Below are 52,069 nucleotides of genomic sequence, written 5' to 3' on the forward strand. Positions count from 1 at the left end.
TTCTAAGTTTGGTGTTAATTGCATATTTTACAATTTTCTTTAAATTTTCGAACTTGTGTTCTTTGTTCTTCATTGATCTTCAAGTTGTTCTTGTTTATTTTTCTTGTTTGATCTTGAGTTTTTCTTGTTTTGTGTCTTTTCTTGTTTTTCTTGTGCTTTTTCAAAACATTAACTTTCAAATATACTTTTATCCATAAAAATAACACATCTTTAAAATACGTTACATTTTTAGCTCAGTTGGTTATAGCGGGGGTATATGTTCTTAACAATTGGGCACTTTCTTTTTAAAATCCTTTTTCAAAAATAATTTTTCTTGATTTAATCTTGTTCCAAACTTTAAGTTTGGTGTTTTCTTGTTAATCTTTTCATAATTTTCGAAAATTTTATTAAAGTTTTCTAAAAATTTTAAGTTTGGTGTTCTTCCTTTTGTTCTTGGTGTTCTTGTGAATTTTCAAGGTGTTCTTGAGTTTTTCTTGTGTCTTGATCTTAAAATTTTTAAGTTTGGTGTTCCTTGGTGTTTTCCCTCCAAAATTTTCGAAAATAAGGAGCATTAGATCTAAAAATTTTAAGTCTTGTGTCTTTTATGTGTTTTTCTCTTTCATCATAAAATTCAAAATTCAAAAAAATATCTTTTCTAACTAATTTTGAACTATTTTTTCGAAAATTTTTTATAAAAATTTAGATTTCAATTTTAAAATTTTTCAATTCTTATCTTTTTAAGTTTTTTTTTTTAAAAAAAAATTTATCTTTTTCAAAAATAGCCTAACCACTTTCTCTCTCCTCACTTTTTCAAAAATCTTCACAAAATATTTTCAAATTCTTATTACTTTTTTTTATTTATTTCAATTTTCTTATTTTATCTTATTTTTATTTTGGTTTTTATTTTATTTCGAATTTTTTATTTATAAACTAAAAATTTAAATCCACATTACCCCTTTACTCCAACATGGACATAAGCGGAAATGAACAGTCCAGGAGGACTCTGGGGTCATATGCTAACCCCACTACTACTTCATATGGGAGTAGTATCTGTATACCCTCCATTGGAGTTAGTAGCTTTGAGTTGAATCCTCAGCTCATTATCATGGTGCAGCAAAACTGCCAGTATTTCGGTCTTCCACAGGAAGAACCTACAGAGTTTCTGGCACAATTTTTACAAATTACTGACACAGTACATGATAAGGAAGTAGATCAGGATGTCTACAGATTATTACTGTTTCCATTTGCTGTAAAAGATCAAGCTAAGAGATGGTTAAATAACCAGCCTAAGAACAGCATAAAAACATGGAAACAGCTGTCAGAAAAATTCCTGAATCACTATTTCCCTCCAAAACGGATGACACAGCTACGGCTAAGCATCCAAGGCTTCAAACAAGGAGATAATGAATCCCTTTATGATGCCTGGGAGAGATACAGAGAGATGCTAAGAAAATGCCCCTCTGAAATGTTTTCAGAGTGGGTGCAATTAGACATCTTCTACTATGGGCTTACAGAAAAAGCTCAGATTTCTCTAGACCACTCAGCTGGTGGATCTATACATATGAGAAAAACAATTGAAGAAGCTCAAGAGCTTATTGATACAGTTGCCAGAAATCAGCATCTGTACCTAAACAGTGAATCTTCCATGAAAGAAGAAGCTAAAATAGTAACGGCTGAACTCAATCCGGTAGATCAAGCTAATGAATTCAATCAGCAGCTGGACTTTCTAACCCAGCAACTAGCCGAATTCAAGGAAATACTCCAGGAAACAAGAATGGCTAACAGGAATATGGAAGTACATTTAAAGCAAACAGAAAAGCAACTATCAAAACAAATAACAGAAGAATGCCAAGCAGTTCAATTAAGAAGTGGGAAAACATTAAATACCTCACTTCAAAGCAGCAAAAAGCCAAGAAATGAACAAATGGCTGCTCAAAATCCCTCTGAGGACAATCAGAGCCCAGAAAGGAATAATGCTGGCACTGAACGCCCAGACCATGCTCATTCCTGGTGTTCAACGCCAGAAACAAGCATGAATCCGGCGTTGAATGCCCAAAGGAAGCACAGTTCTGGCGTTCAGACGCCAGTAACAAATAAGGAGTTGGCGTCTAACGCCACTCCAGCTTCCACCCCTGGCATTCAAATGCCAGTGGGGGATCAGTCACATACAAGTGCTGATAACAACCCTTCTAAAAAGGCTTCCCAACCCACTTCTGTAGGTAATAAACCTGCAGCAACTAAGGTTGAGGAATATAAAGCCAAAATGCCTTATCCTCAAAAACTCTGCCAAGCGGAACAGGATAAGCAATTTGCCCGCTTTGCAGACTATCTTAGGACTCTTGAAATAAAGATTCCGTTTGCAGAAGCACTTGAGCAAATACCCTCTTATGCTAAGTTCATGAAAGAGATCTTAAGTCATAAGAAGGATTGGAGAGAAACTGAAAAAGTTTACCTCACTGAAGAATGCAGTGCAGTCATTCTGAAAAGCTTACCTGAGAAGCTTAAAGACCCCGGGAGCTTTATGATACCATGCACATTAGAGGGTAATTGTACCAAGCAAGCTCTATGTGATCTTGGGGCAAGTATCAACTTAATACCTGCATCTATTATCACAAAGCTTGGTTTGAATGAAGAAGTCAAACCAACCCGGATATGTCTTCAACTTGCTGATGGCTCCATTAAATACCCATTAGGCGTGATTGAAGACATGATTGTCAAGGTTGGGCCATTTGCCTTTCCTACTGACTTTGTGGTGCTGGAAATGGAGGAGCACAAGAGTGCAACTCTCATTCTAGGAAGACCTTTCCTAGCAACTGGCCGAACCCTCATTGACGTCCAAAAAGGGGAAGTAACCCTGAGAGTCAATGAGGAGGAGTTCAAGTTGAATGTTGCCAAAGCCATGCAATATCCAGACACCCCAGATGACTGCATGAGTATTGATATCATTGACTCTTTGGTAAAAGAGGTCAATATGGCTGAGAGTCTCGAATCAGAGCTAGAAGACATCTTTAAAGATGTTCAGCCTGATTTGGAGGAATCAGAGAGAATAATAGAACCTCTGAAAATCCCTTAGGAAGAGGAGAAACCTCCCAAACCTGAGCTCAAACCATTACCACCATCCCTGAAATATGCATTTCTAGGAGAAGGCGATACCTTTCCTGTAATCATAAGCTCTACCTTAGAGCCACAGGAAGAGGAAGCACTAATTCAAGTGCTAAGGACACATAAGACAGCTCTTGGGTGGTCCATCAGTGATCTTAAGGGCATTAGCCCAGCCAGATGCATGCACAAGATCCTATTGGAGGGTGACGCCAAGCCAGTGGTCCAACCACAAAGGCGGCTGAATCCAGCCATGAAGGAAGTTGTGCAGAAGGAGGTCACTAAATTACTAGAGGCTGGGATTATTTATCCTATTTCTGACAGCCCCTGGGTAAGCCCTGTCCAAGTCGTCCCTAAGAAGGGAGGCATGACAGTGGTTCATAATGAAAAAAATGAACTGGTTCCTACAAGAACAGTTACAGGGTGGCGTATGTGTATTGATTATAGAAGGCTCAATACAGCCACCAGAAAGGATCATTTTCCTTTACCATTCATAGACCAGATGCTAGAAAGACTAGCAGGTCATGAATACTACTGCTTCCTGGATGGATATTCAGGTTATAATCAAATTGCAGTAGATCTCCAGGATCAAGAGAAAATGGCATTCACATGCCCATCTGGAGTATTTGCATACAGAAGGATGCCATTTGGCTTGTGCAATGCACCTGCAACCTTTCAAAGGTGCATGCTCTCTATCTTCTCTGATATGGTAGAGAAGTTTCTGGAAGTCTTCATGGATGACTTTTCAGTATTTGGAGACTCATTCAGCTCCTGCCTTAACCATTTAGCACTTGTTCTGAAAAGATGCCAAGAGACCAACCTAGTTTTAAACTGGGAAAAATGTCACTTTATGGTGACTGAAGGGATTGTCCTTGGGCATAAAATTTCAAACAAGGGAATAGAGGTGGATCAAGCTAAAGTTGAAGTAATTGAAAAATTACCACCACCTGCCAATGTTAAGGCAATCAGAAGCTTTCTGGGGCATGCAGGATTCTATAGGAGGTTTATAAAGGATTTTTCAAAAATTGCAAAACCTCTGAGCAATCTGCTAGCTGCTAACACGCCATTTGTGTTTGACACAAAGTGTCTGCAGGCGTTTGAGACCCTGAAAGCTAAGCTGGTCACAGCACCAGTTATTTCTGCACCAGACTGGACATTACCCTTTGAACTAATGTGTGATGCCAGTGACCATACCATTGGTGCAGTATTGGGACAGAGGCATAACAAGCTTCTGCATGTCATTTATTATGCTAGCAGTGTTTTAAATGATGCCCAGAAAAATTACACAACCACAGAAAAAGAATTACTTGCAGTGGTTTATGCCATTGACAAGTTTAGATCCTACTTAGTAGGATCAAAAGTGATTGTGTATACTGACCATGCTGCTCTTAAATATCTACTCACAAAGCAGGATTCAAAGCCCAGGCTCATAAGATGGGTGTTGCTTCTGCAAGAGTTTGATATAGAAATAAGAGACAGAAAAGGAACAGAGAATCAAGTAGCTGATCACCTGTCTCGGATAGAACCAGTAGTAGGAGCATCCCTCCCTCCTACTGAGATCTCTGAAACCTTTCCGGATGAGCAATTGTTTGCTGTTCAGGAAGCTCTGTGGTCTGCAGACATTGCAAACTATAAGACACAAGGTTCTCCTTTTGTAACCATGGAGAGGAAGCATGAAAAGCTTCTCTCACTGCAGAGTCAATCAAAGCCCCCACAGTCCAACTCTAAGTTTGGTGTTGGGAGGCCACAACCAAACTCTAAGTTTGGTGTTGAACCCCCACATTCAAACTCTAAGTTTGATGTTGGGAGGTCCCAACCTTGCTCTGATTATCTGTGAGACTCCATGAGAGCTCACTGTCCAGCTAAGGACAATAAAGAAGCGCTTGCTGGGAGGCAACCCAGCCAATCACAAAATTTAATTTTATTCATTTTGATTAATTAATTGATTTTTACAGGTATATGTCAAAGTATCTTCAAGGTAAAATAGCAATTGATTGGATTCACAGAGTTACAAGGGAATTTGGAAGCTCACTGGCGTGAAAAAGCCAGTAAGAAACATTTTGGGCGTTGAACGCCCAAAAGAAGCACCCACTGGGCGTTCAACGCCAGTAAGGGTAGCCATCTGGGCGTTAAACGCTAGAAAGGAGCATCTTCTGGGCGTTGAACGCCAGAAAGAAGCACCTTCTGGGCGTTTAACGCCAGAACCACAGCATCCTGGGCGTTTAGAAAAACGCCCAGTGACAAAGGACTTCCTGGCGTTCAACGCCAGAAAGAAGCAACAGCTGAGCGTTGAACGCCCAGGAGAAGCAACATTTGGGCGTTAAACGCCCAAAACATGCAGCGTTTGGGCGTTTAACGCCAGGATGGTGGGAATGAGCAAACCTCTAAGTTTGGTGTGATTTGCCATGATCACTGAGCTAAAACTCATTAAGATCATGGCACCTAAGGGAACAGGAAGAGCAAGGATGTGAACTTAAGGGAGCTGAAGCGTCAGAAATTAATTCTTGAAGGCACCCCACAGACTAGAGGAACATCCACTTCCCAAAATACAGGTTGTTAAGTTCTAATTCTAGCTTTAACTCTGTGATAGTATTATTATAGGATTTTACCTTAGAAGTTATATAGGAGTAGTAGTAATTAGCACATCTATTTTGGTTTTATTTCCAATTAAGTTATAACTTATTTTTCTCATCATCATCAAACATGAATAAAATAGTAGATTTGTAGAATAAAGAGGCAATTTTATTTTTTCGAGTTCTTAATAAGGAATAGTCTAATTATTTATATGTGGTGGCAATACTTTTTGTCTTCTGAATGAATGCTTGAACAGTGCATATTTTTTATATTGAATTTTATGAATGTTAAAATTGTTGGCTCCTGAAAGAATGATGAACAAGAGAAATGTTATTGATGATCTGAAAAATCATGAAATTGATTCTTGAAGCAAGAAAAAGCAGTGAAAAAAAAAATTCTTGCGAAAAAAAAATGCCAAAAAGAGAGAAAGAAAAAGCAAGCAGAAAAAGCCAATAGCCCTTAAAACCAAAAGGCAAGGGTAAAAAAGGATCCAAGGCTTTGAGCATTAATGGATAGGAGGGCCCAAGGAAATAAATCCAGGCATAAGCTGCTAAATCAAGCTGTCCCTAACCATGTGCTTGTGGCATGCAGGTCCAAGTGAAAAGCTTGAGACTGAGTGGTTAAAGTCGTGATCCAAAGCAAAAGAGTGTGCTTAAGAACTCTGGACACCTCTAATTGGGGACTCTAGCAAAGCTGAGTCACAATCTGAAAAGGTTCACCCAATTATGTGTCTGTGGCATTTATGTATCCGGTGGTAATACTGGAAAACAAAGTGCTTAGGGCCACGGCCAAGACTCATAAAGTAGCTGTGTTCAAGAATCAACATACTAAACTAGGAGAATCAATAATACTATCTGAATTCTGAGTTCCTATGGATGCCAACCATTCTGAATTTCAAAGGATAAAGTGAGATGCCAAAACTGTTCAGAAGCAAAAAGCTACTAGCCCCGCTCATCTAATTAGAATCTGAGCTTCACTTGAAACTCTGAGATATTATTGTTTCTTAATTTCTTTTCATCCTATTTTATTTATCTAGTTGCTTGAGGACAAGCAACAGTTTAAGTTTGGTGTTGTGATGAGCGGATATTTTATACGCTTTTTGGGGATAATTTCATGTAGATTATAGTATGTTTTAATTAGTTTTTAGTTAAATTTTATTAGTTTTTAGGCAAAAATCATATTTCTGGACTTTACTATGAGTTTTTGTATTTTTCTGTGATTTCAGGTATTTTCTGGCTGAAATTGAGGAAGCTGAGCAAAAATCTGACTTAGGCTGAAAAAGGACTGCTGATGCTGTTGGATCCTGACCTCCCTGCACTCGAAATGAATTTTCTGGAGCTACAGGAGTCCAATTGGCGCGCTCTCAACTGCGTTGGAAAGTAGACATCCAGGGCTTTCCAGCAATATATAATAGTCCATACTTTGCGCGAAGATAGACGACGTAACTTGGCGTTGAACGCCAAGTACATGCTGCTGTCTAGAGTTAAACGCCAGAAACACGTCATGATCCGGAGTTGAACGCCCAAAACACGTCATAACTTGGAGTTTAACTCCAAGAAAAGCCTCTACTCGTGGATAGCTTTAGTCTCAGCCCCAGCACACACCAAGTGGGCCCCAGAAGTGGATTTCTGCACCAATTATCTTAGTTTACTCATATTCTGTAAACCTAGGTTACTAGTTTACTATTTAAACAACTTTTAGAGAATTATTTTGTACTTCATGACATTTTTCAGATCTGAATTACATACTTTTTGACAGCATGAGTCTCTAAACTCCATTGTTGGGGGTGAGGAGCTCTGCAGCGTCTCGATGAATTAATACAATTACTTTGTTTTCCATTCAAACACGCTTGTTCTTATCTAAGATGTTCATTCGCGCTTAATTATGGAGAAGTTGATGATCCGTGACACTCATCACCTTCCTCAATCCATGAACGTGTGCCTGACAACCACCTCCGTTCTACATTAGATTGAATGAGTATCTCTTAGATTCCTTAATAAGAATCTTCGTGGTATAAGCCAGATTGATGGCAGCATTCATGAGAATCCGGAAAGTCTAAACCTTGTCCGTGGTATTCCGAGTAGGATTCTGGGATTGAATGACTGTGACGAGCTTCAAACTCCTGAAGGCTGGGCGTTAGTGACAGACGCAAAAGAATCAATGGATTCTATTCCAACCTGATTGAGAACCGACAGATGATTAGCCGTGCTGTGACAGAGCATAGGAACGTTTTCACTGAGAGGATGGGAAGTAGCCATTGACAACGGTGACACCCTACATAGAGCTTGCCATGGAAGGAGCCTTGCGTGTGTTGAAGGATTTTAAGGAAGAGTTGAAATTCGAAGGACAAAGCATCTCCAAAACTCCAACATATTTCTCATTACTGCACAACAAGTAACGCTGTTATTCTCTTTTATTTTTCTAATCAAATCTAGTAATTTCACTTATAATCCTATTGGCCTCCTGACTAAGATTAATAAAATAAATATAGCTTGCTTCAAACCAATAATCTCCGTGGGATCGACCCTTACTCACGTAAGGTATTACTTGGACGACCCAGTGCACTTGCTGGTTAGTTGTGCGGATTACAAATTCGTGCACCACCGTGCTACTGTGGTACCGTTCATTGGCTGCCACGACTTGGCTTGCTTCTTTATCGTTGATGTACTCCCTTGCCACATTATGGATTTCATGCATAGTCTAGACTAGTTTGGTTGTGAAGTGTTTCTGGAAATTCTTGTTCAATAGCCCGATTGTCAGGCACAGACTAGCCACTGAGTCTGTTAGTCCGTCATCGTCAGGCACTCATCGTTGAACTTATCTAGGTACTTCCTTGTGGGTTCATCTGGCTGTTGCGTGACTCCGAGCAAACTGATCGGGTGCTTTACCTTTGTGATCCTAGTGGTAAATTATGCCATGAATTTTCTGGAGATGTCGTCAAAACAGGATATGGAGCCATTCGGGAAGGCGTTAAACCACTTAATTGTTGGGCTAGCTAGGGTTACCGGGAAGGCCCTGCACCGAACTACGTCGGCCGCTCCTTCTAAGTTCATCTTAGCCTCAAATGCCATTAGGTGTTCTTATGGATCCTTGGTGCTACCGTACTTCATGTTAGTTGGTTTGTTGAAATCCTTCTATAACTTGGCCTTCATGATTCTCTCGGTGAAGGAGGTAGCTCCCATTATCACGTATTCACTCCTTCTTCGCTTGAAATCTCTCTGTTATCTCCTTTTGTCTTCGTCATGATGGCGTTCGGGTTTCCAAAATCTGTTGCGGTTACTGCGTCGGCCGTGTTATTGGTCTGGTGACCTATTGTGCCTTGCGTCTCTTCGCGACACGGTCCAGGAGACCGCTTTGCTTATGCATTCCGTTTGACCATTCTTTAGAGGCGACCCGACCTTCCAAAGTCTGTACTCATTGGTGTAGCTCCTGAATAATCCAGTTCACTTATTTTCCAGTCCATCGATTACCCTGGGTTTGCCAGATCGAGGCTCGTCTGTTTGTGGTTGTTGATTATGGGTTGGCTGCGTGTGAACGACGCTGGTTATCCTTCCGTGGGTGGGGGAGGGGGAACCATCGTTCTGTGGTTTGTGCACTGAGGGGATTTGACGGGTTTGGTTCGTAGTGATGGTTTGAGAATCGCTCTTTGTGTTCGTTCGTCATTCTGTCAAGGCTTGACAAGTCCCTACAGACAGCATCAATGTACAAGACTTTGTTGGTACGGATTGAGGGAAGGATCGGGGACACGTCGGTTTTGGTGATGATATGATCAAACTTTTGGAGCGATAGATGATAGTGCCTGCAAAGACATTCCGATATTCAAATTAGAATGAATTTAAAAAGCAAAGATTAAGGTTGTGTGTGAAAACGTATCCTAAAAGACTTTTGGCTCCTCGTATATATTTTTTTTAGTTATTTTGTCTTATTTTATTCACTATGATAAAAGAGACATTCGAATTCGAATGTCGTTTAAAAAAATTTTATGAGAAAAGGACAAATAGGTCCCTGACCTTTTGCCCCGCAGACATTTTCGTCCCTAAGCATTTGAAAATACATTTAAATCCCCGACCTTCACAAATTTTGGACGGATGAGTCCCTCCGTCCAATTGCCTCCGTCAGACCCAACAGAAAAGTCTGACGTGGCTCCGTTCTGATGACGTGGCATGACGGATTAACATGTGGACTGCTGACTGGAAGATGTACTTTTAAAAATTGGACAAATAAGTCCCTGTACCTAAAAAAAATTCAAAGACTAGAAACGAAGCGTTTAAATTTAGAACATTGAAGAACACAGTGTGCAGATTCGTCGATCTTCCTTCGTCAATACTTCTCAACCATGAAACATTTTAATCATCAAAGCCTGACATCACTCATAAGTCATAATGAAACAAATTAGGGACGAAAGTAAACAAGCAACCTGGCTGTTGAGTTGTAGTTGCATTTGACAGAGATGAAGAAACAACAGGATCCCCCTTTTGGATTGAAACAGCATTCTCTGGGTTAAGGTTAGTATCCGAAATAACCGAAATTTGTGCCTCAGCCTACATTTTTTTTCACCCTGGTATATGCTCATTCTATGGTATTCAATTGCACCAAAGATACAAGATTTAGTTCCCTGTGATCAACAACAAAAACCAATTTTTTTTCCTGAGAATAAAAATTATGCCTCAGCTGCAACTCACTTGAATAACTTGTGGATCATTTTTTTTTTTAATTTAGGTACACAGCCAAAATTCACAATGTAGCTTACAGGCACAAAAAAAAATCACTAGCATCAGTCTTATTTCCATTGGCCTACTTCACCTTCTTGTAACCTAATTTCCCAATCAATGGCACATACAGTTTTTCAAGGTCCACCCCTTTGCTGAAGAATCTGTCAATCCACAAGTACCCTCCACCTCTCAAAACCCTATCCACATCAAACAGCAAGAACTCCATCATCGTCACTGGAATCCACTGGTTCACGGCACACCCGCACCGCACAAGGTCGACCACTCCGTCGAACACCGGTAGCCGCTGCTACAGCGGCACGTGAAGTGGCACAAGCCCCCTTAGCGCCACCGCTTCGCTGTATAGCACACCCATGCGCATAGTCGTCGTCACAACTGTCACGTTGCGGAGCTTCGTCGTGGCGGCGAATGACCCAGTGCCGCCACTGACATCGAAGCCCAGCCGGATGACTGACTTTGTGGACTTGGCGATCTGGAAGAGCTGCGAGATCGGGAGATCGAGGTCGGTTTTGTAGGTTGTGAACTTAGACGAATCGAAGGAAGGGTTGAAGCCTAGGTTAGGGTTTTGGCGGTGGAAACAATTGAAGGATTTGCAAGGGTAATGGTCCCAAATTACAGAGAAATCAGGGAGTGAAGAAGGGAAAGGGCTTGAGGGAGAGGGGATGAGGGTTTGTGCGGCACGATTCGGGAGAAGTAGCTAGCGGTGGCGGGAGAGGGGGTGATTTTGGCGATTGGAGAGTTGAAGAGAGGTGATAGAGTGAGAGGATGTTGGTGGCCACCATTGCCATCAGAAGAACAAGGTTTAGTGTCATTGAAGAAGGTGAGGATTAGTTAAAACGACGTCGTTTTGAACAACAGGGACTTATGTGTCCATTTTTCAAAAGCTCCATCCCACTAATGTGCCACGTGGGAAGCTGTGATGCCAGGTAACAGAGGGGAGAGCCACGTCAGCCTTTTCCGATGGGTCTGACGGTGGCTTATGAACGGAGGGACTGATCCGTCCAACTTTTAAGAATGTCAGGGACTTAAAAGTATTTTCCAATGGTCAGGGACTAAAATGTCCGCAGGGTAAAAAGTCAGGGACTAATTTGTCCTTTTCTCAAATTTTATTTTCTAACTAATTTAAACCGTAGAAAGGATTTTAACCTAAAAGTCAGACCATTGTGTGGCTGTTTTGGGGTCGGGTGGCGGCTAAAAAATTTTAATATGGAAGTAAGATGAGTAATATACTTTAATATGGTAATTTTTTGTGTTTTTTAAAATTGTGGGAGTACACAAATCGGACCTTCCGATTTGTGTTAAAAAATTAAAAAAAATTCAGAGTACATAAATCAGACCATGCGAGTTGTTTGATTTTAAAATTTTACTTAAGAAATCGTATGGTCTGACGGAAATGGATCCTCTCCATTTTTTTTAAAACTTGAGAGAATAAAGTGTGATCTCTCACCTTTAATTCTACAAGTGGGACTAAAATTAAATAGGAGAGAGAGAGCAATGAAGGGTGAGATTTTCCACTGGATACCATCCAGTTTTTTTTCCACTGGAGAGGATCCATTCCCTGGTCCGACTTGTAGTTGGACAAATATAAATTTCAGAAGTTAAAAAATGGACTTTCCAAGTTATTTGTTGTTGTCAATTTTTGTCATTAAATGGAATATCCAACACAACTCGAACCCTTCGAATTGTTTCATTAACACCATATGATCGTATATCCAAGTTCAACACCACTTTCAATATTCAAATTAAAAAGTGTCGGGTGGCAGGTCCGGAACAGAGAGAAAATGATTCCTTGTGTTCAATATAATTTTATTTATTTACACTACATTGATTCTATCATTGGTAACTTTGTTTTGCACCCCCTAAATACGCAAACGCGTCTTGAGTTATAATTATTATAATGGCAAAAATGTAAAAGACCGAGTCTTGTTGCTCACGCGGTATGTTGGAGGTCCACCTTTGATCACTGTCCCCACAAAGATAATTAGATAATTGTATAGAAAGACGACTTTGCTTTTGACTTCTCAGTTCTCAGTGAGCAAATTACAAATTTGTAAAGACAATATAAAATGTGGGCTATTCAAAGTTGAAGCCTTCAGGGGATTAACACTTTCAAGTGATCCATCTCTTCTTCGTTCAAACCTTCTTCCACACATTCGCCCTCTTCGGCAAAGACTATTCTATTCCATGGCTATCAACGAAGCTTCACCGTAAGTTCTCACTATTAGCTTTGCCACTCAAAATGTCAACAAAATCAAAACCCCGAAACCTTCCACGAAATTACCATAACAACAATAATAATAAATCCGTCTATTAATCAAAACCTCATTATCTGAAGTTTTGTTTTGGGACTATGCAGGTTTGAGAGCAGCGAGATGCTGGCGACTTTCGTGGCGTCGACGCCGCTGCTGGCGGAGTCATGGAGGCTGTGCAACCACGTCAACAGAAGCGCCACCGCTCACCGGAGCTTCGTGGCGGAGCAAATAGGGCGCGTGGCCTACGTGGCTTTCTCGGGCGTGCAAATGGTTGGGGGATCGGACGACACGTGGAGGAACATGGTGCCGTTGGATAGAATTGGTGACGTGGCTTTCTTCTCGAGTATTCGTGAAGGGGAGGAACCTGTCATGGTCCACGCCGGCATCCTCAATCTCTTCAATTCCTTGCTTCATTCATTCCAAACCCAGGTTGGTTTGTTTAATTCCTTTCTTTAATCTTGTCTCATGTATTTGTGTTAGCATATTCTTATTGTTTGTGGCATGTTTATTAATTTCTTTCCTTTTTTAGCAGTCTGGACAAGTTAGGATCGTAATCTTCTAGTTTCCGAATCAGAATTTATTATTTTTTTATTATTTAATTATAAATTAAATTTTTTTGTTTAATAATTTAATAATATATTTTATTTTATATTTTAAATATTAATAATTAATTAATAATTAAAAAATAATAAATTTTAATAATTTTTTAGTATTTCTCTATTATTAGAGTTATCATATTTGAATACGGACAAAAATAATAAAGTGTTTAATTTTTAGAAAACAAATTTAATTCAAATAATAATAAATAAATAAGAATTTGATTGTTAAATAAAACCATATTAGAATCAACGAGGATAAAGAAGATTTCAAGACGAAATATGAGAATTTAAGCCATCATTTCTTATAGTACTATAGTAGAATGGGCATTGTGGTTTTTTTGCAGCCATGGATATGTATTCGTTATTTTCTTGGGCTATTCCGATTGATATTGTCTTATATTTTTTAGAATAATACTACACATCTATATTTTATAGTTTAATTTAATTGAATTTTAATTTATAAAAAGAATTAGATAGGTAACATTATTCATATTTTGATAAGATGTTTTCCTTATTGGTTTTGCTTACGTGACCAAGTTAATGAGGACTGAGGAGGGCGCTTAATCATTGCATTATTTGCGTATATTTAGAAGGGACAACACCAAAAACGTGATACGCAATAGCATAATCATCCACTAATAAAGAAAAACGATGAAATTGACATCCAATAGAATTATCTTGATCTTCAACCCGTTCTCACTTTCACACTTGGTGTTTTTTCTTTTTTTCTTTTTTTGAAATGCTAGAATACAAGTAAAATTTATTTTTTGGTTTATCACTTTGAGCTATCAATCGAATTCTTTTACTTTAGTTTAGTTGGCTTTCTAGTATTTTTGTTATTATTATTATTATTAATTTTAAGAAAAAGAATCACTTTGCCATGTTTTTTTTATTATCATCTATGACTATGATACAGTAATAACAGTTATTCCCTCATAATGGGCCACTTCCAAGAAACTTTTTGATTACTTTTTTTTTTTAACAAAAGCCTGGGAAGCTTTACAATCCTATGGTGCACGGTCACCAACTAAATTATAGCAATTCACTGCAGAATTAGTGAAAGACCGAAGAATATTGCATAGTGAGCTTTAGCATTTAGGTGACGGTGGTGGAGGCTGCTTTCTGTTTAGCTATAGATTAATGTCTCTAATATTCTAATAATATAACTTATAAAAAGCAAAGATCATTTTTATTTTTTGCAGTGAAAAGTGAGGAGTGTCAAGTATTGTCGAGTGTGAACGCTCGCGGAATAAACCTACTTTATGCTGTCTCTCGTACATGAGATGGGTCCCAATTCCCAAAGCAAAGCTATCTATCATTTTCATGGATGTGCTAAGTGCTAACAACCAAGCCCCCACCTAAAATTTTCGGAGCGAAGACTTTTAAGTTTTCACCACTGCCCCCCATCATCACGCAAAGATAATTGCTATATATAAACAAAGAAATATCATGGTGGGGTGGATTTTCAGAGTCAACAATTCAAATTAAAACTTACTATTATTCTCTTTCATTGCGTACATCATTATTCTACTTTGGTGGCTTTTGTTAAATAATAGAAAGAAAAGGAAAGTGGAATTGCTGTCATGTGGGTGATCCCCAAAAAAAAAAAAGGAGTTTCTATTACTAATTTTTCGCATACGAATAGTAACTATGACGTTAATCAGAATAAATAAATGTGGAATGAAAGTTTTTTTAATAATTTGAGTAGGTTAAACCAACCTTATTTTTAATCTGATTGGCATAAACTTAATTATCACGGCACAAGAAGATGGATGGGTTTCTTCCCTAAGTATTATTTAAGTTAATGATTCGGGTGCAAGACTACAAACAGTTACCAGTTATCAATTTTGGGAGTAAGTGAAATAGTTAAATAACAGAATGAAAAATAAATGTGTTATAGGTTCATGTTACTAGTATTTGTTCATGCTAAATATTCACTAACAATTAGTATTGATGTTAGAATCTTAAGAGGATAAATTGTTTCCCCTAGAATCTTATTCCCAACTAATAAACTGATGAAAGTTAATGCTACCATTCAGATGCTGGAAATATTGGGAAACAAGGAAACAAAATCAGTTGTGATCACTGGGCATTCAATTGGAGGAGCCACTGCCTCTCTATGCACTCTTTGGCTTCTGTCATACCTGCGAGCAATCTCTTCCTCTGTGTCAGTGTTGTGCATCACTTATGGCTCACCGTTGCTGGGGAATGACTCATTTTCCACAGCTATCTTCAGAGAAAGATGGAGTGGCAACTTCTGCCATGTTGTCTCAAAGCATGACATAATGCCAAGGCTTCTCTTTGCCCCGATTACGCCTCTCACTTCTCAGCTCAATTTCCTCCTTCAGTTTTGGCAATTGTCCATGACTTCTCCAGACTTCGGGAAGCTTGCGGTTCAAATAACTGACAGGGAGAAAGCCAAATTGTTCACCGCCGTGATGGATTACTTGGAAGCAGCAACACAAGGAGATGGAGAAGGAGAAGGAGAAAGCAAAGGGGAAGTGTCTGTGCCCATCCTGTTTCGCCCTTTTGGGAACTATTTGTTTGTCTCGGAAGACGGAGCAGTTTGTATGGATAGTCCTGCCACAATCACCAAGATGATGCATTTGATGCTTGCAACAGGTTCTCCAGATTGTAGTATTGAGGATCATCTCAAGTATGGTTATTATGTTGACAAAGTTTCTTGGCAATTCTTGACTCAAGGAAACTCACCCAAGCAGAGGAGCATTCCTGAATCAAGCTACGAAGCAGGCCTTGAATTGGCCATTCAATCTTCAGGATTGGCTAATCAGGTAACTACACTGCATCTTCAATCTTCACTCTAATACCAATGGTAGTTATTATTATCAATTATTTTAATCACTAGTATCCAGAATAATTTTAGGTTCATATTTTATTGGAAGATTTCACTGAACAAATGACTGTAATACAACTAACAGGAATCTCTAATCATACCTGCCAAGGAATGCCTAAAGACAACAAGGAGAATGGGTCCTTCTCCGGTTCTGAATGCTGCAGCCCTTGCTCTTTCCTTGTCCAAGGTTGTGCCTTACAGAGCTCAAATAGAATGGTACAAAGCCTTGTGCGATGAACATGATGAACAAGTAGGGTATTATGATTCATTCAAGAGCCGGTCCGCAAAGAGTGCAATGAAAGTCAACATCAACCGTCACAAGCTGGCTCGCTTTTGGAATGATGTGATCGAAATGATGGAGAAGAACGAGCTTCCACATGACTTTGACAAGCGAGCGAAGTGGGTCAACACTTCGCATTTCTATAAACTACTGGTGGAGCCACTAGACATTGCTGAGTATTATAGGAAAGGGTTGCATAGGACAAAGGGTCATTACATGGAGAATGGAAATAGAGAGAGGAGGTATGTGATGTTTGATAGGTGGTGGAAGGATAGAATAAGAAGGGATGGTGCTGCTGAAGAGAACAGTGTGAGAAGCACGTTTGCAAGCTTGACTCAAGATTCATGCTTTTGGGCTAAGGTGGAAGAAGCAAGGGACTGGTTGGATAGTGTTAGAAGTGAGAAAGACACAAATAAGTTGGCTCTTCTTTGGGATAAGATTGAGAAATTTGAGGTTTATGCCAATCAATTGATTGAACAGAAGGAGGTGTCTAAGGATGTTCTTGCCAAGAATTCAAGTTATAGTATATGGGTTGGGGATTTAAGAGATCTGAAACAATTGAGAGAAAGGTTGAATATGTTTCCTCATCAGCTTACCAGCTTTTTGGATGGTGAAGTTGTTCCATAGTGTGTGCAATTTCGGATCAATAATGTTGATCATTGTAATATATTATGTGTAAGAACTGATCCTGATCCTCCTTATATATGGTATTAGCATTAGAAAGCGGTAGTGAATTATTCTCATCCTAGATCACCAGCCTTTCTGATTCGAAACCATTGAATATTTTCCCAGTAACAAATATGATATAAAACAAAATTGTTGACTTAATAAGTCCACGCAACAGAAATGAGGATTAGAGATACTAATTCTCAATAAAATTTAATTAAAACAAAAGAAAAGCTCAAAGGTCCGCATAATTTATTGTTTTTGGCTAAAAACAATAAATTTTGTTGGTCCTTTAACATTTCTCTAATATATTTCAATCAAATTTATGATCATGTTATTAAAACCAAGTTAACAACTGTAATGTATTTTTACCCATTTATCTTATATATCTTTCTTTAAAGAAAAATTTATCAAGATAAAACAAAAAATAATTAGATTAGTTAAATATTAAAAAAAAATTGTTGATGCCTTTTGAATGGAATATAGAATAACGAACATTGCCTGGCTTCTGTTTTTCGTTTGCTCTTTGCATGGGCATGGCCAGGGTGGTGTTGAGTTTGCTTTATCTATTTTCCAAACCTTTTCTCTTTCTTTGCAGTGTTGTTTTGTCTCATTACGTAACATTCAATCGAACAAGATTCAAAGGCAAGATTAATAAAAACAAAAGCAATAATTCCATTTGGCATTTGGAATCCCTCTCTATGATCTACTCAATTCAATTTCCAAACTCATTCATCAAAATCTGATTGATGGTATGGGGAATCAGTTCGTTAAGAAGCCAAAGGTCACCGATGTCGATCGTGCAATTCTTGCACTCAAGACCCAGAGACGCAAGCTTTCTCAATATCAACGAAAGGTTCTTCCAACACTATTCTAATTTTGAATTTTTATTTCAATTTGTGCCTCAAAAATAAGATTTTTCCAATTCCATTCTTTCATGATAGTCTTGAATCAAACCCGCTTCTTGAGTTATAAGATGTTCAGTCCTTGGTTGGTGTTCGAAAAAGTATCAATCCTGACCTTATTTCCTCTTTGTGATTCTCATTTTACCAGCTTGATGCTGTTATTGAAGCTGAAAAGCAAGCTGCACGGGACTTGATTCGTGAAAAGAAGAAGGACAGGGCCTTGTTAGCATTGAAGAAGAAAAAAGCACAAGAAGAACTGCTGAAGAAAGTGGATTCCTGGCTTATAAATGTTGAGCAACAAGTAATGGTTCTATATTCAGATTATTATGAAGATTTCCATTGACTTCTGCCTTTAAACTTAAAACAATTCTCCTTGCTCATCAGTTAGCAGATATTGAACTTGCAAGTAAGCAGAAGGATGTCTTTGATAGTTTGAAGGCCGGAAGCAATGCATTGAAGGCGATACAGAATGAGCTAAACATCGAGGATGTTCAGAAACTTATGGATGATACAGCTGAAGCTAAAGCTTATCAAGATGTAAGTTTAACTAACTCTAACTTTGTTTTGCTATCCATATTTTGCTGCTGCTTTTCTCTTTCCCCATCCATTTTATTTCCCTTCCTTGCTTACTGATGGTTGCCACTATTTTCTTGAATTTAAAGGAAATTAATGCAATATTAGGAGACAAGTTATCAGCAGAAGACGAGGAGGAAGTTTTGGCTGAATTTGAAAACTTGGAAACTCAGGTATGATATTTTTGGTTTTCCATACCTCTTGGAAAGAGGGATTATATTTGATAGATTAGTTTCTAAGATTTAATTCGCCATAATTATGGTATTGATTTTTCAGCTTATTGACGACGATCTTCCCGAAGTTCCCACAGCGGCATCTATATATACAGACGAGAAACTGGACCTTCCTGACGTCCCAACCACAGCACCGGATGTGGAAGTTGCTGCCAATTCTACAAAGAAAGGTATGTATCCCTTTCTCCTCTTTTCTTAAGCATGCAAAGCGAAGGGATGGTAGAACTCTGATAACTCCTAATGATTAATGTTGCAACAGTTATGGAGGAACCTCTGCCAGCTTGAAGATCATTTGTGACCTGCATGCAAATTTTGGGGAAGCATTGGCCTCCATTTTCAATTTGGACTTGGCATAATTAATTTGCACTGCTTTTTGCATATATAATACGTCAATGACACAAAGGAGCATATTGTAAAGAAAAAAATAGTATTAAATTAGGGTCGTAAATCGTAACCTCAAAAATCAAAAGTAACTAAAAAAAATAAACAGATTGATAACAAGTATTTTTATGAAATTAAGAAAAAATAGACTGATTCATTGGATCATTAAATTTGGAGATCACTATTCTTCCCATAACTAGGTAAATTTCTGGCAACCGTATTAATTCGGAGGCCACAACTATTGAGTTTATAAATTATGATCAATGTAGTCATACAAGGCATTTACCATGCCTTCATTTTGTATGAAATGTACTTTCATTTGAATCCTTAATATATGGTTTTAACCATCTGTATAAACATCCTGGTATATAGTATATCTATATACTTCAATGCGAAGCTAATTCATAGAACTTATAAGGCAAAGACTACCATCTATGATCTTCGGAATGCAGCAACATGAAACACAGCAGCAGCAACTAGCAGGTGTGTTATTCGACAAATAACAGGTCTTGTTGAGTATTGGAAACCGGCCCGGGGCGCATAAAAAGCATGTAGTCCCCAACCCACTAATATACTAGTTGTGTTTCTACCTGTAAAAAGAAACATTCAGTTACAAACCAAACTAGAAATAGAACATTCATAACTCCTAAAAGATTTTAGTATTCTATTTATTTCTATTCTTCCAAATGTATGTTTCCGTAGGTTTTGAAAGCTATGTTGTACTATAGATATTGCCTAATAATGAAGTGTGTTATGTTGTCTACTATAGATTTTATTGGAAATTTGGAATGCCGCCAATTCTCGAGGCAAAGCAATTTTGTATGCTTACAAGAGAACTGATGCCGGGAGTCTAAGAAAGAACAACTTTGCTATACAGAATTCATTATGTTTGTAGAAGATGATAAGAACTGAAGAGTGATTAACTGATTATAGAAAGAAGCCGATCACTTCTAGTTGAGACGGCCCTTTTAAACTTTTCTTCAGCAAATCATGAATACGAGCTTTTCTTTTCAGAAGTGCTAGAATCATAATTATAACCATGGTAATCAAAGAAAACAACAAAGCAATGAGGACTGAGAATATGCCAAGATAAAGAGCAAACTTTGAAACATAAAAGAAGCTAACACGTCAGGGTTAAGGCAAACCTTGGTGACGATGAACTTGTGTAAGCATCAGGAAATCCAGTAAACACATTTGAGTAGGATTTTGTCAAGCATGAAAAATTTGTGATGGGAGGCAGACAAGGCACCCTTTCTCCCTTCTTCAAAAGCTGTTGCAAGTTAAGTCTCTGCAACGTCAAAACAGACCTCGAGTCCTTCCAAATGAAGGCAAGGACACCGTCTTGAAATTCAAAGAGGGAACCAGGCTTTGATCCAGGGTATCTGAATCCATAACCATTTGCAATACCCTCACCCGTGAAAGAATGCTTGATATTAATCGGATAGGAGTCAGCATCAGAGTTCCAAGGAAATGGTTCAGATGAAGGCTCGTTGATATTCACTATAAACATTGCTGAACCATTTGGATGTAACACATAATGTGTGCCTTCCAATATTTTGGTTGCAATGAGAAGCTGTTGTCCATGAGACTCCTCATAAGAGAGCAGAAGAAAGAATAAAGCCTTTCCAGGCTTGTCTTCGGAAGGTTTTCCAGGAGGCCAACCAAAAGTTCCTCCCCATAAACCGGCATAAACTTGGTCCTCTGTTGGATCTTGCAACGGCATCTTGTAAAGTGCAAACCAACTCTCAGGCATATTTGGCCATGCTCGATAAGCAGATAATTTTACAGTTGAGGCCTTTAATGTCAGCATTATTGTATCATTTGATCCAAGAAATTCTTCAAGCCGCACATGCTTCTTCTCATGACGGCCGTTGTTTGAGCTAGACCCTCCTAGCATCTGTTTAAGGCTACCCCAGAATTTTACACCATTTTTTCTCTTGTTATATTGTGTATCACTGCCCTCCCCATCCAGAAGAATAGTTAAAGCCCTTGAACACTCGATACTCTTTCTTCTGTCATCTTGTTCTGATTGCTTAGGACCAACAGCCTCCTCAGAATTTTCTATGTTATCAACTTGACTATGATCGAGCCTGTACATTTGACTAAGGAGTGCCCTTCTTCCCCTCAACAGCACCAATTCTTTCTGGAAATTCTCATAGCCATCCCTTAACCTTGGAAACAAGGGTCCCATTGCCATATGAGGAACCTCTTGCCGAACATGCCTAGTAGTGAACTCAAGCAACTTTTTCCTATCACTTAGAGACAACCTGCCGAAGGGAACCATTGCCTTATTATTATTTCCAACCACTCCTTGTAACCTAGAATTTTCCTTGTTTCTTATACATTTTTCCCTTGGTTCAACCTCAAGCAATAGTACATTGCAAGATTTGTTTATGGACTTGAATGATCCATGACAAATATAGTCCAACCCCTTCTCCCTCCCATGAAGAAAAAATGTTGGTGAACCATCAAAATCACCAATAATTTCAAACACAGGAGCCCATAGGATTGGACCATCATGAATCCCCATTGGACCAAGCTCCTGAGGGATTATCCTACACCCAACAACCGATACGAAACCAGGCATGACATAGACAAGGTTCCCAAGCTCAGGATTCTGATGAACCCATATCCCAATCAAGGGTTTAATATTGAGAAGAAAACGGCAAATCGCCTTGTATGATGAGACACCGGTTCTCCAGTCAACAAGGTCTTTATGGGGAACTATCCCCACCCTGTCACACTGTGTAAGCCACACTTTCTCACAGGCTGCAAGAGCATAGAGGCTCCTGCAGCATAAGCTGAGACTACACACATCTCTGGGCAAGAGGAAGCGTGACACCATGGCAAACACATCATCAGGCAGAGAAAGAAACAAGCTTGAATTTGAGTTTGAATCAATGGTACCAGGTACCGACATAGTGAGATAACAATAGATCAATCAACCCAGCTATAACTCAATGGTGGAAACAAAAAATTGAAACTTTGAGATTACCCAGAAAAAATTATAAACTTCTGAAATGATGGTTGAAATTCAATTACTTAATGGATAGCAGATACACATGTGAGTGAGAAAAAAAAAATAACCTACCAGGAAGGAAGTGGGTTGAGTGAGCAAAAACTGAACTGAAATTGATGCAAATTTGTGGGATTTGGGAAATGGGGGTTTCCTGTGAGTTGAGTTAGGGAAGTAGTTACGAGTCAAGTCGTCGCCATTGCGTTGGATTTTCCAAAGAGATGATTCCATCTGTCACTTTCACTGTTACTTTGAGTGCTACTGCCATCTTTGAATCGCCGTCCCCATTCATGCACCTTAGCGCTCGCGTCAAAACTCCCAAAATATTTTTCGTTCAACTTATTAAGGAGACAATAAAATAAATTAAATACATAAAATATAAAATTATAATAAAATTTAAATTATAAAATCATTAGAATTAGTATAAATTTAAAAAATTAATTGATTTATTTAAAATTATAATATCAAAAAAATTTAAATTAAAATTATAATTATTATGTCTTAAAATAATGAATTATAAATTAAATAATTTACTATATTTGATTATTATGTATAATATATATTTTTTATTAGTATTTAACCAACATGTATTTTGTCACCAAAAAAAAAACCAACATGTATTTTAAAGATATATGATAAATTATTATTAGTGAAAATTTTTAAATATTTTTATTTAATAAATATAAAATAAATATATTAAAATTTTTAATTTATAAATTTAATATATATCTTTAAGATACAAGATAAATAAATTTTTTTATTATCATGATTGGAGACAAATTCCTACCAATAAATAGAGGCTAAATTGAAAATAGAAATTGAGGTATTCGTTTTACAAAAATTCGTAAAATTTTTGTAAAATTTAAGAATTATTATATTAATTTATTAAATTTTTTATTTTATTTTTTTAATTTATATGTTAAAAAATTTATGTGTATATTATATATTAAATTTGTGTTTAAATTATATTTAATCGTTATATATTTTATTGAATTAATTTAAATTTTATTATAATTATATTAAATTTTAAAAAACATAATATTCAAAAATATTTATTTGTCTAAAAAAATAAACGAAAATCTGAAACAAAGATAAGATCAGAATAAATTTACTAAATGGGTATAGAAGACAGAGAAGAATCTCCCATGTACAGAAATCGATTGCCATCCCTAGGCAGTAGGCACTTTGCAGCTACATCTTTTAATAAGTAATAACTAATAAGCATTCGATATATATATTATTGTGACGAAATTTCAAAATACAAAACCTTTCACCTTTTATTGGCAGTCTGATTATCAAAGTAAATACGGGACCCAATGGTAAATACTATATAATTAATATTATACTATATCTGTCGCGCTGTATCGCAATTATTCTCTGGCTTTATTAACTAATTAATTAACCTAGTTTAGTTACTGCACATTGCACAACACATGCATATGTAGACAAGGGAGCAAAATATTCCATGCCTGGATCCTGCATCAAAGGTTTGTGTTCTTTTTCCTTTTATGCTAAACTTTTTTTTATTTAAATGGCTTGACCCATAAGATGCTCTGTTTTCACAACAGAATTATTATATTTTACATGACACTTGACCAAAATCAATACACAAGATGAGAATGTAATTAGATATCTGTTACGGTGGGTAATCGGAGATTGATGGGCTAGATGGCGTTGGTTGGTCCAAACATGTGAAGGAAGAGGATTTCGAATGGGTCTGCAACTCGGGGGCCTCCGTCCGACTTGCTCGTATGAGGAGATAGGGGTGGTACCTGCAAAGACACTCCAATGCCTAAGTTAGCGAGAGTGTGAGCAGGTCTAGAGAGTATTGGACTTAGAGATACCTGAGGGGTGTCAGTGTATTTATAGTGGTGAACCAATAACCACCGTTGGAGTAGTGCCATATTTTTAGGGTGTTAACCGTCCCATTATCTTAGGGAGGTTAGGATATGGCTCGTGGAAGTGGTTAGAGAGATTCTAGGGGCAGTTACTCATTTGAATGAGTGTTTATCCGCTAGCTAACCCTCGTGCCCGACTTCTTTAGAACAAGTCGTAGTGAGTACCGACTTCGTAGGATGAAGATTGGTACTGGTGAGACCCAACCCTTTGGATTAGGTCTTTTGCTTAATCCTGGGCCTTTATTATTGGGTCAGGGTATGAACAATATTCTTGACTTACATTTAAGGGCATTTTTTTTAAATAAAATAAAAAATCTCCAATTTTCAAAAAAAAATTGAAAATTATATAATGTCGTACCTCTTGGCAAACCTCAGCATATTGGCCAAGGTTTACTGTAATTTTCGGCGAACTTCACAAAAATAATAAAATTATATGTTCAATCATGCATGTTAAAAATAATAATGTAGTATAGATGGTATTTTCCAACACTAAAAAAAATGGTTGTAAAACTTAAATAAAGTGACATGATATCCGCTATAAGATTTATCATTTGAAGTTTGTCAAGGATACTATGAACTTCACTTTTTTTAGTAAAGTTTGTCAAAGAATACGACGAATTTTAGCTAATATGCTGAGGTTTGTCGAAAAATGCGACAAACTTACTGCAATGATACCAAAAAAAAATTGAATCTTTAAAAATAAACTTAAAATAATTTTGTGTGAGCTTGAAAGTAAGGCCGTAGCCTTCGTGAGGCTATTACTAAGGAGTAGGCAAACTTCTCTAGTTTGTGGTACCTTAGCTCAGGGCCTTGTAGAACTTTACTGATGAAATATACTGGATGTTGTCCGACCTCATCTTCTCTTATCAGGGCTGATGAGACAGCCTTGTCTGCTACAGATAAGTATAGGACGAGGTCTTTTCCAGATACGGGTCGGGTCAGAATAGGAGGTTGGCTTAAGAACTTTTTGAACTCCTGAAACGCCTCCTCGCATTCAGGGGTCCATTCAAACTGACATCCCTTTCTTAATAAGGAGAACAGTGGAAGGAATTTTAGTGCTGATCCTGCCAAAAATCTAGAGAGGGCTGCAAGTCGGCCATTCAGCTGCTGGACCTTTCTCAAACAAGTCGGGCTTTTCATCTCTAGGATGGCTCTACACTTATCAGGATTGGCTTCGATTCCTCTTTGTGTTAGCATAAATCCTAGAAATTTTCCTGCCTCCACCGCGAAGGCGCACTTTGTGGGATTTAGTCCCATCCCATGCAGCCTTATGGTGTCAAAGACTTGTGAGAGGTCTGACAAGAGGTCGACTTCTTTCTTGGTCTTTACCAGCATGTCGTCGACGTATACTTCTATTAGGCTTCCAAGGTGAGAGGCAAACACCTTATTCATCAACCTTTGATATGTGGCTCCTGCATTTTTCAATCCGAATGGCATGACCACGTAGCAGAAATTAGCTCTGGGTGTGATGAATGATGTCTTTTCCTGGTCTGGCTCATACATTGGGATTTGATTATATCCCGAGTAGGCGTCCATGAATGATAAGTATTGATACCCCGAGCTGGAGTCCACTAGGGTATCAATACTTGACAGTGGATAAGGGTCCTTGGGACATGCCTTATTTAAGTCGGTATAGTCGACATACATTCTCCATTTGCCATTTTGTTTTTTGACTAGCACTACATTGGCTAGCCATGTTGGGTACTTGACTTCTCTGATGAAGCCAGCTTCCAGGAGCGCATGTACCTGCTCTTCTACTATTAGGGCTCGTTCTGGGCCGAGCTTGCGTCTTCTTTGTTGTACAGGTCGGGATCCCAGATAAACCGAGAGTTTGTGGGACATGAGCTCGGAGTCTATCCCAGGCATGTCGGAGGCCTTCTAGGCGAAGAGATCGGAGTTATCTCTTAGGAGCTTAGTCAACCCTTGTTTTAGGGTTTCCCCTAGGTTGGCTCCTATATGAGTATTTTTCCCTTCCTCTTTGCCGACCTGTATCTCCTCGGTTTTTCCTCCCGGTTGTGGTCGCAGCTCTTCTCTGAAGGGTCGATCCCACGGAGACTATTAGTTTGAAGCAAGCTATATTTATTTTATTACTCTTAGTCAGGAGGCCAATAGGATTATAAGTGAAATTACTAGATTTGATTATAAAAATAAAAGAGAACAGCGTTACTTGTTGTGCAGTAATGAGAAATGTTGGAGTTTTGGAGATGCTTTGTCCTTTGAACTTCAACTCTTCCCTGAATTCCTTCAACACACGAAAGTCCCTTCCATGGAAAGCTCTATGTAGGTGTCACCGTTGTCAATGGCTACCTCCCATCCTCTCAGTGAAAACGTTCCTATGCTCTGTCACAGCACGGCTAATCATCTGTCGTTCTCAATCGGTTGGAATAGAATCCATTGATTCTTTTGCGTCTGTCACTAACGCCCACCTTCAGGAGTTTGAAGCTCGTCACAGTCATTCAATCCCAGAATCCTACTCAGAATACCACAGACAAGGTTTAGACTTTCCGATTCTCATGATGCCGCCATCAATCCGGCTTATACCACGAAGATTCTGCGTAATGAATCTAAGAGATACTCATTCAGTCTGATGTAGAACGGAGGTGGTTGTCAGGCACACTTCATGGTTTGGGGAAGGTGAGTGTCACGGATCATCACCTTCTCCACAATTAAGCGCGAATGAACATCTTAGATAAGAACAAGCGTGTTTGAATAGAAAATAACGGAATTGTATAGTTCATCGAGACGCTGCAGAGCTCCTCACCCCAAATGGAGTTTAGAGACTCATGCCGTCAAAAGTATGTAATTCAGATCTGAAAATGTCATGAGGTACAGAATAATTCTCTAAAAGTTGTTTAAATAGTAACTAGTACCTAGGTTTACAGAATAGAGTAAACTAAGATAATTGGTGCCGAAATCCACTTCTGGGGCCCACTTGGTGCGTGCTGGGGCTGAGACTAAAGCTATCCACGAGTAGAGGCTTTTCTTGGTTGAACTCCAAGTTATGACGTGTTTTAGCGTTCAACTCCGGATCATGACGTGTTTCTGGCGTTTACTCCAGACAGCACATGTACTTGGCGTTCAACGCCAAGTTACGTCGTCTATCTTCGCGCAAAGTATGGATTATTATATATTTCTGGAAAGCCCTGGATGTCTACTTTCCAACGCCGTTGAGAGAGCGCCAATTGACTCCTGTAGCTCCAGAAAATCCATTTCGAGTGCAGGAGGTCAGGATCCAACAGCATCAGCAGTCCGTTTTCAGCCTAAGTCAGATTTTTGCTCAGCTCCCTCAATTTCAGCCAGAAAATACCTGAAATCACAGAAAATACACACACTCATAGTAAAGTCCAGAATATGATTTTTGCCTAAAACTAATAATATTTAACTAAAACTAATTAAAACATGCTAAAATCTACATGAATTACCCCCAAAAGCGTATAAATATCCGCTCATCACAACACCAAACTTAAACTGTTGCTTGTCCTCAAGCAACTAGATAAATAAAATAGGATGAAAAAATTAAGAAATAATATCTCAGAGTTTCAAGTGAAGCTCAGATTCTAATTAGATGAGTGGGACTAGTAGCTTTTTGCTTCTGAACAGTTTTGGCATCTCGCTTTATCCTTTGAAATTCAGATGATTGGCATCCATAGGAACTCAGAATTTAGATAGTATTATTGATTCTCCTAGTTTAGTATGTTGATTCTTGAACACTACTTTGTGAGTCTTGGCCGTGGCCCTAAGCACTTTGTTTTCCAGTATTACCACCGATACATAAATGCCACAGACACAATTGGGTGAACCTTTTCAGATTGTGACTCAGCTTTGCTAGAGTCCCCAATTAGAGGTGTCCAGAGTTCTTAAGCACACTCTTTTGCTTTGGATCACGACTTTAACCACTCATCTCAAGCTTTTCACTTGGACCTGCATGCCACAAGCACATGGTTAGGACAGCTTGATTTAGCCGCTTAGGCCTGGATTTATTTCCTTGGGCCCTCCTATCCATTAATGCTCAAAGCCTTGGATCCTTTTTACCCTTGCCTTTTGGTTTAAGGCTATTGGCTTTTTCTACTGCTCCTTCTTTTTTTTTTTGACTGCTTTTCTTGCTTCAAGAATCATTTCATGATTTTTCAGATCATCAATAATATTTTTCGTGTTCCTCATTCTTTCAAGCCAACAATTTTAACATTCATAAAATTCAATATCAAAAATATGCACTGTTCAAGCATTCATTCAGAAGAAAAAAGTATTGCCACCACATATAATTAAAATTTTCCTTATTAGAACTCGAAAAAATTAAATTGCCTCTTTATTCTACAATCTACTATTTTATTCATGTTTGATGATGATGAGAAAATAGTTATACTTAATTGGAAATAAAGCCAAATAGATATGCTAATTACTACTACTCCTATATAACTTCTAAGGTAAAATCCTATAATAATACTATCACAGAGTTAAAGCTAGAATTAGAACTTAACAACCTGAATTTTGGGAAGTGGATGTTCCTCTAGTCTGTGGGGTGCCTTCAAGAATTAATTTCTGACGCTTCAGCTCCCTTAAGTTCACATCCTTGCTCTTCCTGTTCCCTTAGGTGCCATGATCTTAATGTTTTTAGCTCAGTGATCATGGTAAATCACACTAAACTTAGAGGTTTGCTTGTCCTCAAGCAAAAGAAAGGAAAGAGAGGAGTAGATGGAGAGGCAGTTTTCAAAAAAGATGAGTTTGAAAAAGATATAAGAAGAAAATTAAAAAGATTTGTGTTTATGAATTAAATACATTTGATATTTTTGAAAAAGGGATTTTAGAAATTAGGGTTCTTAGAAAACTAATTTGATTTTTGAAGAATGACATTTTGAAACATTTTATGCAAGAAATCATGAATTGAACATAAAAATTTAGAAAAATTGTAAAGAAAAACGATTTTACCTCCTCCCCACCATCCTGGCGTTAAACGCCCAAACGATGCATGTTTTGGGCGTTTAACGCCCAATGCTGCTTCTCCTGGGCATTCAACGCCCAGCTGATGCTTCTTTCTGGCGTTGAACGCCAGGAAGTCCTTTGTCACTGGGCGTTTTTCTGAACGCCCAGGATACTAACACTCTGGCGTTAACGCCCGAAGGTGCTTCTTCTGGCGTTCAACGCCAGAAGCTCTCCTTTCTGGCGTTTAACGCCCAGATGGCTACCCTTACTGGCGTTGAACGCCCAGTGGGTGCTTCTTTTGGGGCGTTCAACGCCCAAAATCTTTCTTACTGGCTTTTTTCACGCCAGTGAGCTTCCAAATTTCCCTGTAACTCTGTAAATTCAATCAATTGCTTTTTACCCTTTGAAGATACTTGGACACATACCTGTAAAAAAGAAAATTTATTTAATTAGTAATAACTTTGTAAATGGCTGGGTTGCCTCCCAGCAAGCGCTTCTTTATTGTCTTTAGCTGGACTACCACTGAGTTCTAATCAAGTCTCAGTTTCGAGCATTCTTGCTCGAAGTTACTTTCAAGATAGTTTAATTCTCTGTCCATTAACAATGAACTTTTTGTTAGAGTCATTATCCTGAAGCTCTACGTATCCATATGTGATACACTTGTAATTACATATGGACCTCTCCCCGAGATTTTAATTTCCCGGGGAATAATTTGAGCCTAGAATTAAAGCAGAACTTTCTGCCCCGGCTCAAAGACTCTGAATGACAATTTCTTATCATGCCATCTTTTCGCTTTCTTTGTAATCTTTGCATTCTCGAAAGCATTGAGTCTAAATTCCTCTAGCTCATTTAACTGGAGCAATCGTTTTTCTCCAGCTAACTTGGCATCAAGGTTAGGAATCTGGTTGCCCAATAGGCCTTGTGTTCCAGTTCTACTGGCAAGTGGCATGCCTTTCCATATACAAGCTGGTATGGAGAGGTCCCTATAGGGTCTTGAATGCTGTTCTGTATGCCCACAGAGCATCATCCAAGCTTCTTGTCCAATCCCTTCTACGGTTAATTACAGTCCGTTTCCAGGATTCTTTTGAGTTCTCTATTTGAGACTTCACTTGCCCATTAGTTTGTGTGATATGGAGTAGCTACCCTGTGGCTAACTTCATAACGAACTAGAGCAGAGTAAAGCTGTTTATTGCAGAAATGAGTGCCCCCATCACTGATTAATACTCTAGGGATACCAAATCTGCTGAAGATTGTTTCTGGAGGAATTTTAACACTGTTTTAGTGTCATTAGTGGGTGTTGCAATAGCCTCCACACATTTGGATACATAATCCACTGCCACAGAATATAAGTGTTTGAGTATGATGGTGGGAAAGGTCCCATGAAGTCAATGCCCCATACATCAAACACTCAATCTCCAAGATCCCTTGTTGAGGCATGGCATAACTGTGAGGTAGATTGCCAGATCTTTGGCAACTGTCACAATTAAGTACCAAACACTCGGAGTCTTTATAGAGAGTAGGCCAGTAGAAGCCACATTGGAGGACTCTTGTGGCTGTTCGCTCACTTCCAAAATATCCTCCATACTGTGATCCATGGCAGTGCCATAGGATCTTCTTCTGTCTTCTTCCTTAGGCACACATCTACGGATTACTCCGTCTGCACATCTCTTAAAGAGATACGGCTCATCCCAAAGATAATACTTTGCGTCCGTGATCAGCTTCTTTATTTTGCTGTCTACTGTACTCCTTGGGTAAAATCTCCTGCCTTGTAGTTTTGCAATGTCTGCAAACCATGGCACTTCCTGATGGCAAGTTGCTCATCCGGAAAGGTTTCAGATATCTCAGTGAGAGGGAGGGACGCCCCTTCTACTGGTTCTATTCGGACAGGTGGTCTGCTACCTGATTCTCTGTCCCTTTTCTGTCTCTTATTCTATCAACTCTTGCAGAAGCAACACCCATCTTATAAGTCTGGGTTTTGAATCCTGCTTTGTGAGTAGATATTTAAGCATGATCAGTGTACACAATCACTTTTGATCCTACTAAATAGGATCTGAATTTGTCAATGGCGTAAACCACTGCAAGTAGCTCTTTTTCTGTGGTTGTGTAATTCTTCTGAGCATCATTTAGAACACGACTGGCATAGTAAATGACGTGCAGAAGCTTGTCATGCCTTTGTCCCAACACTGCACCAATGGCATGGTCACTGGCATCACACATTAGTTCAAATGGCAATGCCCATTTGGCGCAGAGATGATTGGTGCTGAGACCAATTTAGCTTTCAGGGTCTCAAATGCCTACAACACTCTTTATCAAAGATAAATGGCGTGTCAGCAGCTAGCAGGTTGCTTAGGGTTTGCGATTTTTGAAAAATCCTTTATAACCTCCTATAGAATCCTGCATGCCCCAGAAAGCTTCTGATTGCCTTAACATTGGTGGGTGGTAATTTTTTAATTACTTCAACTTTAGCTTGATCCACCTCTATTCCCTTGTTTGAGATTTTGTGCCCAAGGACAATTCCTTCAGTCACCATAAAGTGACACTTCTCCCCAGTTTAAACCAGTTAGTCTCTTGGCATCTCTTTAGAACAAGCTAAATGGTTAAGGCAGGAGCTGAGTCTTCAAACACTGAAAAGTCATCCATGAAGACTTCCAGAAATTTTTCCACCATATCAGAAAATTGAGAGCATGCACCTCTGAAAGGTTGCAGGTGCATGTACAGGCCAAATGGCATCCTTCTGTATGCAAATACTCCTGATGGGCATGTGAATGCCGTTTTCTCCTGATCTTGGGGATCTACTGCAATTTGATTATAACCTGAATATCCATCCAGGAAGCAGTAGTATTCATGACCTGCTAGTGTTTCTAGCATTTGGTCTATGAATGGTAAAGGAAGTGATCCTTTCTGGTGGCTGTATTGAGCCTTCTGTAATCATACACATACGCCACCCTGTAACTGTTCTTGTAGGAACCAGTTCATTTTTTTCATTATGAACCACTGTCATGCCACCTTTCTTAGGGACTTGGACAGGGCTCACCCGGGGTTGTCAGAAATAGGATAAATCCCAGCCTCTAGTAATTTAGTGACCTCTTTCTGCACTACTTCCTTCATGGCTGGGTTCAGCCGCCTTTGTGGTTGAACCACTGGCTTGGCGTCACCCTCCAGTAAGATCTTGTGCATGCATCTAGCTGGGCTAATGCCCTTAAGATCACTGATGGACCACCCAAGAGCTCTTGTGTGTCCTTAACACTTGAATTAGTGCTTCCTCTTCCTGTGGCTCTAAGGTAGAGCTTATAATTACAGGAAATGTATCACCTTCTCCCAAGAATGCATTTTAGGGAGGGTGGTAATGGTTTGAGCTCGGGTTTAGGAGGTTTCTCCTCTTCCTGAGGGATTTTCAGAGGTTCTACTATTTTCTCTGACTCCTCCAATCAGGCTGAACGTCTTTAAAGATGTCCTCTAGCTCTGATTCGAGACTCTCAGCCATATTGACCTCTTACCAGAGAGTCAATAATATCAACACTCATGCAGTCATTTGGGGTGTCTGGATGTTGCATGGCTTTGACAACATTCAACTTGAACTCCTCCTCATTGACTCTCAAGGTTACTTCCCCTTTTTGGACGTCAATGAGGGTTCGCCAGTTGCTAGGAAAGGTCTTCCTAGAATGAGAGTTGCACTTTGTGCTCCTCCATTTCCAGCACCACAAAGTCAGTAGGAAAGGCAAATGGCCCACCTTGACAATCATGTCCTCAATCACACCTGATGGGTATTTAATGGTGCCATCAGCAAGTTGAAGACATATCCTGGTTGGTTTGATTTCTTCAGTTAAACCAAGCTTTCTAATAGTAGATGCAGGTATTAGGTTGATACTTGCCCCAAGATCACATAAAGCTTGCTTGGTGCAAGTACCCTCTAATGTGCATGGTATCATAAAGCTCCCAGGATCTTTAAGCTTCTCAGTAAGCTTTCAGAATGACTGCACTGCATTCTTCAGTGAGGTAAACTTTTTCAGTTTCCCTCCAATCCTTCTTATGACTTAAGATCTCTTTCATGAACTTAGCATAAGAGGGTATTTGCTCAAGTGCTTCTGCAAACGGAATCTTTATTTCAAGAGTCCTGAGATAGTCTGCAAAGCGGGCAAATTGCTTATCCTGTTCCGCTTGGCGGAGTTTTTGAGGATAAGGCATTTTGGCTTTGTATTCCTCAACCTTAGTTGCTGCAGGTTTATTACCTACAGAAGTGGTTGGGAAGCCTTTTTAGAAGGGTTGTTATCACACTTATGTGACTGATTCCCCACTGGGTATTTGAATGCCAGTGGTGGGAGCTGGAGTGGCGTTAGACGCCACTTCCTTGTTTGTTACTGGCGTTTGAACGCCAGAACCATGCTCCCTTTGGGCGTTCAACGCCGGATTCATGCTTGTTTTTTTGGCGTTGAACGCCAGGAATGAGCATGGTCTGGGCGTTCAGCGCCAGCTTTATTCCTCTCTGGGCTCTGATTGTCCTCAGAGGGATTTGAGTATCCATCTGTTCATTCTTGGTTTCCTGCTGCTTTGAAGTGAGGTATTTAATATTTTCCCACTTCTTAATTGAACTGCTTGGCATTCTTCGGTTATTTGTTTTGACAGTTGCTTTTCTCTGCTTTAATTGTGCTTCCATGTTCCTGTTGGCCATTCTTGTTTCCTGTAATATTTCCTTGAATTCGCTAGCTGCTGAGTTAGAAAGTCTAATTGCTGATTATTCATTAGCCTGATCCACTGGACTGAGTTCTGCAGTTACTGTTTTAACTTCTTCTTTCATGGAGATTCACTGCTTAGGTACAGATGTTGATTTCTAGCAACTGTATCAATAAGCTCTTGAGCCTCTTCAATTGTTTTTTTCATATGTATAGATCCACCAGCTGAGTGGTCTAGAGAAATCTGAGCTTTTTCTGTAAGCCTATAGTAGAAGATGTCTAATTGCACCCATTCTGAAAACATTTCAGAGGGGCATTTTCTTAGCATCTCTCTGTATCTCTCCCAGGCATCATAAAGAGATTCATTATCTCCTTGTTTGAAGCCTTGGATGCTTAGCCTTAGCTGTGTCATCCGTTTTGGAGGGAAATAGTGATTCAGGAATTTTTCTGACAGCTGCTTCCATGTTTTTATGCTGTTCTTAGGCTGTTTAACCACCTCTTAGCTTGATCTCTTACAGCAAATGGAAACAGTAATAATCTGTAGACATCCTGATCCACTTCCTTATCATGTACTGTGTCAGCAATTTGCAAAAATTGTGCCAGAAACTCTGTAGGTTCTTCGTGTGGAAGACCAGAATACTGACAATTTTGTTGCACCATGATAATGAGCTGAGGATTCAACTCAAAGCTACTGACTCCAATGGAGGGTATACAGATACTACTCCCATATGAAGCAGTAGTGGGGTTAGCATATGACCCCAGAGTCCTCTTGGACTGTTCATTCCCACTTAATTCCAGTTGGAATAAAGAAATGGTATATATGTTGATATTATTTATTTTATAAAATTAATTTTTATAAAATAAAATAAAACGAAATAAATAAAAGAAAGTGGAAATATTTTGAAATTGAAAATTGAATTTTTATATAAGATTTTCGAAAAATGTAGTTCAAAATTAGTTAGAAAATAAAATTTTTTTTTTGAATTTGAATTTTATGAAAGAGAAAAACACACAAAAGACACAAGACTTAAAATTTTTTGATCCAATGCTCCTTATTTTCGAAATTTTTGGAGGGAAAACACCAAGGAACACCAAACTTAAAATTTTAAGATCAGACACAAGAAAAACTCAAGAACCTTGAAGATCACAAGAACACTAAGAACAAAAGGAAGAACACCAAACTTAAAATTTTTAGAAAACTTTAATGAATTTTCGAAAATTATGAAAGATTAACAAGAAACACCAAACTTAAAGTTTGCACAAGATTAATCAAGAAAAATTATTTTTGAAAAGGTTCCAAAGCGTATACCCAATTATCAAGAATATAAACCAATACTCTAGCCAATTGGGAATAAATAACACTTGTTCTAGATATTCCAATTAATGCTTTAAAAAGACACAAGTGAAACAGAAAGACCCAAAGCAGAAAAACTCAAGATCAAACAAGAAAATAAACAACTTGAAGATCAATGAAGAACAAAGACACAAGTCGAAAATTTTAAAGAAAAATATGAGATATGAAATTGACACCAACTTAGAACAAGACACTAAACTTCACGAAAATTAGCAATTAATTAAAAGAAAAATAAATTTTGAAAAGAAATTTTTGAAAAGAAACTATCCTATCAAGATTTAATGACTCTAGAACAATAAAAATAAAATAAATTATCCTAATCTAAGAAATAAAATAAATTTTTAGTTGTTCAACTCGAATAATCCCCGGCAACGGCGCCAAAACTTGGTGCACAATTTGTAATCCGCACAACTACCAGCAAGTGCACTGGGTCGTCCAAGTAATACCTTACGTGAGTAAGGGTCGATCCCACGGAGACTATTGGTTTGAAGCAAGCTATATTTATTTTATTACTCTTAGTCAGGAGGCCAATAGGATTATAAGTGAAATTACTAGATTTGATTATAAAAATAAAAGAGAATAACAGCGTTACTTGTTGTGCAGTAATGAGAAACATGTTGGAGTTTTGGAGATGCTTTGTCCTTTGAACTTCAACTCTTCCCTGAATTCCTTCAACACACGAAAAGTCCCTTCCATGGCAAGCTCTATGTAGGGTGTCACCGTTGTCAATGGCTACCTCCCATCCTCTCAGTGAAAACGTTCCTATGCTCTGTCACAGCACGGCTAATCATCTGTCGGTTCTCAATCGGGTTGGAATAGAATCCATTGATTCTTTTGCGTCTGTCACTAACGCCCAGCCTTCAGGAGTTTGAAGCTCGTCACAGTCATTCAATCCCAGAATCCTACTCGGAATACCACAGACAAGGTTTAGACTTTCCGGATTCTCATGAATGCCGCCATCAATTCGGCTTATACCACGAAGATTCTGCGTAATGAATCTAAGAGATACTCATTCAGTCTGATGTAGAACGGAGGTGGTTGTCAGGCGCACGTTCATGGTTTGGGGAAGGTGATAAGTGTCACGGATCATCACCTTCTCCACAATTAAGCGCGAATGAACATCTTAGATAAGAACAAGCGTGTTTGAATGGAAAATAACGGAATTGTATTAGTTCATCGAGACGCTGCAGAGCTCCTCACCCCCAACAATGGAGTTTAGAGACTCATGCCGTCAAAAAGTATGTAATTCAGATCTGAAAATGTCATGAGGTACAGAATAATTCTCTAAAAGTTGTTTAAATAGTAAACTAGTAACCTAGGTTTACAGAATATGAGTAAACTAAGATAATTGGTGCAGAAATCCACTTCTGGGGCCCACTTGGGTGCGTGCTGGGGCTGAGACTAAAGCTATCCACGAGTAGAGGCTTTTCTTGGAGTTGAACTCCAAGTTATGATGTGTTTTGGGCGTTCAACTCCGGATCATGACGTGTTTCTGGCGTTTAACTCCAGACAGCAGCATGTACTTGGCGTTCAACGCCAAGTTACGTCGACTATCTTCGCGCAAAGTATGGACTATTATATATTGCTGGAAAGCCCTGGATGTCTACTTTCCAACGCCGTTGAGAGCGCGCCAATTGGACTTCTGTAGCTCCAGAAAATCCATTTCGAGTGCAGGGAGGTTAGGATCCAACAGCATCAGCAGTCCGTTTTCAGCATAAGTCAGATTTTTGCTCAGCTCCCTCAATTTCAGCCAGAAAATACCTGAAATTACAGAAAAATACACACACTCATAGTAAAGTCCAGAAATATGATTTTTGCCTAAAAACTAATAATATTTAACTAAAAACTAATTAAAACATGCTAAAATCTACATGAAATTACCCCCAAAAAGCGTATAAAATATCCGCTCATCATCGGTGCAGGATTCTCGCCAGTAACGCCACCTACCACATCAGGTTCTACTTCATTTGAATTGTGAATTTTGGTCTCAGGATGTGGCACTGCCTTTGTACCGTCTCGTGGCTTGGTGGCATCGGAATCAGCACTCTTTCCTTCCCTAGAGTCTCTACCCAAGCACTGTGCCATATCGTGACCATAACGTGCACAAGAGTTACAAATTAAATTTAAACTTTCATACTCCACTACATGAGTTACGCCTTCCACAATGATATGCTTGATCACTGGCAATCCTAAATTTATATTTGAACACATACTCGGGCATATCATCCTCTCTCAGCCAACTTAGTGGCTAAGTCCACTTTGATGGGAACTCCTATTGCAGAAACAATACGCATCATGGCTTGTTCCTGATAGCACCAGATTGGGAGCCCCGAAATATGAACCCATACAAGTGTAGACCCGAAGGATTCCTCACATGGCCGAAAATCTATATCCCACGATTTTACAGCAACATAGTGTCCCTGGTGCACGAAATTGCAATCACACTTTGCAACCCCGCACAACTAACCAGCAAGTGCACTGGGTCGTCCAAGTAATACCTCACGTGAGTAAGGGTCGATCCCACGGAGATTGTCGGCTTGAAGCAAGCTATGGTTATCTTGTAAATCTTAGTCAGGATATCAGAAATTATCAGGATTGATTGTGAGAAGCAAAAGAACATGAAATAAGTACTTGTTATGCAGTAATGGAGAATAGGTTGAGGTTTTGGAGATGCTCCATCTTCTGAATCTCTGCTTTTCTACTGTCTTTCTTCATCAAACACGCAAGGCTCCTTCCATGGCAAGCTGTATGTAGGGTTTCACCGTTGTCAGTGGCTACCTCCCATCCTCTCAGTGAAAACGTTCCTATGCTCTGTCACAGCATGGCTAATCATCTGTCGGTTCTCGGTCAGGCCGGAATAGAATCCATTGATTCTTTTACGTCTGTCACTAACGCCCCGCCTGCTAGGAGTTTGAAGCACGTCACAGTCATTCAATCATTGAATCCTACTCAGAATACCACAGACAAGGTTTAGACCTTCCGGATTCTCTTGAATGCCGCCATCAGTTCTAGCTTATACCACGAAGATTCTGGTTAAGGAATCCAAGAGATATCTACTCAATCTAAGGTAGAACGGAGGTGGTTGTCAGGAACACGTTCATAGTTGAGAATGATGATGAGTGTCACGGATCATCACATTCATCCGGTTTAAGAACAAGTGATATCTTAGAACGGAAGCAAGCATGATTGAGTAAGAAACAGTAGTAATTGCATTAATCCATCAAGACACAGCAGAGCTCCTCACCCCCAACCATGGGGTTTAGAGACTCATACCGTGGAAAGTACACAAAGAAACGTGTAAAGTGTCATCAGGTACAGATACAATGTCAAAAGATCCTATTAATAGTAAACTAGTAAACTAGGTTTTACAGAAATGAGTAAATGACAGAAAAATCTACTTCCGGGCCCACTTGTTGTGTGCTTTGGCTGAGCATTGAAGCTTTCATGTGTAGAGACCTTTTCTGGAGTTAAACGCCAGCTTTCATGCCAGTTTGGGCGTTTAACTCCAAGTTTTATGCCAGTTCCAGCGTTAAACGCTGGAAATTCTGAGGCTGATTTGCCACGCTGATTTGGGCCATCAAATCTCGGGCAAAGTATGGACTATCATATATTGATGGAAAGCCCAGAATGTCTACTTTCCAATGCCGTTGAGAGCGCGCCAATTGGGCTTCTGTAGCTCCAGAAAATCCACTTCGAGTGCAGGGAGGTCAGAATCCAACAGCATCTGCAGTCCTTTTCAGTCTCTGAATCAGATTTTTGCTCAGGACCCTCAATTTCAGTCAGAAAATACCTGAAATCACAGAAAAAACACACAAACTCATAGTAAAGTCCAGAAAAGTGAATTTTAACTAAAATCTAATAAAAATATACTAAAAACTAACTAGATCATACTAAAAACATACTAAAAATAATGCCAAAAAGCGTACAAATTATCCGCTCATCACAACACCAAATTTAAATTGTTGCTTGTCCCCAAGCAACTGAAAATCAAGATAGAATAAAAAGAAGAGAATATACTATAGACTCCAAAATATCAAAGAAACATAGTTCCAATTAGATGAGCGGGACTAGTAGCTTTTTGCCTCCGAACAGTTTTGGCATCTCACTCTATCCTTTGAAGTTCAGAATGATGGAACTCAAAACTCAGATAGTGTTATTGATTCTCCTAGTTAAGTATGATGATTCTTGAACATAGCTAGTGTATGGTCTTGGCTGTGGCCCAAAGCACTCTGTCTTCCAGTATTACCACCGGATACATACATGCCACAGACACATAATTGGGTGAACCTTTTCAGATTGTGACTCACTTTGCTAGAGTCCCCAATTAGAGGTGTCCAGGGTTCTTAAGCACACTCTTTTTGCTTTGGTTCACAACTTTATTTCTTTCTTTTTTTTTTCTTTTTCTTCTCTTTTTTTTTTCGAAATTTTTTTTTGTATTCACTACTTTTTCTTTTTTGCTTCAAAATCATTTTGATGATTTTTTCAGATCCTCAATACATTCTCTTTTTCCCTCATTCTTTCAAGAGCCACATCTTTAACATTCTCAAAACAACAAATTCAAGAGACATATGCACTGTTCAAGCATTCATCAGAAAACAAAAAGTATTGTCACCATATCAAACTTTCAACTAGTTTCAAGGATGGATTTCGAAATCCTGTACTTCTGTTCTTTGTGATTAAAGCATTTTTCATTTAGAGAGGTGATGGATTCAGACATTCATAACTTTAAGGCATAAATTTTATTAATTATGAATTAAGACAAGACTCAAATATAGATATAAATGAAACTAAAAGAAGAAAAAAAATTAGAAAACAACCAAAAAAAACGAACAAAAATAGGCTCCTAATGATAGAGTTTTCACAGAGTTAGACTCAACAACCTTGATTTTGAGAAGTGGATGCTCCCTCAACTTGAGAGGAGAGCTTTTGGGCGTTTCATCTCTTGGAGTTCACGCCCCTGCTTCTCTTGTTCCTTCAGCAATTTGCAGAGCATGCAGTTCTATTCTGCTGTTCTTCCTTAAGTGCTCCATAGTCTTGCAACTTGTTGATAGATGCTTCTAGTTGGCCCAGTAGCCATTTCAGGGAATTCAGGGAGGAACTCCTGCACCCTCCTTTTGATAGAGTTGTCTTGCATTTGTCCTTCCATTGACTTCTGGTGATTGGATGTTCAATGGGTATGAATTCATCTACTCCCATCTTCACCCCAGCCTCTTTACAGAGCAAGGTCAGCTTGGGTAATTCTTATTTGCAAATTGTGTAGATCTCACAAGCAATCACATGATGAACCTCCACTTCTTTCCAAGCATAATGCATGAATCATCACTGCTCTCTTGATAGTGACCTCAGAACGGTTGCTAGTGGGCAATATGGAACGCCCAATAAGTCTAGCCAACCTCTTGCAATTGGTTTGAGGTCTCCCCTCTTGAGTTGGTTTGGGACACCCTTTGAATTGGTTATCCACTTAGTTTCCAGGGAGGCATGTCCTCTCGAACTTGATCCAACCCTTTATCTGCTCTCACCATTCTCCTATTAAAGGAGTCAGATCATCTTGCAATTGAGGTAATTTGAAGATTTCTCTTATTTTGTCCAGATGGAAGTACATAACTTTCCCTCTGCCATGGTTCTGTAGGTATGGTAGCAGTTCCAGTCATTCTCTGCTTATCTGTTAGCCACAGATTTGAGTAAAATTCCTGAACCATATTCCTTCCAACCTTTATTTCAGATTGGTTAGAACTTCCCATCCTCTGTTTTGATTTGCTCTTGGATCCCCGATATTCATCTTCTTTCAGATCAAACTTCACTTCCGGGATCACTGACCTCAGACCCATTATTTTGTGATAATGGTCTCATGTTTCTTTGGTTAGAACTTCTCTTGATTCCAAAGATTCTTTGGATTATTCTCTTTCTTGCCTCTTAATTGGTTTGTTTTCCCTTAGGAGCCATGATATTGATGAATCTTGGCTTTAGTGATCACGGAAAAGCACACCAAACTTAGAGTTTGCTTGTCCTCAAGCAAGAAAAGAAAAGAAGAGAGATGAGAACAAACGTGTATTTATAAGTGGAGGAGAGATTTCGAAAAAAAAAAAGAAAATTTGGAAGAAGATTTGAGAAGATATGGAAAGAATTTGAAAGAAGGGTGAGTTTTTAAACAAGATTTGGGATTGATTTGAGAGATTTGAAGATGATTTTAGATTTTTGAAGATTTGAAAGTGAATGATGAAGGGTTTGATTATTTTTGTAGAAAAGCATGGGTAGGAAAAGGAAAGTTTGAAAAAATTGATTTGAAAACAAAATTGTGGTCCCCCCACCTTTCTGGCGTTAACCCCAGAATGGCACCCATTCTGGCGTTTACGCCCAATGTTGCCCCTTTTGGACGTTTAAACGCCCAGCCAGGTGCCCTGGCTGGCGTTAAACGCCAGAATTTCCTTTATCACTGGGCTTTTTCTAAAACGCCCAGGATGCTGCACACCTGGCGTTAAACGCCCAGAATGGTGCCCATTCTGGCGTTTAACGCCCAAATGGCACCATCCTGCGTTAAACGCCCAGAATGGTACCCATTCTGGCGTTTAACGCCCAAAATGCCCCTTACTGGCATTTTTTTTTTCGCCAGCAGCTCTTTTTTTTTCTGCTTTTTGAGCTGAATCCTTCTGTAACTCTGTGAATTCCTTCATTTTTGATACTTGCCTCTGTAAAAACAAATCATATAACCTCCTAATGACTGGGTTGCCTCCCAGCAAGCGCTTCTTTACTGTCTTTAGCTGGACCTTTACTAAGACTCACTCAAGTCTCAGTTTTGAGCATTCCTCTCAAATTGCTTTCAGATAATGCTTGATTCTCTGTCCATTAACAATGAACTTTTTGTCAAATCAATATCCTGAAGCTCAACATATCCATATGGTGACACTCCTGTAATCACATACGGACCCCTCCACCGGATTTGAGTTTTCCTGGAAACAATTTGAGCCTAGAGTTGAAGAGCAGAACTTTTTGTCCTGGCTCAAAGACTCTGGTTGACAACTTCTTATCATGCCATTTCTTTGCCTTTTCCTTATACATTTTTGCATTTTCAAAGGCATTGAGTCTGAACTCCTCTAGCTCATTTAACTGGAGCAATCTTTTTTCACACCAGCTAACTGAGCATCCATGTTTAGGAATCTGTTGCCCAGTAGGCTTTATGCTCCAGTTCTACGGGCAGATGACACCCTTCCCATACACCAGTTGGTATGGAGGTTCCTATAGGAGTCTTGAATGCTGTTTTGTATGCCCACAGAGCATCATCCAAGCTCTTTGCCCAATCCTTTCTTCGGGCTATCACAGTCCGTTCTAGGATTCTTTTTAGCTCTCTGTTAGAGACTTCAGCTTGCCCATTTGTCTGTGGATGATACGGAGTTGCCACTTTATGGCTGATTCCATATCTAACCATAGCAGAGTATAGCTGTCTATTGCAGAAATGAGTGCCCCCATCACTGATTAGTACTCTGGGAACACCAAACCTGCTGAAGATGTGTTTCTGGAGGAATTTCAGCACGGTCTTGGTATCATTAGTGGGTGTAGCAATTGCTTCCACCCACATAGATACGTAGTCCACTGCCACCAGAATGTAAGTGTTTGAGTATGATGTGGGAATGGACCCATGAAGTCATTCCCCATACATCAAACAATTCTATCTCTAATATCCCTTGTTGAGCATGGCATTCCGTGAGGCAAGTTACCAGCTCTTTGGCAACTATCACAGTTACGCACAATTCTCGGAATCTTTATAGAGAGTAGGCCAGTAGAAGCCACATTGGAGGACTTTAGTGGCTGTTCGCTCACTTCCAAAATGCCCTCCATACTGTGATCCATGGCAGTGCCATAGGATCTTTTGTGCTTCTTCTCTGGGTATGCATCTGCGGATTACTCCGTCTGCACATCTCTTAAAGAGATATGGTTCATCCCAGAGGTAGTACTTGGCATCTGAAATTAATTTCTTTCTTTGCACTTTGCTGTACTCCTGGGGTATGAACCTCACAGCTTTATAATTTACAATATCTGCAAACCAAGGAGCTTCCTGAATGGCAAAGAGTTGCTCATCTGGGAAAGTCTCAGAGATCTCAGTAGAAGGGAGGGACGCCCCAGCTACTGGTTCTATTCGGGACAGATGATTAGCTACTTGGTTCTCTGTCCCTTTTCTGTCTCTTATTTCTATATCAAACTCTTGCAGAAGCAACACCCATCTTATTAGCCTGGGTTTTGAATCCTGCTTTGTGAGTAAGTATTTAAGAGCAGCATGGTCAGTGTACACAATCACCTTGGATCCTACTAGGTAAGATCTAAACTTGTCAATGGCATAAACCACTGCAAGTAATTCTTTTTCTGTGGTTGTGTAATTCTTCTGTGCATCATTTAGAACACGGCTAGCATAATAGACGACGTGCAGAAGTTTGTTATGCCTCTGTCCCAACACTGCACCAATGGCATGATCACTGGCATCACACATTAATTCAAATGGTAATGTCCAATCTGGTGCAGAGATGACTGGTGCTGTGACCACTTAGCTTTCAGGGTCTCAACGCCTGCTAACACTGTGTGTCAAACACAAATGGTGTGTCAGCAGCTAGCAGGTTACTTAAAGGTTTTGCAATTTTCGAAAAATCCTTTATGAACCTTCTGTAGAATCCTGCATGCCCCAAAAAGCTTCTGATTGCCTTAACATTGGCAGGTGGTGGTAATTTTTCAATTACCTCTACCTTTGCCTTATCCACCTCTATTCCCCTGCTTGAAATTTTGTGCCCAAGGACAATTTCCTCAGTCACCATAAAGTGACATTTCTCCCCAGTTTAAACCAGGTTAGTCTCTTGGCACCTTTTCAGGACAAGTGCTAGGTGATTAAGACAGGAGTTGAATGAGTCTCCATATACTGAGAAGTCATCCATGAAGACTTCCAGAAATTTCTCTACCATATCTGAGAAGATAGAGAGCATGCACCTCTGAAAGGTTGCAGGTGCATTGCACAGACCAAAAGCATCCTTCTGTAGGCAAATACGCCAGAAGGGCATGTAAATGCTGTTTTCTCTTGGTCCTAAGGATCTACTGCATTTGGTTGTAGCCTGAATAGCCATCCAAAAGCAATAATAATCATGACCAGCTAGTCTTTCTAGCATTTGGTCTATGAATGGTAAAGGAAAATGATCCTTTCTGGTGGCTGTATTGAGCCTTCTGTATCAATACACATACGCCACCCTGTGACTGTTCTTGTAGGAACTAGTTCATTTTTTTCATTATGAACCACTGTCATGCCTCCCTTTTTGGGGACAACTTGGACAGGGCTCACCCAGGGGCTATCAGAAATAGGATAAATAATCCCAGCCTCCAGTAATTTAGTGACCTCTTTCTGCACCACCTCCTTCATGGCTGGATTTAGCCTCCTCTGTGGTTGGACCACTGGTTTGGCATTATCCTCCAACAGGATCTTGTGCATGCATCTGCTGGCTAATGCCCTTAAGATCACTTATGGACCACCCAAGAGCTGTCTTGTGTGTCCTTAGCACTTGAATCATGCTTCCTCTTCCTGTGGATTTAAAGCAAGCTTATAATCACTGGGAAAGTTTCACCCCTCCCAGAAATGCATATTTCAGGGATGGTGGTAGTGGTTTGAGTTCAGGTTTGGGAGGTTTATCCTCCTCCTGAGGAATTTTCGAAAATTCCTTTGTTTCCTGTGGTTCTTTTTGATCAGGCTGAGCATCCTTGAAGATGTCTTCAAGCTCTGATTCTAGGCTCTCAGTCATATTGATCTCTTCCACCAAAGAGTCAATAATGTCAGCGCCCATGCAGTCATTTGGTGTGTCTGGATGCTGCATAGCTTTCACAGCATTCAACTTGAACTCATCCTCATTGACTCTCAGGGTTACTTCCCCTTTTTGTACATCAATGAGAGTCCGTCCAGTTGCTAGGAAGGGTCTTCCTAGAATGAGGGTTGCACTTTTGTGCTCCTCCATTTCCAGCACCACAAAGTCAGTTGGAAAGGCAAATGGCCAAACCTTGACAATCATATCCTCTATTATGCCTGATGGATGTTTAATGGAGCCATCAGCAAGTTGGAGGCATATCCTGGTTGGTTTGACTTCTCCAGTCAACCCAAGCTTTCTGATAGTGGATGCAGGTATTAGATTGATGCTTGCTCCAAGATCACATAGGGCTGTCTTGGTGCAAGCGCCTTCTAATGTGCATGGTATCAGAAAGCTTCCAGGATCTTGAAGCTTTTTTGGTAAGCTTTTCAGAATGACTGCACTGCATTCTTCAGTGAGAAACACTTTTTCAGTTTCTCTCCAATCCTTCTTATGACTTAAGATTTTCTTCATGAACTTAGCATAAGAAGGTATTTGCTCAAGTGTCTCTGCAAACGGAATCTTTATTTCAAGAGTCCTTAGATAGTCTGCAAAGCGGGCAAATTGCTTATCCTGTTCCGCTTTGCGGAGTTTCTGAGGATAAGGCATCTTGGCTTGATATTCTTCAACCTTAGATGCTGCAGGTTTATTCCTTACAGAAGTGGTTGAAGAAGCCTTTTTAGAGGGATTACTGTCAGCACTCTCAGGTGTCTGATCCTCCCTTGGCGTCTGAACGCCAGGATTGGGTGGAAAATGGGCGTTTAACGCCAACTTTTCCCCATTTTCTAGCGTTTGAACGCCAGAACTGGGCAAGGAATGGGCGTTTAACGCCAGCTTTCCTTCCCTTTCTGGCGTTTGAACGCCAATAACATTCCTCTCTGGGCTCTTACTGTCCTCAGAGGGATTTTGAACAGTGGTTTGGTTATCCTCTGTCAATTGTTCTTTATCTGATTTTTTACTCTTTGGAGTGATGTTGTTCAGTGTCTTCCCACTCCTTAATTGAACTGCTTGACACTCTCCTGTTATCTGTTTAGACATCTGCTGTTTTGCTTGATTCAACTGCAGTTCTATGTTCTTGTTAGTAACTTTAGTTTCATGGAGCATCTCTTTAAATTCTGCTAACTGTTCTGTCATCAGGAATAACTGTTGATTAAGCTCAATCATCTGTTCCTGAGGATTAGGATCAGTGACTACTGCCATGACATCCTCTTTTGGGGAGAACTCATTGCTAGAGTATAAGTGTTGGTTTCTAGCAACAGTGTCTATAAGCTCTTGAGCTTCTTTAATTGTCTTCCTCATGTGTATAGATCCACCAGATGAGTGGTCTAAAGACATCTGAGCTTTTTCTGTAAGCCCATAGTAGAAGATGTCTAACTGTACCCACTCTGAAAACATTTCAGAGGGGCATTTTCTAAGCATACATCTATACCTCTCCCAGGCATTATAAAGAGATTCATTATCCTCTTGTTTAAAGCCTTGGATGTCCAGCCTTAGCTGTGTCATCCTCTTTGGAGGGTAAAAATGATTCAGGAATTTGTCTGATAACTGTTTTCATGTCTTTATGCTTGCTGTAGGTTGGTTATTCAACCACCTTTTAGCTTGATCTTTTACAGCAAATAGAAACAGTAATAGTCTGTAGACATCCTGATCCACCTCTTTATCATGTACTGTGTCAGCAATTTGTAAGAACTGTGCCAGAAACTCAGTAGGTTCTTCCTGTGGAAGACCGAAATACTGGCAATTTTGCTGCACTATGATAATGAGTTGAGGATTTAGCTCAAAGCTGCTTGCTTTGATGGGAGGTGTACAGATGCTACTCCCATATGCAGCTGTAATGGGGTTAGCATATGACCCCAGAGTCCTTTTGGACTGATCAATCCCACTTAGGTCCATAATGGACAAAAGGGAAATGATAATGATTGCAAACAGATAAATTTTGTTTTTTTTTTGAGTCAAACGAAAAAATAGAATAAAACAAAAGAAAATTAAAATAAAAATTCGAAAATCAAAAAGAAAATAAGATCAAAGCAAATTGAGAACTGAATCAATTAGTTAATTAAAAAGATTTTGAAAATAGCAATTAAAAGATATGATTGAAAATTTTTATGAAAAAGATTTTATATTTGAAAAGAGGAAAGAAAAACAACAAAATGACACCAAACTTAAACTTTTCAGAAAATCAAACACTAATTTTCGAAAATTTTAAGGGAAAAACACAAGAGGACACCAAACTTAGAATTTTTACGGATCAAAAAGAGACTAAAGACATGCAAATTCGAAAATTAAAAGAAAAACAAAAGCATGCAATTGACACCAAACTTAAAATATGAAACTAGACTCAACTAAAAGACTCTAAACTAACAAAAATAAAACAGTCCTAATCTAAGCAACAAGATAAGCCGTCAGTTGTCCAAACTCGAACAATCCCCGGCAACGGCGCCAAAAACTTGGTGCACGAAATTGCAATCACACTTTGCAACCCCGCACAACTAACCAGCAAGTGCACTGGGTCGTCCAAGTAATACCTCACGTGAGTAAGGGTCGATCCCACGGAGATTGTCGGCTTGAAGCAAGCTATGGTTATCTTGTAAATCTTAGTCAGGATATCAGAAATTATCAGGATTGATTGTGAGAAGCAAAAGAACATGAAATAAGTACTTGTTATGCAGTAATGGAGAATAGGTTGAGGTTTTGGAGATGCTCCATCTTCTGAATCTCTGCTTTCCTACTGTCTTTCTTCATCAAACACGCAAGGCTCCTTCCATGGCAAGCTGTATGTAGGGTTTCACCGTTGTCAGTGGCTACCTCCCATCCTCTCAGTGAAAACGTTCCTATGCTCTGTCACAGCATGGCTAATCATCTGTCGGTTCTCGGTCAGGCCGGAATAGAATCCATTGATTCTTTTGCGTCTGTCACTAACGCCCCGCCTGCTAGGAGTTTGAAGCACGTCACAGTCATTCAATCATTGAATCCTACTCAGAATACCACAGACAAGGTTTAGACCTTCCGGATTCTCTTGAATGCCGCCATCAGTTCTAGCTTATACCACGAAGATTCTGGTTAAGGAATCCAAGAGATATCTACTCAATCTAAGGTAGAACAGAGGTGGTTGTCAGGCACACGTTCATAGTTGAGAATGATGATGAGTGTCACGGATCATCACATTCATCCGGTTTAAGAACAAGTGATATCTTAGAACGGAAGCAAGCATGATTGAGTAAGAAACAGTAGTAATTTCATTAATCCATCAAGACACAGCAGAGCTCCTCACCCCCAACCATGGGGTTTAGAGACTCATACCGTGGAAAGTACACAAAGAAACGTGTAAAGTGTCATCAGGTACAGATACAATGTCAAAAGATCCTATTAATAGTAAACTAGTAAACTAGGTTTTACAGAAATGAGTAAATGACAGAAAAATCCACTTCCGGGCCCACTTGTTGTGTGCTTCGGCTGAGCATTGAAGCTTTCATGTGTAGAGACCTTTTCTGAAGTTAAACGCCAGCTTTCATGCCAGTTTGGGCGTTTAACTCCAAGTTTTATGCCAGTTCCAGCGTTAAACGCTGGAAATTCTGAGGCTGATTTGCCACGCCAATTTGGGCCATCAAATCTCGGGCAAAGTATGGACTATCATATATTGCTGGAAAGCCCAGGATGTCTACTTTCCAATGCCGTTGAGAGCGCGCCAATTGGGCTTCTGTAGCTCCAGAAAATCCACTTCGAGTGCAGGGAGGTCAGAATCCAACAGCATCTGCAGTCCTTTTCAGTTTCTGAATCAGATTTTTGCTCAGGACCCTCAATTTCAGTCAGAAAATACCTGAAATCACAGAAAAAACACACAAACTCATAGTAAAGTCCAGAAAAGTGAATTTTAACTAAAATCTAATAAAAATATACTAAAAACTAACTAGATCATACTAAAAACATACTAAAAATAATGCCAAAAAGCGTACAAATTATCCGCTCATCAGTCCCTCAATCAACCACGGGCCACCAAGCATGACCTTCTCACGATCTTCACCTGCATCGAATTTTACCATGAAGTACCCAAACCCCACATCAAGCAGATCAAAGCCACCTTTGATGCGCCAAACCATCCGAAGCTTCTGTGAAAGAGCTGTGTAACTATAATTTTTATCAAAAACTTTTATCACCAAAACTTCTCGATAAGGCTCTGCCAAACAAAGCTTGGCTTCTTCAGTGAAGTTTACACATGGAGGTTGGGGATCGCCCTGCTTGCCCACCACTGTCGCTATACTATCCCTAGATAGAGATCCTGCAAGTACAAAGGCTTTCGATTTCTCTGAACCAATGACTTTATCTCTAAAGGAGATCTTTGTATACTTTGAAAAACCCTCCTTGGCACCGGATGCACCCCCACCCACACTCTCCCCCTTATCTCTTCCGACGGCATGGCCGCCATCTTCACTGTATTTTGCCCTCAAACGCTCGTTCCCGCTCTCTCCTTCTCTCATTCTCTCTGAGTATGGAGTACGTACTCTTTCTCTACTAGGGTTTTTTTATAACTGAATTTACTCGCCAACATGTTATGTGCCAGTTGTTCGTTTCCTTCTTCCTTCTTTTCCTTTAACATTTAAAATAACAAAAGCAATATCAATTTGTTTATTATAATATTATGTTATATATAAACTAAAATTAATTATTAAAATTAATTATTAATATAAAATATATATTAAAATATAAATATATATTAAAAATAAATTAAATCACATATATTTTTATATATAAATATATTAATAATTAATTTTAATATACGAATAATATTTTTGTTATTATAATGTTTAACCAATCAATGTTACTATTTGAATGATCACTAATTATGACTAGCCTAATGGTATGGTCCCAAGTTTCAGATTCACAATTTTTTTTATTAGAGTTAATCTGTGTTTTTCTTTTTTGATATTTTCACAATGATATATTTCTAGTTAGTTTTATATGTTTATTTTATACCTATTGTTTTTGTTCTTATTGAAAATTAAAAATTATTTATAGTTTTTAAAATCAGTATAAGTTTAATTAACTCAAAATATTAGAAGTGTTATTATTTTTGAATATGGATAATTTCTCTAACTATGTCAACCCAAAAGAAAAGAAAAACTACTTTGATAAATTTAAATATAAAATATTATATACACACAAAAAATCAATCATCATATAATTATATATAAATATATATTATTTAATTTATTTTTAATATATATTTTATATTATAATATATATTCTATATAAATAACTAAATTTTTGGAGTTAAATCCAAAATAGTTTCTGAGATTAGCGTTTTATACTAAAATCGTCCCTGAGATTCTAATTGCACCAATTACGTCCCTGAGATTGAAAAAAATGCACTATATTAGTCTCTGACCTATTTTTCACTAACGACGTGATGACATGGCATGATGACGTGGATTGTAAGTGACACGTGTCACTTCATGATTTGGCCACGTGTAATGATATGATGATGTGGTGACCAGTGACACATGGCATGCTGACGTGGATGGTTGTGCCACGTGTCACAATGTTATTTGGCCACGTGTCATAACAGTATCTGTCCACGTGTCATCCATTATATCATCATTGTATATGCACCAAATTAGTCTCTCACTTTGCATTAAGTGACTCATTTTAGTCCCTGAAATTGAATGTCGTGCACCAAACTAGTCCATTCACCAGTTTTTTTTCATTTTTTCGATAAATTCAAAATTCACAATATTTTTAATGCATTAATTTCAATTCTATTTTTTCACATGTTTTTCAAATAAAAGTGTTTTTATAAAATATTTTTTCTCTTACGAATACCCTAATCGCCGACTTGGAGTTGACGTGAAGGCTTTTCAAACACCTTCACTACCATCTCTGACCTCTTTTCAGTACTTTTATAAAATATTTTTTCTTGCAGATACCTCTAATAGCCGCTGTCTTGGAGTTGACGTGAAGGTATTTCAAGCTTCCCTCATTATCATCTCTGATCTCTTTCGTCTAGACTGCAGAGGTCAAATGTGGTAGTGAAGGTGCTTGAAGTTCCTTCAATCTAGCTCATTTATACATAACAAAAACGTGTATTTTATAAGAAAAAATTATTTATTTTAATTATTAATTTCTTGTTAAAAATACATGTTTTTTATGAAAAAAATGTGTCTAATCAATCATATAATTATTTTTTTATAATAACGTACTTATATATTACAAAATTTACCAATGTTAAATTATTAAAAAAATTATATAATTAAAACAAAAATCTTAAATTTTTTTTATAAAAGCACTTGTATTTAAACGATATATGAAAAAATAGAATTGAAATTAGTGTATCCAAGATATTAAAATTTTAAATTTAAAAAAAATGAGAAAAAATTGGTGAAGGGACTAGTTTGGTGCACAACATTCAATTTCAAGGACTAAAATGAGTCACTTAATGCAAAGTGATGAACTAATTTTGTGTATATACAACGATGGCATAATGGATGATACGGGACGAATACTGTTGCGACACGTGGCACAACCGGACACGTGGTCAAATAACATTGTGACACGTGGCACAACCATCCACGTCAGCATGCCACGTGTCACTGGTCACCACATCATCATATCATTACACGTGGCCAAATCATGAAATGACACATGCCACTTATAGTCCACGTCATTATGCCATGTCATCACGTCGTTAATGAAAAATAGGTCAGAGACTAATATGGTGCATTTTTTTCAATCTTAGGGACGTAATTGGTGCAATTGAAATATCAGGGGACGATTTTAGTGTAAAACGCTAATCTCGGGACCATTTTGGGGTTTAACTCAAATTTTTGTATACAGATGGTTAAAATAAATAGTATTAGATTAAAAATGTTAATTATATAATACTTGTTTGAACGCTATTATTTTGATAAAAAAATATTTTTTAATGAAAAAAGATTTTTTTTAATTTTTTAACGTGTTTAGCAAATTTTTAGTAATAAAAATAAAAACACTAAAAAAATAAAAAAAGAACATCTTTTTTTAGAAGTTGTAATTTATATCTTTTTTTAAAGATTTTTTCTCTTAAAAAAAGATATTTTTTATGTAATAAATCAACAAAAAAATATTTTAAAATTATTATACCCAATATAATTGATAAATAAAAAAAAATTTTTATATGAGATATTCAAATATAAAATTATTTTATTTTTTCATAAAATCTTTTAAAAAGATAACTGTGAAATTTTTTT

At 38.6% G+C, this 52,069-nt stretch overlaps 3 protein-coding genes and 1 pseudogene across 4 annotated transcripts; 2 read left to right on the forward strand and 2 right to left on the reverse strand.

Annotated features, from left to right (window-relative positions):
• Positions 1–9,165: 9,165 nt before the first annotated feature.
• Positions 9,166–11,907, reverse strand: LOC130966808 (probable methyltransferase At1g29790; annotated as a pseudogene).
• Positions 11,908–12,412: 505 nt separating this feature from the next.
• LOC130968267 (lipase-like PAD4) lies at positions 12,413–17,110 on the forward strand. The gene is made up of 4 exons (XM_057893445.1): positions 12,413–12,589; positions 12,739–13,063; positions 15,273–16,025; positions 16,173–17,110. The coding sequence occupies exons 1-4, from the start codon at positions 12,567–12,569 to the stop codon at positions 16,992–16,994; spliced, it is 1,923 nt and encodes a 640-aa protein (XP_057749428.1). The 5' UTR covers positions 12,413–12,566; the 3' UTR covers positions 16,995–17,110.
• Positions 17,111–17,212: 102 nt separating this feature from the next.
• On the forward strand, positions 17,213–19,254 carry LOC130968269 (vacuolar protein sorting-associated protein 20 homolog 2-like). Of its 2 annotated transcripts, XM_057893449.1 has the most exons (6): positions 17,213–17,889; positions 18,087–18,239; positions 18,323–18,475; positions 18,601–18,684; positions 18,788–18,914; positions 19,004–19,254. In XM_057893449.1, exons 1-6 carry the CDS (start codon positions 17,788–17,790, stop codon positions 19,027–19,029), a joined length of 645 nt encoding a protein of 214 aa, XP_057749432.1. In that variant the 5' UTR covers positions 17,213–17,787; the 3' UTR covers positions 19,030–19,254. The 2 variants fall into 2 exon arrangements, with proteins under 2 accessions (XP_057749432.1, XP_057749431.1); XM_057893448.1 differs by lacking the exon at positions 19,004–19,254 and having other exon boundaries at positions 18,788–18,962.
• LOC130968268 (F-box protein At5g39450-like) lies at positions 19,234–22,411 on the reverse strand. The gene is made up of 2 exons (XM_057893446.1): positions 20,271–22,411; positions 19,234–19,715 (listed from the first exon to the last, which is right to left on the reverse strand). The coding sequence occupies exons 1-2, from the start codon at positions 22,043–22,045 to the stop codon at positions 19,712–19,714; spliced, it is 1,779 nt and encodes a 592-aa protein (XP_057749429.1). The 5' UTR covers positions 22,046–22,411; the 3' UTR covers positions 19,234–19,711.
• Between the last annotated feature and the right edge of the window lie 29,658 nt (positions 22,412–52,069).

This window comes from Arachis stenosperma, chromosome 3 (assembly GCF_014773155.1).
Source record: "Arachis stenosperma cultivar V10309 chromosome 3, arast.V10309.gnm1.PFL2, whole genome shotgun sequence".
Lineage (NCBI taxonomy): Eukaryota > Viridiplantae > Streptophyta > Magnoliopsida > Fabales > Fabaceae > Arachis > Arachis stenosperma.

Bases quoted from the DNA above. Each gene is read 5' to 3' on its own strand.
- LOC130968267 (XM_057893445.1), top strand. From the start codon at position 12,567: ATGGCTATCAACGAAGCTTCACC. The intron at 12,590-12,738 runs GTAAGTTCTCAC...GGGACTATGCAG, and splicing joins GCTATCAACGAAGCTTCACC to GTTTGAGAGCAGCGAGATGC. The intron at 16,026-16,172 runs GTAACTACACTG...TACAACTAACAG, and splicing joins CTTCAGGATTGGCTAATCAG to GAATCTCTAATCATACCTGC.
- LOC130968269 (XM_057893448.1), top strand. From the start codon at position 17,788: ATGGGGAATCAGTTCGTTAAGAAGCCAAAGGTCACCGATGTCGATCGT. The intron at 18,476-18,600 runs GTAAGTTTAACT...TTGAATTTAAAG, and splicing joins AAGCTAAAGCTTATCAAGAT to GAAATTAATGCAATATTAGG. The intron at 18,685-18,787 runs GTATGATATTTT...TTGATTTTTCAG, and splicing joins TTGAAAACTTGGAAACTCAG to CTTATTGACGACGATCTTCC.
- LOC130968268 (XM_057893446.1), bottom strand. From the start codon at position 22,045: ATGTCGGTACCTGGTACCATTGATTCAAACTCAAATTCAAGCTTGTTT.